Raw genomic sequence first — 72,089 nt, 5'->3', positions numbered from 1 at the left:
AGTTTGGATACATTAATTGTAATGAGATTTTTCCTACCCACGAATCCAACCAAAACATCATTTTACCTCCTTTCCAAGTACCTCTAAGGGATGATGTAGACGGTACCCATCCCCATTTCCGGGGCTCGTTATTTAAAATTGAGATCGTTTTTATCCACAGGAAGATCAGTTACTTATAAAAGAGTGTAATATCCCACATCGGTTGAGGAGGACAACGAAACATTCTTTACAAGGAGGTGGATATATTCCATATTATAATGTGTTTTGGGCGCTTAATGATAGTGGATGAGAGAAGAACTCCACAGTTAACCATAAGCCCGCTAAAGTTGGAGTAGTGTTAGGATGGGTAACATGCTGGTAAGTCTCCATCTGGCCAATAAAAGGCAAATCCGTGAGGCAATAGTGGTTCGTCCCGATCAAATCAGACAATATTATGGTATGATGGTTAGATGAGATGTTACAATGAGGTCCACCATTTAGCTAATAGGGCTGTGTTAGCATCATGGAAGCTACGATAACCTAGCTCAAGACCTCTCCGATCCTTGTCTCAGATCAGTTGTTAAAAAAGATAGTGGTTATTGTTCCGCGGCAAATTTAAGTGGAGTTATATGTGGCTTTTGCGTTACTGCATTCAAATTTTGGGAGGGTAAATTTGAGTCATTTTGATATGCCAATTATTTTTGTTTTTTTTAAACAAAAAATAAATTTACATGACATGTAGGCTCATCACTTTTATCCATAACTCAAAAACCCAACCTGAGAAACAATTAACCTGAATTCATCAAAACAGAAACTAAACCGTTCTAATTTAGATTGGATACTGGTTACTCGCTTAGGGCTTTCAGGCAAACTTGAAAAATCCAATTTTACGTTGTATACCCTGATACTATTAGTGTGTGGCACGTTCTATAATTTAGTATTCAATCACAAAGTCTTCGGTTGATATTCCATCTATTTCAAATTCTATTGTCATTCTACTTCTAAGTTACAATTGCTTATCTATTCTACTAATTCTATGAACCGATTTTTAGTTTGTTTGATTTTACAGGTGTCGTTCAATCAATTCTACAACTTTACAAGTGAAGATGATGGTGCTTTAATTTTAGCATTTTATTTATTTTTTTAGTTTTATAGGTCAATCGTTGTAAACCCGATTAACCCACGAACCCGAATAACCTGAGAAAGACAATGGTTGGGTTTTGGCTATAGATTTAAATGTCTCAAGTACGACGAACCCAACCGAGTAACCCGAAAATACAATCCAGAGAACACCCCTAATGACATGGAACTACGGATGTGATGTTTTTAAGAGGTGGTCGAAAAATACACGTGAAGGTGTGCGTGGGGGGTTATAGTTTTTTAGTATCTTCGATAAGGCTTTGCGTTGTGTGCTAACTAAAAAGTGCTAGGTAAAGCATCACGTCAGTGTCACGTAAACAGTGGCTTTAACTAACCCACCATTTAACAAGCGCGTTGTGATTTAGCTAAAAAAAAGTGAACGTGTGTGTGCATGTGGTTGGTGGAAGGTAGTGGACCAGGGCCGGCCCTACAGGGTTAGCAAGTAAAGCTAGGGCTTTAGGCCCCCGAATTTTTAAGGCCTCGTTTTAGAAAAAAAAAAGAGTAAATTATATATATAACTAGGGCTTAGAACCCGCGCGTTGCGCTGGGTAGGGATGAACTCGGTTACAACTATGATGTATAACGTAACCTACCCGATCATCTAAAGCCCAATATGAAGCTTTGAGCAAAGTGGTCATTAAATTAAAATTAAATAAATAACAAAAAGAAAGTAAAACCAATGGAATTAGATACATAGATAATCATAGTCATTACAAACAAAGAGGCTCAGATACACAGTTCGTCATTGCCATTGTCAACAAACTATGGCACAACGCCGCCATGGCTACAACCGAGGTTGCCACGCCAAATGCACTCAAAGTGGCAGCCACTATTAGATTAAAAAACATAAAACACCAAACAAATTGCAAACCATAAGAAGCCAACCTTAAATTGTTGCATACAACTGATCCTCTTTTGACACTTTTGACTGCCTTGAAGTTTATACCCCGGTTGCCAATAGCTCTGCGTATTCTCCATAGTGCAAAATCAATGTCATAGAGTGAATAAGCACATTTATATGCACACACCAACAACTGTATAGAAGTGCATCTAGTGTAATTAGTATTTAACATGATAGGGATTATAACCAATTGTAAGATGCTAACTGTAACTTGTTTTCATTTTGGCCAAACCTATTTTTACTCACATCAAATTTATGTTTTTTTTAAATGGCCCAAATTAACCTGAAACCATTTTGCTTAAAAGTCATTTTGACCTGAACTATGTGTAAGAGCCCATTTTGATTGCATAAAACCCGTTTTGACCCGAACTAATTCCATGTCGTGTTCGCCTTTGTAACCCAATTTTCGGGTTCCAGTTGCTTTTAGGTTTGTGTCGGACTGGCCAAACTGTGAGCATGGCCCATATAACACCCCTAACTAGGCTGATTAGGTTACGGGTCAAACAGGTTAAATAGGTAGATGGGTCAAGGTATACACATTAAAATATACATATGAAATCATATGTGTAGTTTTCTTCAATTATAACAAAAATAAAACCATAATGTGTTCAGAAGTAACGTAGATATCAGACTTTAATTTTTTTGTAGTATACTATTATTAATTGTTTTATTCATAAGTTGATAACATATTGTTGTTATGATTTTTCTGTTAAAAAAATATTAATATACCTTGAATATCTATTCTCTTCAAAAAAGAGTAAAACAATCAAAGTAAATAATAATCTATAAAAATCATAGAATAATATATGGACGACTCAAATAAACTACGTAACTAACAATCTGTCAGTTTTGAGGGTTAACCCAACAAAAGCGTTTGTTTTAACATAATTGTTTACGACCAGTTTAATATAGTGTAAGCAGCAGTAAAAAAATAATTTGTTTTTGACCCAAGTTTAGTTTAATTAAGTGTAAACGAAACCAGAGAAAACCAATAATCCAGACCCGAGTACAACACAAAACAAACAAAATCAATTGAATAAAAAAATTACCTCAAATTAATTCATTGCTTGCAGGTGCTCTGCATTATTAATTTGGCAAATTGGTAAAATGACACAAAAGTCAGTTAATATACCTTAACTTAAACCTACAAATTCATACCTTACTCACAAAACAAACCTTGGCTGGGACCCACCTATAAACATACAGAATAATCAAAATTGTTAAACCCCCAAAACAAAAGGTACATCGCTCGTCTGAAGAATAAAAAACTGAATCAAAATTGTTAAACCCCCAAAACAAAAGGTACATCGCTCGTCTGAAGAATAAAAAACTGAATACCCGACCGGCCTTGTATGAAAACCCAACAGTAAACAATCACACATGCGTAAATAACCCTCCAAAACCGAGATTGTTGAGCTTGAGATCGTTCAAGTGACAAAACCAATCGTGTATCATGGATATCAATTTAATATTTCAACAGTGAAAACTAATTTTAAAAATTGGGGAAATTGAAGAGAGCGAGAAGTACCTGTGGCTGGAAATCGGAGGTCATAATTCTTCTTCGCCAGCCTCGAGTTGTTAAACACGAAGATGAACGATGCGTCCTCTTCCTGGTCTAGGGTATTGCTATTTGATTTGGTTGATAATGATAATGTGTGGTGGAAAAGGAGAAGATGATGATGATGATTGATGAAGACGAGTGGAGCAAACTGTATCAACATACATGAAGCCTTACGTACAACTTAGTTGCAGTTCCAAATTAATATACAGTATAATGCACAATATACAATACATTATGCATAAATTTATGAGATTTTAGGGGTAATACAGAGTTTTCAATTTCTTCTACGGTTAACACACAATTATTGATTCAAAAATATTTACAAGTATAGTCATTTAACTTTAATCATATTTTGTTAATATATATAATATTTTCACATTTACCCCCTTATTCTAAATTAACTACCCCTACGACTTTTAAACGGTCATAACTTTTTCCACGTTAATATTTTTCCAAAAAAAAAATACTCCATAAAAACGAGCATTTTATGCTCTTTAATTTAAGTATGATATTGCTATATTTTTTTTAATTTTAAAAATTTAACGTGTTATGTGATTACCAGTAAGGACCGGGAAACGGGCCCCGTCGAGTGGGTTCGGGTTGTGGGTCAGAAATGGTTATGAACAAAACACATGATACATAAAAATTAAATTTGGTTCAGGTCTGGTTAAGACTGGTTACGCGTGTACCGACACCGGATTGCGCATGTAAAATTGTTGCGTGAAGCGTGTACCAACACCGGATACACGCTCGACGTCGCGTTACACACATACTATTGTTGGGTTACACACATGTCGATGTGAGGTTAGATGCGTACTAATACCGGTTAAGCGTTTAATGTTATGTTTACACGCTTACCCCGCGACATCGCAGGGACACCTGATATAAAATACAGGAGTGATAGGAAAAAAAATAAGAGTGTTGCTTTTAATAGTTTTACTACTTATAAATCACATAATATAAGCTTAAATATGGGTAAAATGATCGTTGTGACATTAAATATCACGTGTCTTTCCATTTTATTTTAATTAGTTACAAAATTAACATTTAACTTTTATTACATTTTGTAAATTTATAAAATTATTATGCGATTGCCCCCTTCATCTTTAACCCGTAATTTGACAACTTTATTTAAAAGTCTTGTTATATCCATATTTTCTAATATATTATGATATATAAAAAAACCGACTTACCGTTTCGACACACATATTTTTGTCGACGTTTTGATAATTTTGCTCAATATCGACTTATCAATTATAATATACAAGTTTACTATGCATCACTGTACAAGTTGTGATGATTATGTAAAACACTTAATGCATGCGCTATAAATAAACATTTTTCATTCAATCTAGCGGTTAGGCTTCATCAATTGTTTTCCCTCAAACCACCATTCTTTGACCATATGACCATAATTTTCATTGTTTAAGTTGATCTTAAATGATCATTCTAAGGCTTGTTACTAGATTTAACTATGTATTTATGTGATAAGATTAAAACTTTGTCGTCGCTGTGGGCTTATTGCTAGTATCCATAATGCATAAGTTTGTTGTAGTTTGATGGTAAGCGCAGTGGCCCGGAAAGTTGAACATCTAGGTTCGAACCTTAGGAGCTTGTTGGTTTTTCTCTTTTTCAATAGACAGGCCAAAAAAGATGTCTAATTTCATTACCACTCAAATGTGTTTTTTTCCCGATGGACAAGCAATTTAGCCCCAAAAAGATGTCTAATTTCATTACTCTAGAAATAACTATAAGTTATTTTGTGTGTTTTATTGATTATCTTTTACTTTTCTCTCATGCCATACTCATGCATTTCGTTTATATAATTATATCATATGTAATTTTCTTTCTATCATTTGTAAAAGGGATATTTTTTTGTTACCTACATAACCGTGTACTAAGATATTTTTGTATCATATTATCGAACAAAACTTAAGCTAGAATCTTTATTAGCAAATTACACATATTTTGTATCTGGACGTGAAAAGATCGGTTTGGAGTGTTGTATAGCTAACGGATCAAACTTTGTTAACAGCTTGGCTTGACAATTGAATAATTTCAAAATTGTTAATCAAACAAACACAACGTAAAAAGGCTTCTAATTTTTACTCTGCTTTAGGCCACCTAAATGGTTGGGTCGCCACTGTAGTGGACCCCACCTCTTATTTGTGTTTTTGGGCGCTAAGTAGGTACACCTTCCCTCTTGGCGCATGTGATGCCGTTCTTAACTAGTTTTTTTGTTGAGGTGGCATGGGGGTTTATAGTCGTCAGCCCACAACGTATAGTATAAGAGGGGGTATAGTAATTATATATTGATTTAGTAATTTATTTTGATGTCTTGACCAAACGCTCTATGGTTTGACAAACCGTATATACCATATAGTATTCAGATTTGTATGTCCACTAAAAAATTATTTTGCAACCATAAACCACCAATTTCTAACTAAATGAGCTTGATTGAAACATGAGGACTTCTTCCTTTCTCCAATCTCCCCATATGATTTTTGAAATCTACCTCTTCTGAGTGTAGAAAATTCGCTACCAACCATATATAATGTTTAAATGAATGAAATGAAACCCAAGATAACCTACTTTAGTATTAAATTTATCCCATTATATAGAGGATAGTTCAGGAGAGAAGTGATATTAATGCGAAAAATGCGAGAAATGAATCTTAACCATTGATTAAGAGTAATCAATGGTTCAAAATAAGAATGGCAAACTTGTAATTAATTGAAAATTAATTGACCATGTTTTTAATGAAAAGGGTAGTGTGGTCTTGATTTTAAAGTCAAGATTTGGTAAGTAACGACATTAATTGGTATTTATTAAATACTAATTAACTCAAATTTATTAATTACATTTTTTATTTTTATTAATCTATTTTTTAAATTAAAAGTATTGTGAATTAAAAATCATTTTAGTTAAATATCTACCCTCATTCATAATTCGTCAAATACTAGATTCATGTATATCCTACACAGATACATGTATAACCTACACAGATTCATAGTTTGTTTTACTATGTGTAGGTTTATACATGTACCGTGTAGGTAGAATATATATTGCCAACACAGATTGTTAGTTTTGTGTAGGTTTACAAATTAGCTACATGTATTGCTAGTTTCTATCATTTTCACCAATAAATAACTAATATTAACCTACATATAACTCAGATTTATGTACACAAATTGTTAGTTCATCATTATTTGTGTTTTTCATTAACACATACCTTTCATTTTCACCATATGTTTATGCTTTTAGTGTAGGACTACAACAAAGAGATTTTAATCATTATGATGGTATTATCACAGAAAGTTTTATATATTATTAGATTTGTGTAGGAAATTAGAAAATTGTGTAGGCATATAATTGAATTCATAGATATAATATATATTTTGTTCATTGTATGTGTAAGTAAACAAGTTTATTTCTTATATGTAGTAGTTAGTAATTACCGTGTAGATAAACACAAATTTATTTCTTATTAAAAAAAAGTCAAAAAATGAAATCCAATTATGATCGTATACTAAATCTGGATTAATTGTAGAAATAAAATTTGAATTCATTTTGATTAAGAATTATTTTAAATTAAAAGATCCATTAAAAAAACCTGATTTGTAACTTTTAATTAATTATTATGAGTTTCCAAATATAACATTAAATCATTAGACTAATATGCCCTTAATATTAAATAAATAAAAAAACTAAAAGAAAAATTCTGATTGGTTGGATTGACTTCTCACACTTCTCGCAATAATTTGATTTCTTTCTTGAACTTAAACACACACACACACACACACACACATATATATATATATATATATATATAAAATTAGCAACTTAAGGTTGCATAGATAGTTGTACTTTAAGTTTAAGTGATTGCACATAATTTCAGTTTCTTATTTTTTACTTAAACTTTTTTACTTTTTAACCCTCATACTTTTCTATCTTTTACAATTTAAACTCAATACCTTTTCATCTTTAACTTTGGTCCATATACTTTCCATCTTTTACCAATTATTCGTTTTACATTTTGGTTAAATATTTGCGAGTTAAAACGTCGCAACATGGGTGCGTGATTTAATTACGCACCCACTAATTTTTAATGGCTCAGCAGCAGCAACCCGTTTAATGGCCCAGCAGCAACCCGTGGGTCCTAGATTAATTTAATTAGTGTGGTCTATGTTTTATGTGTTTGGCGTGTTTGGTTCACTGTTTTTACGTTTACTTTTCGTTCGATTTTACTTTAACTTGCTTATTGTTTTCTATGTTTAGTTTCTTTTATCTATTTCTTTTTTTTATACGAGCCTTTCCAGTGTCGGTGGTCAATGGAGGTGGTGTGGCATTGGTAATTCTTGGCACGGTTTACGCCCCTGCCACAATGCGACGGTTTTTATACTGGTTCACGAAGAGGGGATGTTAAGTGAAGGCGGTGGTGGTGATGATGGTGATTTCATGTTTCAAGCGAAATGAATGTATAAATAACGGTTTTACACCCGTCGTCGCAACGCGCGGGCGTCACTTCTAGTTTTAAATTACTCTCTTCGATATCTTATTGAAGAGACTACCTTGGAAATAGGCCTCAAACTTAACAAAGACAACTGGCCCAATACGATGGCTCATGGCCCATACAGTAATAAGAGGAGCGCAACTAATGAAGAACTAGAATAGTAGAATATATGGAGAAAGTAACTAAATGGAACTTGAAGGTTTGAAGTGCGAAATATATGTTAAATCTGTTTTGACTAACAAAGAAAGCAACCTACCGGCCAAAATTACTGGGCTCAAAATACCAGCATGCGATATGAAATTTGGTTTAATCGGTTCAACCGGCTGATTTGAGCCGATTTTTAAAACACTGAAAAATCTAATAAACAAATAATAAGATAAGACACGTCTACTAAAATATGTTAGGCTAAGGGGTATACACCCCTCAACAACAATTCTCTCATTCGCTATTAGCGGCTTGTCAACTTCCACCCATCATTCAACATCACCCTTTAACCAAGAAAATATATCACTCTCCATCATCCTCCATTTTTATATTTTTTAATTTATATAATATTCATCTAACTGTATGTATGAGAAATAGAAATGCTTAGGGCCCCACGTTAATCCTTTATTGACGCAAGAGATGATGCTGTCAGGTCACGCGTGACCAGTATATGGGGGGGGGGGGTTGTTCCAGTAAGGCCAGTGAGGGGTGGGTTGCCATGTGGCTGTCATCTAGGACCAGATCCCCCCCCACTGGTGTATACCTCTTAGCCTTAGGAAACATGGATTTTACCGTCGGTGAACCTTTGGGCGAGTAGGTTTTTCCTAGAACTGAAGATAACTCGTAAGCGCTTAAGGAATATGTACGGTTAGATTAAGCCAGTTAACAGTAGCCTTTTACCATCGGTCACCCAATACACAGTACCTAGGCTAGACATTCTATGTTTGTTGGTGTTAAAAAAACATTTAATAAAAAAAACATCCTAAATAATAGAAAACATGTAATATAAAACATATTAAATAATAGAAGAAACAAAAATTAAAAGATTATAATATTAAAAGTTTGCCAACCAACTGATTCATTCACACCATTTACATTTAATTATTTTGTATATAAAAAAATATTTTGTCCTTATGTGTAAATGAATTTCTGAAAAGGTATTTTAAAGCTGCAGTAGTTTGGTGAGACTTGAAAGTATACATTTTGTCTTTCTCTCTTTCCTCTACCCAGATCTTTACTATTCGCCGGAAAACCTTCACACCGCCGGCGGCCGTGAACGGCAGAAGTTAATGGCTTCTGATTTCTTTATATACGGAACTCGTAACGATTTTTGTGATGTGTTTCTAAGTTTCAAATTCCACCAGGTATGTTTAATTTCAACCTAATTTGATATTCAAAGATGTTGGATTTTATTTTATTAAAATATAAAATAAGAAGCGGAGTAGTGAAGAAGCTTTTGGTATAATATAATGAATTTATGTCACAAATTTTATTATAAACATTAGAACAAGTTTGGTGTGATTTGGTTATTGATTTTGGTTTTTTGGAGCGAGGCACGACCAAATGGACAAAGTATGTGTCTCTTTTTGGTCAACTAAAAACGCCATCTCACCTGTGACCTCCCATTGTGATATAAATGTAACATAATTTGTTGATGCAGGCTTCTGAAAAAAGGAAGGAAGCAGATGCATTGAAGGAAGAAAATGACATTTTTCTGTTTAAACACAAGTATGTTATAAAATTTTTATTTTATTTGATTATTCTTTTATTTTGGTTCTTGTTTTATTTTATTTGCTTTTTTAGTTTATAAAATACAGGAACAGAGACATTTGGAATAGTATGAAAATTGACTTGAATTACCAACATCAAGAGCAAGCAATGAACATTGTGAAAGATCCCATTAAGTTTGGTGAACATTCACAAAGTAAGTGTATAATTATTTATTTAGATCACAACATATTATAACTATATTTATTTAGATCACACATATTATTTATTATTATTATTTATTTATTATTTGTTATTTGCTATTATTTATTATTTGTTATTTATTACTATTTGTATTTATTATTATTATTTATTTATTACTTATTTATTATTATTAAAGTTTGGTTAATGATGATGATGATGATGATGATGATGATGATGTTGTTGTTCCTTATTTTTTGATATTTAGGTTTGAAGGATATGATAAGTAATGGATTTTAATAATCCCAATTAAATGGTGTTGGCCGATAATAATCCATGTTCGTTTTATCGTCACTAGCGGTCCCAAATTCAAAAAATTTGGCCCCCAATGGTCCCCCGTTAAAAATGACTTAACGGCGTTATAGTTTTTTCTGAATTTAAAACCAATGTTTTAGGGCTTTTGATCGTTAGGAGGATACGAGTCGATTGGTGTAAAACTTAGCTCGAAACAATGATTCAAACGACTTAATTTTGGTTAATTGTAAGTTCAAACAGCCAAATTGATGCATTGTTTCGTCATTTTGAAGCACTATTTCAAACTAAGTTTTACACCAATCGACTCGTATCCTCCTAACAATCAAAAGCCCTAAAACATTGGTTTGAAATTCAGAAAAAAATATAACGCCGTTAAGTCATTTTTAACGGGGACCATTGGGGGGCAACTTTTTTGAATTTGGACCGCTAGTGGCGATAAAATGAATAGGGATTATTATCTGCCAATATCATTTAATAGGGATTATTAAAAAACCAATATTCCATATGATAATAGTCACTGGTAAAGGTGGTGGCAATCACAGAGAAGCGGTTTTAAAACCCGAGGTAATCAACTATGATTGTTGTAATTGTTATTGCTACTACATTATTATTATTATTATTATTATTATTTATTTTTATTATTTTCTAACTGTAGGTTGAAAATCATTTAAAAGAAAAGCAGATGACCTATGTTCCAGACGTCCCAGGAGCTTTTTTGGTCCGGTTGAGAGATTGGTAGGGTTTGAATTAGGCATCAAACGGGCGGGTGGAGGATTGAAAGGTTTCTTTTTTTATTTTTGTTGAGGAAACCTATTTAGGTGTGATGAGTTGTAGTATAGTTTTTGTAAATCATCTCTAACACAGTAGCTATGTGCTGGTTCACTCTAACCATATGATTCACATAATCTCTTTTGCAAGTTTTGTTGAACATTAATTTAAATGCCAAAGGTTACTCACCATGAGCTAAAGGCACTATGTTTAAATACCATATTTATGCCCTATTTAGTATCTTTCAATTTCATTAATAGAACAAATAAGCAAAATCCTTCATTTGTAGATTGCATGTGATAACATAGATGAAGGTACAATGGTTAAAAGTCTAGTTACATCTTACGACAATATGAGCATGTTTCTGTTGGTAGAGAGCAAGGACCAAATGTGGGGGTGGGGGTCAACATGGATAAATCATGCATCAAAGATTTGTATTGTGTCTATTGAATGTAGTTCCAGAGTTTGGGTATCTTGGTGTGTATACTGGTGTCACTTCTTATGAGGTCCAGGGTTCAAGTCTTGTAGTAGACAACAACGTATTGTGCAGATTATGGTAGGATTATATTGCCGTTAAAAAAACCATTTACACCTCATGGGGTTCACACCACAACCTCATGAAAAGGCAAAGCCTCAGTCGACCATTGATACCGTCAAACCAAAGATGCTTTCAGTTGTTCTTTAGATGCGTAAACATGAGACATGAACGTACCATTTGAACATGATAAAATCAATTAAAATCAACTGTAAGTAAGAAACTATAACAACTCTAAATGCTTATCTCACCCTCTTTCGAACCCTCATTACATATATCAAGCATTATGGACAAATACGTTGTTTTGTTCTCATCCTCTTCCGAACCCTCTTTTGCTCCAACAATGATACATTAGATAATTATGTAAATGCTTATTTCACCCTCTTTCGAACCCTCATTACATGTATCAAGCATTATGGACAAATACGTTGTTTCGTTCTCATGGGACTTGTGATTTTGCAGAATGCAATTTAAAATTCCAAAATCTGAAGACGATATATGAGGTGGTTGTTGTGAGACGCGGTGACACATTGGTGCTATTATATGGCAGAAGTTAAGAAGGGTGCACTGGTGAATGTGTGTGAGACTAAGGGGTGCACGTCACACCGTGGTCCGAGGTGGCACAATCCCACGACGTGGAACCAGCTCTGGCAATGCATGGCTAGTCGTGGAAGCATTTAATAATTTTAAATAATATTTTGTTTTTAATATTATTAAATTCTAATAATAGATCAAGCTCCTTAATTCATTATCGGGTAATAACATGTGCTCGTTAATTCATTAGCGGTGTAAGGTGGTAGATCGCGGTTGTTGGTGGTGGATGATGGTTTCGGCCATGGTGGTTATTTGTAAGGATTTGCGATGGACGGGAATGAAAACAATGAAATAAAACCACACATCATAAAACATAAAATGTCGTTTGAGTAAATGAAAAAATATAGATATTTAGAGTTTTTATTATTTGACCCGGCCTGAACCGAATAGACGACCCGAGACATAGTGATAAGAAAAAAATTATATGGGTCACGTGATCACTTTCCAAATCAGAATTATAAAAAAACACAATTATATTTGTTGCGTTTTTTCATTGTGTTTATTACAAGCTATTAGGTTTTATATCATTGTGTTCATTATAAGCCATTGCGTTTTATATTTAGTGTATTCGTTGTGTTTTATAAGTCATTTGTGTTTCTCACAAGTCATTGGGTTTTATATACAACTAGTATTTCGACCCCCCGCGCTGCAGGGGGTTGTGAAACAGAAGCTCTGAAGAATGAATGTGATGTGACAATAAAAAAGTAAATGTGAGGTAAACTCGAGGTTCATGCTAGTATCTAGGATGCAACATACATTACTATACCAATAACTGACTGTTCGTTCAGGTCCATTTACGGTTGTCATTTGTCTCGTAATATCAATGGTCAATATTTACTCAATATTTACTCAGATGTTTTGACTTGTACATTGTGCTAATATGGTTGTAAACTTGCTTAAATTAGCACATGTTCTTTGTGCACTTAGACGACTTTCTTATCGATTAACAGGGAAGTAAAACAAACCTGTAAACAAAACTCAATACACAAATTCAAAGAAATATATAAACAAATTAAAAAAAAAACAAAACGTGACCTTAATTACTCAAGGCTCAAATCGCATTGGTTGCCTCCAAGTAGTGGAGCGTCATCATAGCCTACACTGAAGATTCAAGTGACAAACCAAAAACAACTTAAAGCATCAGCCAACACTTTTAATATATAAGCCGAACTGAAAACCCTAAATATGAAAACCACGTTCTCAAATCGGTCTTAAAAGATAATCACGGCACAAAACCCTAAACATGTTCTTTGTGCACTTAGACGACTTTCTTATCGATTAACAGGGAAGTAAAACAAACCTGTAAACAAAACTCAATACACAAATTCAAAGAAATATATAAACAAATTAAAAAAAAAACAAAATGTGACCTTAATTACTCAAGGCTCAAATCGCATTGGTTGCCTCGCCAAGTAGTGGAGCGTCATCATAGCCTACACTGAAGATTCAAGTGAAACCAAAAACAACTTAAAGCATCAGCCAACACTTTTAATATATAAGCCGAACTGAAAACCCTAAATATGAAAACCACGTTCTCAAATCGGTCTTAAAAGATAATCACGGCACAAAACCCTAAACATGTTCTTTGTGCACTTAGACGACTTTCTTATCGATTAACAGGGAAGTAAAACAAACCTGTAAACAAAACTCAATACACAAATTCAAAGAAATATATAAACAAATTAAAAAAAAAACAAAATGTGACCTTAATTACTCAAGGCTCAAATCGCATTGGTTGCCTCGCCAAGTAGTGGAGCGTCATCATAGCCTACACTGAAGATTCAAGTGAAACCAAAAACAACTTAAAGCATCAGCCAACACTTTTAATATATAAGCCGAACTGAAAACCCTAAATATGAAAACCACGTTCTCAAATCGGTCTTAAAAGATAATCACGGCACAAAGAAAAACAGATCGAATCATGGTGTTGAAAACCATTAAAGCCATGAACACCACGTGCAAAATATAACCTCAAGCGGCACTAACCCTTATAGAAAGTAATCCAAATTTTTGAGTTTTAGTGTTTTTATCCCCTCAACTCAAGTAGAGCAAATTGGTTGCATAAAACACCATTGTTGATCATAAACATGCTGCAAAATCAGAAAATAAACCCCCTTTTTTTCCCTAACCAAACACACAAAATTTCGTGTTTTTGTCTCGCTTAGAAAACACCCTCAAGGGATTAGACAAACTGACATGGTCAAAGCCAAGAGTCACATGATCATCATAGCACCAAGAAAAACGAATGGATTCACATACAAACCAAACAACAAACTCATAAGCCCAGGCATTTCAACAAACTTTGTATCGATGTAGCGAACACAATGATACGTGCCAAACACACCAACATACGTTCATTTACAACCACATTTAATTTGCATGCTTAAGTAATGTACCTTTAATTTAGTTTGCATGTTTCCTTGTTGCATATTTCCATTCCTAGAATTTAGCTTAGTGGAGTAGTGTTGTTAATTAACTCCTTTGCATTGTAAGCCTATATAAGGCATTTTAACTTTGTTTAATGTTAAGAAGAAAATTGATAAAACAATGTCTCGTTCTCTCTATTATTTCTTTGGAGTCTAACCCGCTCAAAGGGTTAATATCTTGGGAGATTAGCCATCTCGAATCGGCTTCTATCACACAACCCACATACCCTTAACACTAGAGTACACTTTTACTTTCCCTTAGGAAGTCAAACCAAACACCAGACCTCAACTAAATTATAAACACTTGATACAAAAAACATAAGAAACATTTAGTAAACAACAATTTACAAATAACAAAAATTAAACTAGCTACAAATATAAAAAAAATGGTAACCAAATGAACAATGGCATTAGTTATGATATTTTACCTGTGTATCCATAAGCCCACAACAAAGTGCAACCCTTCACCAGGCCCGGCTCCGAGAAGACGAAAGTTTTTTTGGGCTAAAGGCGAAAGTTTTTTTGGGCTTTAAGTAAAATGAACATTTTGTTGAGTTTAAACAATTTTATTTTAAATAGGCTTACTTGGTTATAATTTGAGTAATGTAAAAAACTTTTGCATAAAAAATACACTTAAAAATGTTTCAAACAAGACTAGATACCACAACCTCTTGGTTAAATGTCAAAATTCTTTGCCACTAGACCAAGCTAGTGGATATGCAATTGGGTTGAAACATTGATTATACATATTTGTTTTTCATAAAAATACATAATTTTTTTTTAAATCCGGGCCTAACAGGGTGTCGGGCCTGTGGCCGTCGACCACCCTGCCTCCCCCTTAGGCCGGCCCTGCCCTTCACCATCCAACAGTAACTTAAGCTTCACAATGGACGACATGTTTGAATAAATCAAACCGAAACCACTTTACATCGCCGCCATAAACAACCGCGCGTGTACGTATCGGTCACCGTGTTAACAAAACTACCATGATACACCGCCTCCATAACACCAAACAATAGAGAGAGGTCCAAAATTGTCTGAAAAGTGTAAACCAAAAGGCATACACGTAAAAGGATAGAGAAGCAGTGGTCAAACTACTAAATTAATAAATAAACATATCCCTCATAGTCAGGTTGACATTGACTTTCACATTTGTTCAGGTAGGCTGTGGAAGAGACACATTGCTGGTGTGTGGGATGTGAATGAGTTGGATTATGGGTATGTGGGTTGGTTAAGGCGTTAGATTATGGACATGGGGTCCGTGGATTGTGGAGGAGTCATTTATGCATATATGTCCTCCTTTAATTGGTTGCTATGAATCGCCTATTTGAACAAGTGTAAACTAAAATTAAAAATTTTATAGTTTATTATGGTTGAGTAATCGTATTATATGCTTCACTTTTGGAACCATTACCAACTTAATAAGGATGGCAAAAAAGCCTAAGCCTGAGTCCGTCGGGTATACCCGAAACCCGATGGGTATGGGTCGGGGATGAGATTAAGATTTAAAAATTTTTGTGGGTATGAGATTAGATGATACCCGACCCGATTACCCGAAAACACATACTCATTTACCCGAATCAAATACCCGAAAAATTCTTTGTATTTTGTAGGTTGTGAAGTATATATAAAAAAACTATATTGATATTATTTATTTATTATCACGTTTATATATATAGAGTGTATTATATTTAAATTTGTAATAATTGTTGTATGAATAAAGTGTATAAAATAGTTATAATGATAAAAAAATGTATTTGAAAATCCCAACGGGTATACCCGATACCCGCGGGTATGCTCGATACCTGATGGGTAATTAACCGACAAATACCCGATGGGTAATGGGCCGGATATGAAACAAGGTACAAACAGGTACAAACATGGGATTATTAATACCCGGCCTGAACCCGGCTCTTTGCCGTCCCTACAACTTAACTATATCCATTCCTTAAACTAATTAATTGCTTTCTTTGAAATACTTTTCAACTCAAAACACTTTTTCATTCGTATCTTGTGAGACGTCTTCCAACTTAGGCAATTTTACTTAGAAGTGGTTCATAAAACTAAATGCGATATTGAGCATTTAATTTGAAAAGTCTCATATATGTAACTATGTAACTTCCTACTTTCAAAGATGTTATTGATCATTATTCAAGATTTTTTTGAATTTGTTTCAGTAATTTTCTAATCGTCTCCTTTTGGTATTTTGAACATCAAGTCCCTTAACATACACGACTTTTAATTTAGAGTACTTCTCCACATGACATTCTCTTTCCGAAAGCAAAATGAAAATGAAATTTTATTATCCGTTGTAGGACTAAGATCGATGGAGGTAAGTTCAATCAACTGTTCAATTAGCATTTACACGATTTCTCACTAGATAATGTGAATATGCTTAGTGGAGAACTAATATCTCAAGGCATATAGATATCTATAATCTATCTAAAGGGGGAAGGGGTGGTGGTAATTTCCTCACACATCACACCCAATGCTGACGTGCCTCATACCAACCCTAAATCCATCACATTTGATGGAATTTGGTAGGGGTGGTGGTGTGGTGTGATAGTAATTTTTTTGTTTTTTGTTTTTTTTGCAACTTAAAAAGTAAAACAATATTTTACTAGAACTTAAAAAATAAAAACAATAGTTTACTGGAACATAATTCAACTTAAAAATTAGAATTAAAAAATAAAAGTTACAATAAACGTCTACTTCTCGTCTGAATCCGGAAATTCCAAACCTAAAGAACATATAAGCTCAACTAGATCCCATCTCAATAGATGGTGAATATCTTCGTCCCGCAAGTCTAATTGCACATCATCGGGAACGGGAACTTCAGTAGGAGGATCCGGTACCCAATTTGGAGAAATTGCATTTCCATCTTCTTTTATTAACATATTGTGTAATATGATGCATGCATACACGTAGCTAGAGATCGTGGCTTTTTTCATTGCACGAACCGGTCAACTAAGTATGCACCATCTACCCTTTCAAACACCGAAAGCTTTCTCGACATCTTTTCTTGCCGATTCTTGCAACTTCTTGAACGCTTTTTCATTTTCCTCGACAGGAAACGAAAAGGCTTTCACAAAAACAGACCATTGCTGGTAGATACCATCGACAAGATAGTAGCCACGTCTGTAATATCTCCCATTGACAAAATACGAACAGAAAGGTGCGGTACTATTTGTTACGCTCTGAAACAACGGTGATGTGTACAGAACAGTGATGTCGTTGTTTGAGCCGGGAACACCAAAATAAGAATGCCAAAACCATAAATCATTTGACGCAACCGCTTCTAGTGAGATGGTCGGTCGTTTGATATCACCCCTAACATACGCCCATCGCAAATCCCGTGGACAATTCCTCCATTCGATATGTGTACAATCTATGCTACCGAGCATCCCTAGAAAATGCCATCTAGCCTCGTGCGCGGCGTAAAGACGTGTAATGTCGTGTCTTGTTGGTTTTCGTAGAAACTCTTTGCCATACAATTTTATAATCGCGTTACAAAAGAATTGTAGACATTCACGTGAAGTTCTCTCAGACATTTATAAGTATTCATCGAATTGGCCGGGTGGGTTACCTGTCGCTAATTGAAGAATAGCGGATGTGCATTTTTGAAGCGTCGTAAAACTTCGTTTGCCCCTAACGTCGTAAGATTCTTGAAACCATTCTTCGTTTGCTTCGGCGTTGGCTACAATATTTAAAAATAAAGATTCCGCAAACGAAAGCGTTCCCTAAACGTCTCGTCATTGTATTTCGGTTCCTCCACAAAATAGTCGTTCATTAGCACTTTGTGGGCATGTATACTATCACGCTCCACCATTTTTTTCTTTAGACGGCTCGGGCCTTCAAGTTCGCTATATAACAACGGGAACCATTCGAGAATGTCATCGTCCGAAGAAGAAGAGTTATCGGTGTCTAAGGGAACCAAGTATTTTGGAAATTCAATATTTTTTTGTTGTGAATGAAGGGGAAGATTGAGAGTGTTTTGAGTTGGATTTGGTTTTGAGTTGGATTTGGTTATGTTTTGGTTTTATATTGGTTATTTTTTTTAATTAACCCCCCTCCCCCAACGGCTCCCTCCCCCTAACGGTCATATTATCTCGAAAAACACTCCCTCACTTGCGTGATAGCCATCACGCACACCCCCCATCACGCGTGATGGGGGACGGGCGGCGGTGTGCGTGAGGCCATCACGCATGATGGTTCCCTCACCATGCACCAGCCTGTCCTCCCTAACAATACTAATAAACAAAAATACTAAATGCTGATGTGTCATTACCAAATTAATCCTACCTTCTAATATTCAATCTCCTTAATCCATGTTACCCATGGGTTATGGGTTTAATTTATATGACCCATGAATCACAAATATTATTGACTTTTTGACTTTAATTTAATTTACTTTTACAACACAATCCTCCAGTTAGGATTTTTAGTATCTCAGCCTCTCTTCTTCTCACTATGAGATTTCATCCTGGCCTTTTTTTTGCCATTTCGTCTAACAAGAATGCAATTCACCAAGTAACGATTCGGTTTATCTAATTTAATGATATCATCCACTTTCTTATATGGTTGGATCTGGGTTTTGATTTTTTTTGATTTCATCTAATTGAATCTGGGTTTTGATGTTCATTGTTGCATATTCTTTTCTAATGTTCATTCTCACGATAACGATTGCTATCAGCTTTCGATTTAGGGTTTTATATTATCATAGTGAAGTGAGTGAACAAATTGATTTCATCCTCACTATGGCGATTTCATCATGGACCGGATGCATCAGGCGATTTAATCTAACCAACCGGCGACATATCAGGTAATCTAATTCAACAATAGCATTCAATTTCTGATACCCATCTGATTTTATCATACGTCTTTGAATATAGGTTTTTTATTGATTCCATTATCTAATTGATTTCATTTAACTTGCAATTTGTCTAAGGGTTTCAACAAATTGATTATCCAAGATGCAGATTAATCTACAAGTAATAAGTATTCATATGGTTTTTTATGTTATCATTTGTTTATTGTGTAGAGAAATATAATAATTTTTTTACTTCAAATTAATATGCTTGGTGGGTTGGATAAATTATGACCACTTAATTTGATGTAATCTGTTGTGGGTAATCGGATATTAATGGGTAGAACTTTTGAGGAATAGACTAGATTTTAAAGAGTCATTCCTTTTGAGTCATACTGTATCATTGTTCTTGGTTAAATCTAAAGTTAAAATGGAATGTTTGTATTCAATGGTGGACTCGAGATTTTCATTTTTCTATTTTATGAGGAATGTTTGGGGGGCTTAATCAAATATTGATTTGTGCAGGTTGGAAAAGCTCATTTTGAACCGGTTGATTATATAGAAGCTGAGCGTGCCTTTAGAGATGCTCGGTTGGCTTCTCTTTATAGTTTAGAATGAATGGACATATATTCCACCATTCTATATGTAAGTTTTTATTTACTTACCTAAACTTTACACCGTTTTGATTAATATATGGTCTTTATATGTTGTAGCACCTAAAGGAGGATATGAAGTTGAGTTATCTAGCACGGGAGCTAATATCAACAGACCTCTTAGCCCCACAGTCATGGTAATTACTTAAGTTTTTTTAACCAACCTCTAGAATTATTTTTTTGGCTGTAGTTTAAGGAAAATAGTTTGCAATGGATTCCGTTATTTGAAATAAACATATAAAATTAAAGTTGTTTTATATTTTCTACGATTTAAAAGTTAAATAAACATACATGTTTTTTAACATACACGTTTAATATCTTTTGATTTGTGCAGAATGCATTCTACGATTTGATCAATTTTTATATTTTCTAAAGTTGTTTTTAAATGGAAACAAGATTTGGTCAACTTTTATATTTCCTAAACTTAGCTTTTAAATGAAAAGATGATTTAAGAATTGAAATAGCATATAATAAGGAAAATAGTTTTTAATGGTTCATGCCATATAACTCATGACCCATGGATATTATGGTTTAAAGAGATTAAATATTAGCCCTTAAATTTAGTCCTCAAATTGAAACCGTATATATTTAGATTAAAAATTTACACATAATAATTTTGTCTATAATCATTCTTACCTCTCACATTAATTTTGAATATTATAATTTCTATATTTATTCTTATACTAGCTTTTAAACCCGTATAATACACTTGAATTAAATTTTTTTAACAAACCTCTAGAATTATTTTTTTGGCTGTAGTTTAAGGAAAATAGTTTTTAACGGATTCCGTTATTTGAAATAAACATACAAAATTAAAGTTGTTTTTATATTTTCTACGATGTGAAAGTTAAATAAACATGCATGTTTTTAACATACATGTTTAATATCTTTTGATTTGTGCATAATTGTAAGGCCCTGTTACCGGTGCCTCACATTGTACGTTGGATTTACTCATAAACGCAGTTCTTTATATCAGAGTTAATCAAAACTTTACGCGGAATATAAAACTTTCATAAAATATTACATATCAAATCATAAACATGTCTTAAAACATTTTCCCTGTCTTTCAAATCAAAACATAACTTATATAAAACATAGCAGGTCTTCAGATGCCAGGCTTTTATTCTTCTGCTAGGTGTCCCGCTCACGCCAGCTGTCGCATCCTACTCACCTGCGTGCATACTAAAAGTCAGCTACGCTGAGTGAGTTCTAGTTAATCATACATCATACAATACATACACTTATCTTCAATCATGCATCCGAAGATACATAATAATTATTTTACTAATTTACTTTCATTTCATACTTTCATACATACGTACATACTTTATTAAGTTCATACTTTATATTTACTGTTCATTCTATCTCAGATATTATTAGGGTCTGATCCCTCTTTCCTTTGTCTATCTCAGATATTATTAGGGCCTGATCCCTTTCTTGTCTATCTCAGAAATTATTAGGGTCTGATCCATCTTTACTTCTCTATTTCAGATATTATTAGGGTCTGATCACTTTCTTCTCTATCTCAGATATTATTAGGGTCCGATCCCTTATTCTTCATCTTCGTACATATTGTCTTTACATACCCGTAACATACATATACTTTCTTTAATCATTATTACATACTCATATGTTATACATTTTATTTATATATCGTACACATTCATGTTTCATATGCATACCCTCCCTTGTCAATACGCGCAATATCCGAAGATCGTTCACGTACCGACAAGCTTTCGTTCACAATCATAACATAATATCTATCACATAAGTCATAAATGGAATACACTTACGATTTGAGGTAAGTGTATTAACTATCACATCGAGCATGCACACAGCCCCGATTACATAACAAGGAAATGGGGCTAGAAACTCACCTGAATGCGGTTATGTTCACCGTTTATGGTAATCCCTTTCTTGAGTTGTGCACGACTAACTGTATAACAATTACACGTATCAATTAACTATCACTACCCATATCGTCTTCCTAGTTCAATTATTACCCACAACGAACGGGGGTCAGGGGGCAGCGCCCCTGGCAGCGGGGTTCTAGGGGCGGCAGCACCTAGCAGGGTCTAAGGGGCAGAGGCCCTGCTGGGGTTAAGCTGCTCATTCGCTAGGATTTTAAGTTATTATTTTATTTTTATTAACTGTGTTAACGCATTTTTCATTAGGATTTTAAGTTATTATTTTATTCACCTACTCATTCGTTAGCCCGATTCGTGGTCTAGTACTGGATTACTTTTACTTAGCATTTTAAGCGAACTTAACGTTAAGCGAACTTATCAATGGCGAACTTAACGCCAACGAACTTATAGCAGTGGAGTTAACAACATGCGAACTTGTATGTGGCGAAGTTACCCATAGGCGAACTTGCATGGAACGAAGTTAACCCCAGGCGAACTTGCATACGCGCGAACTTATCATCAGGCGAACATATGGGTAAGCGAAGTTATCTACAGTAGCGACGGGTTTTGATTTTAACCCCATAAACATCTTCGTTCAACCCGTAACCCTTGGATATGATGTTAATCAATCCTGTAATCATTCCTATAGTCATTTTTTGGATAAGACTCGGCCCGAAAACGTATAAAGTTTGGACCTTTAAGCTCAAAATGTTCAATACTAGATCTAAGGTTTTGTTTGAACGAACCTTACATGTTTATGGGCTTATTAGGTTCGCTCTAACATCAAGTTCATTACTTTACGTTTCGTTTAGACCCGATTTACTCCCGTTCTAAGTTTCAAGGCTAAACGTCTATAAAAACGTAAACTTTAAAGGTAAAAAGGCTTACCTTTATGTGTTCTTCGGCCTTGGTTAGCTTGTTTATGGACTCTAAATCTTTTATATGGCTCGTATAGCAAGGATCTACCAACACCAAAGTTCGCTCGATCTCGCTTCTCCTCTTTCTCGCTCGCGGCCGGATGTGGTGTGGTGTATGTGTGTGTTTTTGAGTGTGTAGAGAATAAGATGGAAGAAATGAGGGTTTAGGGTTTTAGGGTGGTTTAAGGGAGTATTTATACTACGAAGGCCCATGGACCCTAAGCCCTTCTTATCCATAATCCCATCTTGATTAATCTAAGCCCATGATCTTTTCTTTATTAATTATTAACGCGAAATCACTAAACGTAACTTTCTTTATTAAATATGAAAATATTAGGATGTTACAATAATGCATTCTACGATTTGATCAATTTTTATATTTTCTAAAGTTGTTTTTAAATGGAAAGAAGATTTGGTCAACTTTTATATTTCATAAACTTGCTTTTAAATGAAAAGATGATTTAAGAATTAAAATAACATATAATAAGAAAATTAATTTTCAATGGTTCATGCCATATAACTCATGACCCATGGATATTCTGGTTTAAAGAGATTAAATATTAGCCCTTAAATTTAGTCCTCAAATTGAAACCGTATATATTTAGATTAAAAATTTACACATAATAATTTTGTCTATAATCATTCTTACCTCTCACATTAATTTTGAATATTATAATTTCTATATTTATTCTTAGCTTTTAAACCCGTGTAATACACTTGAATTTTAAAATGATAAAAATTAACGAATTTCGTTATTTGAAATAAACATGCAAAATTAAAGTTGTTTTTATATTTTCTACTATTTGAAAGTTAAATAAACATACATGTTTTTCAACTTTTGATTTGTGCAGAATGTATTCTACGATTTGATCAACTTTTTTATTTTCTAAAGTTGTTTTTAAATGGAAACAAGATTTGGTCAACTTTTATATTCCTAAACTTGCTTTTAAATGAAAAGATGATTTAAGAACTGAAATAGCATATAATAAGGAAAGTAGTTTTCAATGGTTCATACCATATAAGTCATGACCTATGGTTATTATGGTTTAAAGAGATTAAATATTAGAAAATAGGAAAGCTATGAATTAATATTAAGATGAAACAACTTCTCAAAATATCTAAATCTCACTATTATATTAAAACAACTTTCCAAAATATGTAACTTACTTCACACCATTTGATTTTCAGAACTCAAACATTCCTTATCAAGCATTGTGTCATAAACACATTATAAAAGGCCATTCTACATCAATACTTCTCCCATTATAAATCTTCTTCTACCTCATAGCAAACACACTTATCATAATAATAGCTTTAAGGCCAGTATTTCTTATTTTATGTTCATGTTAGATATGTTCACTCATGCTTTCTTTCTAATCTTGACCAACCCTACTGCCTTAGTAGTATATATTTGTGTTTATTTCAAATTATATTAACAAACCGTATATGTTGGTTAGATTAACCTAGACAACAGAAGCGTTGTTCCATACAACCTGACACTTTTAAAAAGATATCAGGCACACATAAATGTTGAGTGGTGCAATCAATCAGGTTTGATAAAATATTTGTTTAAATATATTAGCAAAGGTCCAGATAGAGCAACTGTTTTATTAGAGCAAAGAGGTGACACAGAAGATGTACCTGAACAACCGGTTGATGAAATCAAAGAATATTATGATTTTCGATATCTGTCTGCTTGTGAAGCTTCATGGCGTATATTTTAATTCGAAGTCCATTATAGAACACCATATGTTGTTAGACTTCCATTTCATCTTCCCGGAAAACAACAAATTGTTTATGGTGAAGATCACGATATTGACGATGTGCTCGACAAAGCATCTGTTTCTTCATCAATGTTCACATCTTGGATGGACCACAAAGGTATGTATTCACAAATGATATTGAGTTTTGAAAATAAATTATTTATATGAAAAAATAATTTAATGGATAATAAGAATTATTAATTATATTGTAATCTTCGTGTATGGAGTTTCTAATTTGGAATTGACGTCATGTAATCATGCACAGGTACGGATCGTGGAGCTCGAAAGCTCTCTTATGTTGAATTTCCTTCCCATTTCGTTTGGAAAGCTCAAGAAAGGAAATGACAAAGAAGAAAAAAAGGTTGTCCAATTGGTAGAATTCACTCTATTTCACCTGTAGCTGGCGAAGGATACTATCTACGAATTCTATTAAATAAAGTCAAAGGTCCTACAAAAGTTGAGGACATTAAGATCCTTCCGACCTTTAGATACGCATGTTATGAGCTTGGTGTTTTAGACGATGGCAATGAGTATATCAAATGCATTGTGGAAGCAAGCAATGCCGGAACCGGGTTTTACTTAAGAAATTTATTTTGCACAATGCTAACGTGTGGAAGTCTATCGAGACCTGAAATTGTTTGGGAGAAAACATGGAATTATTTAGCAGAAGATATTATTCACAAACAACAATGGCTTTTGGATTGTCCGGGTATTATTTTTTAACAATAATATTAATATCTAAATGTCTGGATGTGTTTTTGGCTTATATGTTAATCTTTGGAAAGAATGAATGTGGTTATTTTGTTATTAAAATGCAGGACTATCAATTAGCGATGACCAAATCAAGAATTTGACCTTGCTTGAGATTGAGAAAATTCTGCTTCGTAACAATTACTCATCAAAAAGATTTAATACAATGCTGTTTCCCAATCTTGAATCTGTAGACTCTGCAAATAATCGACTTATTATTGAAGAGACGTCTTATGATCGTGAAAGTTTACAGCATGAGTTTGATACTCTTTTTGTCTCACTTACATATGAACAACGCGGTGTCTATAATGAAATAAATAAAGTCGTTGAGAAAGGAAAAGGTGGAGTGTTTTTCATTTATGGATATGGAGGAACCGATAAAACATTCCTATGGAAGACTTTAGCATCATCCGTCAGATCTAAATGCCTTATTGTCTTAAATGTTGCTTCCAGTGGCATTGCTTCGTTATTATTGACCGGTGGTCGAACAGCTCATTCCCGGTTTAAAATTCCAATCAATCTAACTGAGGATTCTATTTGCTCTTTTGATCCTCAAAGCAAAGTTGCAGATTTAATTAAACAAACCAGTTTGATTATTTGGGACGAAACGCCAATGATTCACAAGTATGCATTTGAAGCTATGGATCGAATTTTTAAAGACATTTTAAAAAGTGATAGCTTATTTGGTGGTAAGGTTGTCGTATTTGGAGGAGACTTTAGACAAATCCTTCCAGTTATTACTAATGGAAGCAGGCACCAAATAGTGAATGCGTCTCTAAGTTCTTCCAACATCTGGAAAAATTGCAAAGTGCTTAAACTTACAAAAAACATGAGGTTAACCGTTGGAAGTAAAGATCCCAACATTGAGGAAACTAGATTGTTTGCTGAATGACTTTTAAAAATCGGGGAAGGAAAACTTGGTGGTCCAAATCACGGTGAAGTGCAAATAGATATTCCTCATGACTTATTAAAGATTCTGTTGATCCGACTTCTGATTTAATTGAATTTGTTTATCCGTCAATACTTCAAAATTATAAGAAGAAGGATTTTTTCAAGAAAGAGCCATACTAGCACCAAAAAACGAAGTTGTTCTAGAGATTAATGATATATTATTAGCAAGGTTTCCTGGAGAGCATAAGGAATACCTATGTTCTGATAGTATTGACAAGTTGGAAACCGTAAATGAAGACTTTGATCCTACCTTATACTTGATGACCGTCGTTTGAGTCAATCAAAAACCTAATTATTCTAAATAGTTAGAGCAAGTAGGGTATCGTATCACAAGGAGTATGTGGTCAATGTATTCGTGTAACAGATTTCTAATTATGAAGTTACTGATTTTTAGCGCTGATCACACAAGCAATTTTTAGTAAATTCAGAGAACTAAGCAATGAACAAGTAAACGAATTTCAAACAGTTAACAAAGCAAATCACACACGGGAATTCAAGTAAGCAACCAACAATATCTCATGCAACCTAACAGATTAATTATTAACGATTAACTGAAAACTGATCAATCAGACAAAACCTTAGACATCAACAATTACTTTACACACGACACTGGTTATCAAACAGTCCTTGCCAGTGTGACTCAGTCAAGGGTAATTGTATGTTTTATCGTATTCAATCTAACCAAACAGTTATATGACTAATTATCTAGCAACTGGTAACAGATCGTTCAGACTAACATAAACCTAAACCGACCGAACACTCAGAAATACCAAACATCAATAATCATATATTAATCATCAATAACAAAACATAAGTATTCTTAATCACATGAGAAAAACTGTAAAAGGTTACAAACTATACATCCCGGATGCGATTCTAGGAGATTAGCCGAGCCGCGACATCATCGAGTCTTTAATACGGATGATATGGATCATAGATATGGACTTGATACGAGCTAGGAGGGTGAAATCGCCTATAGGAACTGCTGGAAATCGCCTCTTTTCTTCAAAAACGGAGTTAGGGTTCTTGAGAATGAGAAATATGATTATAACCTAAAAATCCCGTCTGCACCTCCCGTCGTGTACCGCGACGGGGTCTTTTGTTACATATCGCGTACCGCTATTGACCAAGTGGTCAACATTATTTAATCTCCCATCGCGTACCGCGATGGGACCTTCAGCAAGCCCATCGCGTACCGCGATGGGACCCTGCTACAGCAAACTTCATTCTTTTCCTCGTTTTGCGTGCTGGACATCCCGGGTCTTCATTCCGTGTCACAACAGGTCCATACTGACCTGAAATCCAATAAAACACGTATGAAGTATCGATAGTTCTAGAATAAACAGTTAAAACTAAATAATAAACAAACTAAAACATATACAAATTAACCGACCATTAATACTCACTTGATGTTCTCAATGGTTTAAAGTTTCCTGGTTGTCCTAATCACCAATTGATACTAAAAGTTGGTGTCCCAGTTATGTTGCTAAGAAATATTGATCAGAAGAATGGTTTGTGTAACGGAACAAGGTTAATAGTCAAATCTCTTGGTAATCAGGTTATCGAGGTAGAGGCCGTATCAAGTAGTGAAATTGGCAAACGTCATGCTATACACAGAGTTACTTTGACTCCGACTAATAAAAAGTTTCCATTCAAATTTAACAGAAGACAGTTTTCGCTTTCAGTATGCTTTGCTATGACGATTAACAAGAGCCAAGGGCAATCTCTTTCCCAGGGTTGGTTTGTTTTTCCGATCTCCTGTTTTTTCCCACGGGCAATTATATGCTGCTTTATCCAAAGTAATCAGCAGACATGGTCTTAAACTATTGATATTGGATGATGAAGGGAATACATATGATAAAACTACAAATGTTGTATATAAAGAGATTTTCTCAAATTTGTAAATTTAATACTCTAAACTGGTTATTGTTTGTAATATGTTTTAATTTCTTTTTTCCTTTAATTTTGTATCTTTGTTTCAAATAACAAATTTTAGAAGTTCTTATCAGTTGAAAATTCATGTGTATTACATGGGTTCAAAAGCTAGTATATATAAATGCAAACATAAAAATCCTACGTGTCACGATGTGGTCGCTCCCCCCTTTTTTGGAGTTTTCAGATTTGTTTGATTTTTAAATGGAGGCTTCTCATGCATTTGACCCGAATTCAAGGGTATGGGTCTTACCAAACCCAAATATTCCTTAAACGTGTTATAACATCTCATTAAATTAAAAATTATTCTCATCAAATTATTGATGTGAAAATCCTATAAAATAGGATATACTAAAAATTATTATATGATTTTTTTAAATATTATTTATAATTAAGAAACAATTTTATAGTACAAAAAATAAGCGGGTTTTGGGTCTTACCAAACCCAGATAACTTTTAAACCGGATTATAACATCTTAGTTATTTGTGAAACCTTTTTATCATCAAACTTTAAGTATATTATAAATTTCATTACAATAAATAAAATTAAACCCAAAAAAATATATAAATATTAAAAACGAGTAATGTAAAACAGTCCCCGTAATATGGGGGATAAAAACTAGTATCTTAATATATCACTATTCTAAGCAATTTTATTAACTCTAGGTTATTGATAAGAATCATTTTTGAGCTAGGATTACTAACCAGGATTTACCGCCATGCAAGTTCGGATCCTTCTTTTATATGATCATAAGTCTTCAGAAAACAAGGTTATACATTTGTACTATATATGTACTCATTAGTTCTCTTGAAACATCATGCCTTGTATTTTCTTTTGATATGATCATATTCCAAGGGCGATGCCCCCTTGAACGACTAGGTTCATTGGTGTCAAAAATCATAATATACTTGAACGAACGTACACTCCATGCATTTTAACTTGTGTATTGATGTTTATTAATTATGATTCCACTTTGGTATAAAGTAAATCTCAATAAACTAAAATGGCTTGATATATAACACTAAGTTCACCAGCATATTGAAGAATAATAGTCGACAACATTCAGCAACATATTTGCTTTCAACTCAAATGGTGTTTATCACCTACACTCACCTTTGTGGTGTTTGTTGGAGGTAGTTACACTAGTTGGTGAGTTAGTTGGTTGATAATAATTTAACTACTATAAACAAGCTAGCTAGGGTTGTTGCATTGTATTGAGTTTTAGAGAACTACATTTCATTTTCATATCACGTTCTCTCTTTACGTTAGATTATTTTCTCAAATCAATTTAGTGTTATTCATGATCAAATGAATATTTAATTTTGGTTCAAATTTACCCCCACCATATATCATTTCAATATATTTGAGTTGAGCGAGTGCAAGTTTTTTTTTGTATCAAGTATGGGCACTGGCGAAGCCTGGACGAAAACGTCGGGGTGACTGGACTCAAAATGCATAAAAGCTTTCATAAACCAAGGCTGCCAAGCTCAGAGTTTTTGAGAAAACACATAATTTTACACTACTGACAAATAAAAACGAGGGTTGCTGGGCCTGTCTGGCTAGCGCGCTATAGCTTGGACCACTTTGGTGGATTTTGAAACAATGCATATGCTTGGAAATAAGGCTGCAGTTTGAAGTAGTATGCAGGCAGGCATACAGCAGTTAAGGTGCCATAATAATATTTCAATTGACCGATTCAAAGAAATAAATGAAAAACGTGAGAAGTTTTATTAGCTTACCCTACCCAGTATTTATTATAAAAAAAATAAACATAAAATATCTTTCCAGAACAAATTTAATATTGTAATTAAAGAAAGGTCAATGAATTTGGTGATAATATACCTATCAACTTTGTAAACTAATAATATTTCCCGTTGGTTCTGTGAACGTACTTGTTATATTATATGCGCGTAAAGCCGCCTCTATCCTGTTGTTGGAGTAGGTGACTATGTACTTATTATTATGGCTTGATGACACTTAATCTATATACTTTGGTTTTTCATTTTGTATGTTTTTTATTCAAACAGATCGACGAACAGTCAAAATCAATTTGTTAATTTTCAATATTTCCTCCGAACAAGTTGTATACCTAGTTGTTCAGTTGGTTCATAATTATATAATAATAAAACCACTTAAGTAACATTATAATAATAAAAAAAATACTTTTCTAAGAAAGAACAGTTACTAACTTTCTAACACAATGGTGACCATCTTCTAGTATAAACGTATTATACACCAGCTGGATTGCATTTTTGACTAATGCGACCTTGGATTGCTGTTGCGCTTTCAGCTCTTGAATTTAAGGTGTATATCTTGATAACCCTGCTAGCTTTCCCCAATACCACTTTGCTAGTGGTATCATGATCATGTTTAAACACCGTCATGTTTGGCTTCTTTTCATCCTTGGATTTATTATTACCAAATTACCACAATACCCCCATGCAATTTTTATACTTCTCAGTTCTCATTACAACCTCTACCCTACCTGGCTACCCATCCTATCTACATTTGCCTTCCATATTCAACATGTTTATTAATGCATTGCACCCAACCAATGTTAAGATTTCACAAATGATTTATTATTTTTAGTATTATTGTTATTGTGCTTTTATGATATTGTATCTTGACTAAACTTTGTCTTGCTTTCCAAACATGACTAAACATATTCTAAACTTGTCTTGTATGCATATTGTAAATTTGCTCTCTCATTAAGGGCAAAAGAGTCAATACCCTCCAAGTAACCTCAAGCACTCGTTTTGGTACCTCTATTTCAAACTATGTCCCACAATCCTCATATATATATAACTCAAATGTCACACTTTCCCATTTATTCATCAAATGAACACAAACAAGCATCATTAAAGATCAGATCTTTGCCATAAACAAACCATTTACCATTCTTGAATAATGGAAGGGTTGATCCCATTTCTAATGCATGCCATAAAGAAACCAAGGCCACACAACAACTACCGGTCGGTCTCGGTCTCTGCTGGTTCCACCCCTAGCTACCATGTTCTCGTAGGAGCTGATCATGCTAAGATGGAAGAGTCTTCTCATCGACGAACCATATCGGAGTTTCATTCTTCTGTAGGCGAGTTTCAGGAACAAAGATCAGGAATTGGTTGTTTGCCGCAATCAAAAAGTTACAAGAGAAATTATTCAGTTTTAACCCCAAACACATATCGGTTTTCTAAATCAAAGAACTAGTGAAACAAGGGTGGCCGAATTTAAAGGTTTTTTTTATTTTTGTTATGAAATGTTTGACTGTATGATTATGCATGTATGTATGTTGTAACCTTCTACAAGATCATAAATAGATGATTACTAAATCTATGAACATAATCAATTGTGTTTTGATTGTATGATTGGATACACATGTTTCAATAACAAGGACTATGCCTTGTTCTTTGATTTAGTTGAAACTGTCCCAACAACTCTTTATGGGTCCATCATCTAAAACACATTGGGTTAGTTGTTGAACCGCTTACTTAATCAAAGGAACCGGAATCTTTTCTTTACACGTTTCCTTTTTGTTTTTTATTTTTTCGTAGACTTTACACCATCTAGAAGCAATCCAGAAGCAGACACTTAAAGAAAGACCAACAAAGAGGGGTCTTTTTCTTTAGGATAGATTGATAATTTTGTTTTCAGACAATTAAATTTTCTTTTTAAACAAAGTGATTAATATTCTTAAAAGAGTTCCCATGTTATTGCAATGAGAGGAATCAGGATGGCCGGCGTTTTGATTAATAATCTTGAAACGAGTTAAAAGAAAGTTTAAGAGAGAAAGTTAAAGAGGTTAAATGTAAGTATTATTTAGCTAATCGGTATTTTAATGTTTAGAGTTATCTAGTTTAAATTACATGTTTTTTGAAAGACCAATAATATTAAAGCAAAGAAAAGGGACAACTACCAAGAAGCAAGAAGCCCGAATACACAAGACAAAAAACAAGTAACCGAGTTTTTCTAGTATAGATATATTATAATTGAGAGAAGTATTTGAGTATGATTAGTATAGTTTTTCTAGTAAAAATAGATGGTCTATGCTAATTGTAAACTACAAGTGTGGTTTTGATCGTAGTAAGAGTCGTGTCCAGGAGTTGGGTGACTTGGGTCACAAACTTGGTATTCTTTGTGTTGCTCGATCAAATTAAAACGAACACGATGGATCAATGACAGCCCAGTGGTATCAATGCGTTTGTTAAGGACCTGCAGATAAGATAAACCAAATAATCCTAAAAACATACCGATCCCATCAAGAAAAACGTAACCAAGTAGATAGCTAACATGAGCATATACAAAATCAAACCAACCAACAATGCAATATCGCACCAAATAGAAATTTTATTTTGGATCCAACCAAGAACCATGAACAACTCAAGTAAACAAAATCGAAAGCTTTTTACAAGACTTACCTGGGAAAAGCGGAAAGGCCAAAAACTGCGATAATTTCTTTCCAGAACCAGAGATCTTCCCCAGAAATTAATAAAAATTAGTAATCAGTCATAAAAATATACATAATTATATCATCAAACACCTTATCAAATTTGTTAACATCACCCGACAAGACCTGTTAACCACACAAAACACACTTAGCACAAATACATGGAAGATCCAAAATTTGACTGCATAGGAAGTATATATTACCAAATATAAACCTAATTAATTTTTATTTTTTTGGATCAACTCAAAAGATTTTAATTCTCATTTCAACATATATAAGTGATACTTTAAGCTGGCAGCGAAGACTCACAGGGGTTGGTACACTGAATTTTTGAGCTTCAGTTGCTCCGATTTTGTTAAAAGCATTTACAAGTTGCACCATGCATGAAGCAACATCATTCCGGAACTCTATAGAGCAGCAATCACCCACATCACCGACCTGACAACCATTTATATAAGCTCCACACGCCTCTAGTATCAAGCACACGGTTGCGAAAATGCCCAACTACAAAAGCCTCACAGTTCTGCAACATCTCAATAGTTAACGAACCAAACATACATAATACTAGTATCAAAAACACACAAAATAAACCTTACCCTGGGTGGATTATTCATGATATACATCATTAATTTGAGCGGTTTTATCAGGATGTTCTCAGTGTACAGTAAATAAAAGTATTATGTGACGACCGAGGGTCCAGAGTCTATGAATCCAGGTTGAATGAACAAAGGTTCGGCGTTCAAAACAAAAGCCTGTATTTTTCCCATAAAGAGGAGCATTGTATCGGCAGGCTCCCAGATTAAGGTATGCAACTCGTCCCATGATCTGTAACGTTCCAAACGAAATTCACCTCATGCCAACATATGCGGATTGATACCAAACCACCAAAGCGAATGCGCACAACCTGAAAGAAAATAAATTAATAATAAACAAAATAATAATAACACATCCACCATGTATAGAATGACCAAGAACAAAAAGGGGAACATACAGGCGGGTCGTAAGAAAACTCGAGAGGAATTAACACATCAAAGAAGAAGAGACCATCATGATAAGGAGTCCCCTTTGGTCCAATGATTACAGCACTTAAAAGTTCCGCCCTCGATTCATAAGCCCTCACAAATATTATTGTGTCTATTAAAATAAAAGAAATCGTTTAAAGACGTCATAAATTACTATTCCTAATGAGTTGACAGAAGCACGCACGCACGCACCCATGAATACATACCAGGCAAGCCTTCTTGAAGTATCTTCCACTCTTGTTTCGTCGTTTCAATAATATATTCTGTACTCTGATGAATATGCGTATCAGAGTGATCAACAAAAAACATATTATTAAAATCACTATTATTGTTATTATTAGTAAACATAACAATCAAATGAAAACACTTGCCTCATGCGTATCCAGAGACATAGGTGGAGGTGAAGCAGAAAAAAGATGATCAGAAAAGTCCACGATCTTATCAAACCTCTTGAAGTTTTATAGCTTTCAAGAACATATGGGCTAGTTTTAGCACCACAGTCGTCCGGGGGTAACACATCTTCTATAGGGTAAATACCAGATCTTGAATTCCACTTCATAAACTCGTCAAACTTTGATCTATACTGTTTGCAAAATGCGAGAAACCGAGAACAGCTCAACCAATTGCCTTGAATATTACAGAGATGGAAAATCTTCACAAAGTAAGGCCTCATAGGTGCATAATCATAACGGCTCGTGCACGATTCAGAAGGGTAGATGTATTCCTTGGTAGACTATGAGAAACACAAGACCATTGTTAAAAGGACTTGATACGTAAAGTAAGGTGAGAAAGAAACTTATACCTTACACGTTTTGTCAACTGCATCATTGAGGTCTTGATCATCATTCCAATCATCAGCTACTTCAAATATGCGTCTCTGTGATTGAATTAAGCAACCACTCAAAACACGTAATTCTAATTAGCATATACATGGAACTGAATCACCGCTTTCTATAAAACATTTTGAAGACCATTGTTTGTTTTGAAGAGAAAAACAGAAATAAACTAATACCTCACACATGTGTTTCAATGTACAGTTGAGTTCTTCATAATGAAAGATCTGTGATTAAATTAACTTATTAAGTAAGACATGTACAAGCACAAATACACGTAAACATGTGAAGTACGCAATTTTATTATTAGGTCTAATGCAAGTGGTGCTGATTCTTGTACCATCATGTCTGGTTCATCAATGGGTAATGAATCATGAACTTATGTGAAGTAATTTCATTATTGTTTTCTTTCTATCATTATCTTTTGTTTTTATTTTCTGGATTAAACAGAGAAAGCTAACCTCTTTGATAGGCTAGTGGACTTTTGGTCAAGTATGTAAAGCTCATATGACGACGGTTGAAGCAGTTGCTGTTAAAGTTACTGCAACTAATTCCAAACAAGGCGAGAAATAGTTCCAAACAGTGCTAGCTAGTAATGGATCATATATACTCACATTCACCAGTCCATATATATGATTATACGTTTTGAGATTGTTTTTCTTTTTGGTCTATATTTCTAATATCAGGGGTATATTAGGCATTTTTCAAAATAGATAACAGTTTTAATTGAGACAAATATGAAACTAATTGACTAAAAAGCTAAAGTTAAACTTTTGGGCTAAAATGGTTATTTGAGTCCACATGGATTCATAGTTCTTTCTGGTTCAGATGATTCGGCCACTTGGATAGCTGGATGTGGAATACAGACCGAAGCGCGTATCTGAATTCGTTTTTGGAAAGGAAAACCTCTTTGTTCCTTGGCAGCATGCCACATATATATAAAGTTTATCAGTATCATCCTTTACATGCCAACTATCAAAACATAAACCTGTAAAGCATCTTTCTGTTAGGATCAGACGGGTCACACACACGAACACAATCAACACAACCACAAGAACACTGAGATTTATAGTGGTTCGGTCCGGCTCTGACCTACGTCCACTCTAGGTAACTAGGAAGTTTTATTAATTTCAGGATGGTGCAAGATTTACAAATACAAAGATGTCTTATATAAAGATTGAGAAAAAAACAAGAACCATGGAACATGCCGTAAACCATGGAACGAGGCTTGAATTTAGAAGAGTCATAAACGTGTTTGTTCTATGCTGCTGACTTTCTGCCACAATTTTTGACAAACCTCAAAGTGGCTTCACACATAACAATCTCCCACTTGAAGCCACGGAACAATCTTCACATGCGCTTCAACTGTGCATCTGTATTTCTGTAAGAAACTTTTGATCTTAGTACATTCCTAGTTACCTGACCTTCTCTTCAATTATCCTGAAGGCCAGTTGAAGCTATGCAAGCTTCAACTTCTCTAAGGTGACAACCTTAGTCAACATATCAGCTGGATTTTCAGTTCCTTTGATCTTCTTCAACTTCAGAGTACCATCACTAACTTTGTCTCTGATGAAGTGATTCTCAGCTGTATGTGTTTCGTCTTCGAATGAAAGACAAGATTCTTTGCAAGATGAATTGCACTTTGATTATCACAGAATAGTGCACAATCATTATGTTCTTTACCAAGTTCGTTGAGAAAATTCTTCAACCATATAAGCTCTTTGCTTGCTTAAGTAACTACCATATACTCTGCTTCTGTGGTTGAAAGGGCAACACTTTTATGTAGTTTGGACATCCAACTTACCGCGGTGCCTCCCACTGTAAAGACATACACGGTAGTGCTTTTGAATGATTCTTTGCAACCACCAAGGTCTACATCTGCAAAGCCTTTCAGAATAACATCTTTCCCCTTAAAATGCAATGCCACTTTTGAAGTCCCCTTCAAATATCTTAGCAACCACTTAACTGCTTCCCAATGTTCTCTACCTGGATTAGACATAAACCGACTAACAACTCCCACTTCATGAGCAATATCTGGTCTCGTGCATACCATTGCATACATGAGGCTACCAACTGCAGATGGATACAGAACTTTAGCCATTTCTGCTTTGTCTTTTTCTGATTTGGGTGACTGATCTTTGGAAAGCTTAAAGTGACTTCCCAAGGGTGTGCTTCTGATCTTGGCATCTTTAAGGCTGAATTTCTCTAACACTTTCTCAATGTATTTCTCTTGAGAGTGTGTCAAAGAACCATCTTCTTTGTTGATGAAAATACTCATCCCTAGTATTTGGTTTGCAGCTCCTAAGTCTTTCATTTCGAACTCTTCAGACATTTGCTTCTTTAACTTCTTGAGTTCTGTCATGTCTGAACCTGCAATCCATATATCATCTACATAGAGTAGTAGAATGATATAAGAACCCTTTAACTTCTTTATGTAACAACAATGGTCATTGTCACATCTCTTGTAACCAACTCTTCCCATGAAGTTATCAAACTTTAAGTACCATTGTCTGGGTGCTTGCTTCAGACCATACAAACTCTTCTTCAATTTACACACCAAGTTTTCTTTACCTTTAACCTGAAAACCTTCTGGTTGTGTCATGTAGATTTCTTCTTAAAGGTCACCGTGTAGAAAAGCTGTCTTGACATCTAGTTGCTCTAGATGTAACCCTTCTGCTGCTACAATATTGAGAACAAGTCTGATAGTGGTCATCTTTACTACTGGAAAGAATATCTCATTTAAATCGATTCCCTCTCTCTGCTGAAAACCCTTGACTACTAATCTTGCTTTGTACCGTTTGGTACCATCATGTTCATCTTTGACCCCGAAAACCCATTTGTTTTGAAGAACCTTCTTCCAAGCTGGAAGCTTTGTTAAGTTCCAGGTCTTGTTCTTCTCAAGCGACTTCATTTCATCTTTCATTGCTATCTCCCACTGCAATGAATCTTTCAACCCCATAGCTTCAGAGTAACACTGAGGTTCACCATTTTCAGTCAAAAGAATGTAGTTGACTGATGGTGAGTACCGGTTTGGCGGTCTAGTGGCTCTAGACGATCTTCTTGGTTGATTTTGAGGTGTTTCTGGGGATTCTGGAGTTTGAGGAGCAACTTCTTCTATTTCTTCTTCCTCAAAATCATTACTAGAATAATCCCCTAAGCTCCCACTATCGTTTGACTCATTCCCATTTTCTGGAATGTCGACTGAAGCTTCTTTTCTTTTTTCACTTTCAAACTCAACACTTTCTTTCTGAACTTCTTGTTTCTTGGTGTTTCTGTCTTTGTATAATTCGTTTTCATTGAAGACGATATTCTTGCTTCTGATTACTTTTCTGCCTTCATTATCCCAAAGCCTGTAACCCATTTCTTCTGACCCATAACCAATGAATGTGCACTTCTTGGACTTTGAGTCTAGCTTGTCTCTTTCACCACTTTCTAACAAATCATAAGCACACCAAAGACTCGTAAGTGTTCGAGACTTACCTCCTTTCCTTGCCACATTTCTCCAGGCAACTTGAAATCTAAGGGAACAGTTGGTAAACGGTTGATCAAGTAGACTGCAGTGTTTACTGCATCGGCCCACCTCATGCTTCTAGCCCTTTCATTCAATGTTCTGTTCATTCTCTCAGCTACACCATTATGCTGAGGAGTTTCATGAACTGTCCTGATCATCTTTATCCCTTCATTGGCACAATAGTCAGTGAACTGTTTGCTTATGTATTCACCACCATTGTCAGACTTTAAGCACTTTACCTTCAAATTAGTTTCATTTTCAACAGTATATTTCCATATCTTAAAAGCATCAAATACACCAGATTTATGTTTAAGAAAATATACCCATACCTTGCGTGTTGAATCATCGATGAAGGTAACATAATATCTCGAGCCTCCTAGAGATGAAACTGAAGTTGGTCCATATACATCCGAGTGAACAAGCTCCAACTTCTGAGCTATGGGTGTCCTCCCTGTCTTCACAAAAGTAACCCTCTTTTGTTTTCCAAGAACACAAGGTTCACAAAATTCAGTTTCCACTTTCTTCAAGTATGGAAACTTTCCTTTCTGAGCCAACATCTTCAATCCCTTCTCGCTCATGTGTCCGAATCGGTTATGCCATAAATTTGATGGACTCGGACCGGTGGTCATTGCGTGAACACCTTCAGCAGAAACTTCTGCCATGTATAGAGTGCCTTTATTCTTTCCTTTGGCAATCACTAAATTACCTTTGATCACTTTCCATTTTTCACCCCCAAAGTGAACATTAAACCCTTCTTCATCCAGTTTACCAACTGAAATCAACTTTCTTCTCAAACTAGGAATAACCCTGACATCTTTTAATGTCCATGTAGTTCCTAATGAGATCTTCAAGTCTACATCTCCAATGCCTATAATATCAAGTATTTGATCACCTGCTAAACGAACTTTTCCAAAGTTACCTGTTCGCAAATTCTTGATCATATCTGGGCATGAGATAGCATGGAAAGAAGCACCTGAATCCATAATCCAGGATTCAACTGAATCTTCAGCAGAACAGATGAGTGCATCTCCTGAATCTTCAGAGGATACATTGTTTACTTCTTTCTTTGCAGCTGGGTTTGTACATTGGCTTCTAAAGTGACCTTTTTCTTTGCAATTCCAACATTCAATGTCTTTTCTATCTTTTCTGTACTTTGACTGACTCCTTCTTTTGGACTTTGATCTACCTCGACTATGTCCTCTTTCGTTTCTTCTTCCTCTACTTTCTGTATGCAATAGAGAACTAGAATTAGAAGTCTCACCGTTGCTTCTCCATCCGATATCTTCATTTACAATCAAGTCACAAATACTATCGAAAGTGAGTTTGATAGTGCCGGATGCACTACTAACAGCCGTGACTGTGCCTGACCAACTGTCGGGCAAAGATGATAAAAGGAGGAGTGCTTGTACTTCATCTTCAAACTTTATTGAAACTGAGGCTAAACGAGAGATAATCGAGTTAAACTCGTTTATGTGAGCGGTAACTGACATGCCTTCTTTCATCTTGGTGTTAACCAATTATTTGATGAGGAACACTTTGTTGGAAGCGGACGACTTCTCGTACATGTTGGATAAAGCCTTAAATACTACATAAGTAGTTGTTTCATTGACAATGTTATACACAACACTCTTTGCCAATGAAAGCCTAACTACACCCAAGGCTTGTCGATCCAACAACTTCCATTCTTCATCGTACATGTCAATCGGTTGTTCGCCCAACATAGGCAAATGCAAACTTTTCTGATGTAATAAATCTTCAATTTTCATTTTCCAAAATCCATCATCAGTTCCATCAAATTTATCAATCTTGATTTTACCATCTTCTGCCATTTTAACAAAATTACCAAATTACTACTAACCAACCAGGTTCGTACTGTAAGTGGTAATTTATACGAGCGGAAGCAATAGTTAAAAACAAAACACTTATATGTTTCTAGCTTTAAATGGCAAATGGAAAACTTGAGGGGCCTTCTTTGCCAAAAAAAACTAAAATTGTGGACTTGTTGGAAAAATAGAAAGAGAATCTTGACATTGCTTTTTGAAAAAACAAGATAACGTGTTGTTGTTCTTCTTCTTGGGGGGACCAAATACAAAAAAACAAAGAACAAAAAAAAATAAACTTAATTTTCCTTCTTCGACGATCCCCCAAGAAAACGAGCAATGGTGACGTGCGCGATTTCCGGAGACGGGAGCAGGTGACGGGTTCGTCGGAACCCTAGGCAGTCGCGACGGTCGCTAGCGACGGTGGCGGTTCTGGTCGGCGGTGGCTGATCGGAACTTTATTTCCGGCTTCACATGTCAGAATCTTCCTCACCTCGAACCTGGTTCATGTGATTCAATCGATCCCGAGCTCTGATACCAGTTGTTAGGATCAGACGGGTCACACACACGAACACAATCAACACAACCACAAGAACACTGAGATTTATAGTGGTTCGGTCCGGCTCTGACCTACGTCCACTCTCGTTAACTAGGAAGTTTTATTAATTTCAGGATGGTGCAAGATTTACAAATACAAAGATGTCTTATATAAAGATTGAGAAAAAACAAGAACCATGGAACGAGGCTTGAATTTAGAAGAGTCACAAACGTGTTTGTTCTCTGCCGCTGACTTTCTGCCACAATCTTTGACAAACCTCAAAGTGGCTTCACACATAACACTTTCCGTCAACTTTTTCTCACCCAAACCCAACATAACATCCGCTTCCAATGTTGCAACCATACTATCAGCATAACGTCTTAATAAAGACATGAAGTGTGTGTAAAGCGGGACTGCCAACGCGTAATGACTCCAATCATTACCATCAAATTTTGTGTTATGGCTCATGAGACATATAACTTTAGAAGGCTGCACTAGATGAGCAAGTTCATTTGTTGTGAGGTCAAAGTCTGTCCGAATAGTCTTCGTATAACAATTAGCAAGCATATGTCTGATTTGAAATCGTATTGCAGCCCCAAGATCTGACAAAACATCAGAAAAATCATGATCAAGGGTGAATATGGATGTGTAGGACGGGTCACCACCCTCGCATCACCCGGACATATATGGCAACCGCCAAAAATGCAGTAGCACTGAATCCACCTTAATTTGCACACTTTGTCATGACATGTCTCATCGTATTATACTGTGGTAACGGGTTGGCATTCCCGTGCCAAGAATTCATCAAAGCGGCCCATGAAGACTTTCATTGAATTCAGCTTGTTGAACTTCATGAATGTCATTTGGTATTATGTTGTTTTCAAGCATTAGATCAGAGTATTTAATAGTTGACCTGCATGAGCATGAGCCAGGATATTATGATCACACATTTTTTCTATGCATGTTTTTAAAGGGATCTATAAGATTAACAGTTGACCAGCATTTAGCATAAAACACTAATAAAGCGGTTGCTAATGCACTAAGAGTGATTCTTTGCATCTACTTGCTTGGTTAAACAAACGTCGAGCGGTATCCACATTCCACATTTTGCATACATATCAACAAGAGCGGTGAGCAAAATTAGATTCTCTTTTAGCTCATTTGCTTCTGATTCTCCCACATGCTGTTAAAACAGTAACTAAAGTAACCTCGTCAAACTTAGCATCTACTTCCAACGTGTAATAGAACTAATCAACAACCTCTTTACAGTGTGTGTGTTTTGTATAACCGGAAAATACCACTTTCCATGTAAAAACATCTTTTTCAAACATTTCATTGAACACCTTGCGCGCAACCCACCGTTTGCATAAATGTTAAGTTTATTTATGAGTGTTTATTACATCTCTTGTTTGAATATTTAAGATAGTTATTAACGTCCTATCATCATTCGTTGGTTAATTTACCATTATCATTTTCATTCTAATCTCTCTCTATATAAATAGATATGATTTTCAATTATTTAATAAACTGAAAATAGTATTCACTGATATACTTTTTCAATTAATTTATAAATTCTTTCAATATATTTACCCAAAAAATATTTGAAAACTTTTTGTTACTCTTCTTCTAGTTCTTAAACATGTAATTTTTCAGGTTTAGTAACAAATATTGACTATATCAAGTACACAACAGGTATACGGGTAACAAGTAACGTGGTACATGCCCGGTATAAGAAAAATTTTATATCAGGGTACGGGATTGAGATTTCCAATACTTGTCATGTTCTCATCACTATTCCCAAGATATCATCAAACAATAGGTAGTGTACATACTAAAACTTTACGAGCGGTGATAAACAGAATGATGTACGCTCACTTGATCTTGAAACATGGGAAAATGTAAACACGTACAATAAAGGTTCCATCACAGGTGATGTTATATTTGAGCTTGATACCATCACTAATCAAATCAATACATTTGGTAATTCTTTTATGAAACTATATATTGACCATCTGCATGTTTACGTACTCAATCAATTTCTTTAGCTTCTTGCGTTGTGCAATGGCACCACCAATCTATTAATTAATCACCCATAATAACAATGACAAACAAAGTATTTAGTAGTAAAATGCATAGTCACATGGATCGCGGTTCGCTACGGTACGGGATCGCAATTCGCTAGGTCACTAAAATCCGGTACGATGGGCTAGGCTCATTTCTTGTACGATGTACCATATTATTTGGTACGATGTACCAATTAAACTATGTGTTATTCTTGTACATGAAATTTCATAATAACTTCAAGACTTAATTCAAAACAATAACTTCACCCTTCGTTTTTCCCTTTCCCTTTATCGTTCTCTTCATCCTTCTCTAGATTCTCCCATGCCATCTCTTCTAGCCTTGAGCTTTCCAAGTTTGATGATTCGGGATTTATATCCCACTTCTTGTGTGGTCCTTTATTTGTTTCAGAAAACCTTGAAATCATACTAATATTAGAATGAGCATAAACAAGTTTGTCCGTCGTTTTACAATTAAGCCGATTCCTCTTCACACTATGAATGTAGGAATATGTACTCCAATTTCTTTCCACGGAAGAATTACTTATAGGCTGCGACAAGACCTTTTTTGCCACTTCATCTAATTCTGGTGTTTCCGCACCATAAGTAGACCACCAATCAATTGCTTCCATTGTAACCGCATCCAATTGAGCCGCGGGTAAAGAATAAAGACCCTTCTTCATGTGAAACGTAGCAAACTGTTCTCGTAACAACTTCTGCTCAGCTTCATTTTCAGCAATGCGAGTAAAAGCTGCCAAGACACCTTCTACAACTTCTTTATCATTGTTGGGTGCGGTTATTTTTTCGCCACCCGGTGCTACCGTTTCAAGAAAACGTGTGTCATAAAATCGAGGACTTAAAGCAAATCCCAAACAATGTAAAGATATTGACATTTTCTCTCACCTTTTCAAGAGAATTTGTTTCACTTAAGGGAAATACAACTCATATATACTTTCCTTCATGGCGTCTTTGATTTCTCCCAACATACTATCCATCTTCTCATATATTTCACCCATTTTTAGGCCTTCACCATCACAAAATTTAACTACTAGGTAAATAGGCTTTGTGATTATTAGAATGTCTTCAACATCATTCCAGAAATGATCATCTCTAATAATGTTAACAACAGCCTGGGCAGCATCTCAAGATTGATCATCGCCTTGTTTTGCTCAATCTCTCTTGGAATTTAGAGAATTGTTGTATTAAGAGCTTCTCTACAGAGGATTAACCTCTTCAACAAAATGTAGTGAGAGGCAAATCGGGTTTTGGCAACCTGTAATAGCTCCAACTTTGAATTTTCTCTAAACATGGACAAAGCTTGTCCATGGTTCATAAAATACTTGACAATCGTTTTTCCTCTATTATAGGTGTCTTCTAGCTAAAAAACTCTTTTGCAAAATCTTTTAAAATTAAATTCAATGTATGCACACAACATGGAGACCTAAAAAATATGCTTGTATATCTTTTCGATCTCCTTTCCAGCGGCTTTACAATTGGCTGCATTATCTGTCACAACGCTTAGAACATTGCTTGAGCCGACATATTCAATTGCTTGGATAAGAAATTTGGCTAATCCGTTTTCTCCACCCCGGAAAATTCTTCGGCATACATAAACATAGAACTGCGATTGTTTACAGCAAGAACATTTATCAACGGGTTGTGTTTAACATTTGTCCATCCATTAGACACAATAGAAAGACGATGTGAGTACCATGTGTATTTAAATGGAATGAACTCATTCTCTACATCTCTAACACATTCATCTAGTAAGATCGTTCTCGCTTTCTCACTAGATGGCGCTTTATAATCACTAGGCCTCCTCATTATGGCGGTTACCATTTCTTGAAACTGCAGGTTGCGCAAAACATTAAATGGGATTCCGTTTTCACATAAGGCCCTCTCAATTTTTAAATCGACTGCACTTCTCTCCATTATAGAAAAAGCTTTGTCGATTGGCTTCTTAGAGCTTAAATTCTGTTTTTTTGTTCATTACAGAGGTCTTTAACGATTTAGAAGCACCAATCTTTTTGGCCTCTTTCACCGGATTTTGCAAACATTGGTAAGCTTCTCGGTCTTTGAGCATAGCAGGACACCTTTGAATTTAAGCTTTTTTTCCCACGGGAGGTCCAAAGAAATGAGTGTGCATTCGAGTGTAAGAACTTGTATACTTTTTAAGACAGTGTTTACAACGCCACACTTTAGCACCTCCTGGGTTTTTACTACCGCTAGCGCTTAATAATTCCACTTCATTATACAAAGGCTTATCATCAAACGTGGTATCTTTTAACTTTTGTTTGCCTAGAAAAATAAAACAAAAAAATATGAAAAAATAATATAAAGACACTAAACAAAATCAACAAAGTTGCATGAGACATGGTCTGCCTGGACCAGAATTTATAGAATATAGAATTGTAGATTATTCATTATAGGCACTAAAAAAATAATCTATTTTCTACTCTTTTGGATCACAGGACTAGTCACCAGAATGGCGGATTATAGATCAAATCTCAATTCTCAAAGCATAGTCAATTTTTTTTTATTTTCTATCAAATCCTGGTGGTCAACAGAAAAATATAAAGGCATAAAGTGATAAAGGCACTAAAAAAATATTCACAGTACCTTCATTATTGTTGTCTTTCTCATCACCAAGATCAACAAAGTTTTCTTGGTTTGGCTCTTCTGATTGCTTTCCAATTTCACCTTCTTCTTCATAATCAACAGTGGGGTTTTTCTTTCCAAACACCATGATTGATTTGTGTATAAAATTGATTTAATAAAAAATAGAAAATAGGATTTTTGATTTGTGGAGAATGGTGAATCGTTCAAAACATAATATACGCAGGCTGCAGGCTTACGCATGACTGTTGGAATTTTTGGAAACCCTTTTGACTTCCCAAAATCAATTTCTGTAACTTTTCAAATTCAATTCGCAGTTTTTGGGTAACTGGGTTCTCGATTTAGGGTTACCGGGTTCGCGATCCAAAACAAAACCGGTACCGTTCAGACGTAGCTCCGGAACGCGCGATCCGGAACGGAAATCGTGGCAAGTTCCACGATCCATGTGACTATGGTAAAATGTAAGAGAATCCACAACAAGCTTCAGTTTTCTAGGTTTAGATTTATAGCAAAGGAATAGACTTAGGGCGACAAACTTCCTTCATTGTGGTTTGTGAATACAAACCTACAACACACGTGCAATGTGGCAAGTTTGTGGGGCCAAAAACTTGGAATATGATGTAGCGCCTATATGACAGTTTGAGTTGTGCTCTAACCCCCAGATCATGATAATTAAATATGCTCACCGATAAACTATGTAAATGAGCATAAAAAGATGTAGCTAAAAGTCATCATACCTTCAGAAGGGGGAAATTAAGAAACCTAACTAATCATAATAACGCAATTCATACCATAAATTGAATTTAATCACGATAACGCAATTCATACCATAAACTAAACTAACACACCATGTGGCCACTTGAGGATGAATATGAACTTTCTATAGGATTTTGCGGAAGAATTATGGAGTCAAATTATTCGATCAAAATTAAGGAAAGAAACGATTAGACTCTCTTTCAATAGGTTAAAAACATGTTTCTATGTCATTTACTAGAAATGAAAACATTAAAAGTTAATTGTAATCGTGTTTACAGATATGTTAAAGAGTCGCACTGATCAACAATTGAGGAACCAGAACAAATAGAATGACATAAATACATGTAAGCCTGAATATATTTGTTGAACCAATTTTAATCATGACCCAACTACTGAGCCTATGCAAGTGGGCCTGCAATCTAGCTCCACTAATGAAATTACATGTTTGCAGTTTTTTTAATTTTATAAAATCAAACAATTCTATTCAAGTTAATTACTTATAAATCATAAAATATTTTGGAAGTTTAAGAAATGTTCACAAATTGTCTTTTTTGTTTTATGCTAATTAATAAATTTGCAAATGTCGAAATAATTAAACTGCAAAATCAAAAGTAATTGTGAATACTACTGGGTGGGTTGAAGGTATGTTTATTTTAATAAGCTGACAAACGGGTCGGATCAAGCGGGCTCGGATTCTGAAAAGGGTTATTTCAGTTTGGGTAAGGACGGATTTGGGCCAAAATGGGCCAATTCAGAAAGGGTTATTTCGGTTTGGGTGGGTTGGGTAAAATCTTTTTTTGGTCAATTATTCCACATATTAGCTTTGCGTCCAAGTTTTAACTCTCTGGCTTTCGGCACCGTTTCGCTCCCGACATCGACCTATGCGTCTGGTGCAGAGTGGCGCACCCGACGCAAATTACTCATCTGGCTCCGGGTTACGAAAGGAATAAACCATTTTCACATGTTTGAAAAAACCATTATGTTAAGTTTTGGAAAATAACACAACCCATTCTGATCCACTTGAAAAATAACACTAACCCATTCTGATTATAACAACTCGGACTTGTCAAATTAAATATTTTTATTAAATACCCGACCTATTTCGATGCTCGGGAAATTTTATCGCTTTTATCGAGTTAATTAATTATTATATTATATTATTGTTTAATTATTTATAAATATACTTTCAAATTATGGCAATTTTAACCCCAAACTAAAACATTTACCTTATTATGTTGTCACCCTCAAACTGTAGGGACTAAAGTGCAAAATCCACATTTATAACCCATATAATCTGTTTAACCCAAGATCAGACCCAAATCCATACCCGTTTTACGAACCCGATTACCCATTTGATAGTTTGGGCCTCAATTTTTGTCACTAACTTGGAATTTGAATCTCAATCTTCGTGAAACATACTACTTACGACCTACCGACACCTACAATTAGAAATACCAGATCAAATTTGTTAGTGTACGGTTTTGTCATCTCAAGTCTTTGTAACTTATTATTATTTTAATGTTAAAGGGCAATTATGTAATTATGACCCATTCGCTATGTAAGGCTCATTCGTTAAGGATGTTTAACGAATGAGCCCATTCATTGTTAATTATAGTTCATTCGTTAAGGATGTTTAACGAATGAACCTTAATCGTTATAGATAGATGTTCACTCGTTAAGGATGTTAAACGAATATACCTTAGTCGCTAAGTATTAGACCCATTCGTCATGGAATGTTGACGAATGGGGTATAGCGAATGAGTCATTCACTATACCATAGAATAACATATGTAAAGGAAGATGAATGAAGGCCATTTGTTACATGATGTGTAACGAATGACATCTCGTCTTCTATATAAGGTTGTTCATATTAATGTAAGTATTCTTAAAGTAATTTTTGGTATACTGTTACTTTGCCAATTTGTCCTCTCAACACTTCAGTTAACATTATCGATCTATACTAATTACAAAACATATATCAAATAACTAGATCCCCGGTTCAATCAATATGACGTATTCTATTGATTGATGCTCTAATCTGTGTTCAACAAGTGGTATCCGAGCAAACCGGAGTTAGATTACGTTTTAGTTAAGGCAATTGATCGAATTAAAAGGTTTATTGATAGTATAATTGCTTAATTAAGTTCCGAATATTTATTTTTCGATTTTCATTCAATTAATATAATGGAATGATAATTGGAGGTTGATTTGATTGTGATTGAGGTCGGATTTGATAGTGTAAGGTGTATGAGTTTTGATTTGGATTATTAATTAAGTTTGAGATGGATTTGTATTGATTTTGAGTATCGTACGGAACAGAGGGTTCTGTTCTTTGATTTATTAGATTTTGGATATAGATTGGAACGATTAGAGATTTGCGCAATGGTTTGGGTGTGTTCGCGGGATTGATACGGTTTAGTTGAGCATTTGATTGTGTAATTTGGTGCAAAATTGATCGAGTTATCCATAAGTTTAATTTGTGTGGATTGAACAATTAGATCTGGAAAATTTCCATATTCTGTAAATATCTTTGAAGATTTGAAGATTCAAAGACATTCATTATGTCTTAAATCTTTTATTCGTTATCATATTGATAGCCATTTGCTATCGAATCTTAACTAATTCGTGACACGTGTTAAGTTTGTTACAACATATTAACAAACTCATTCGTCACTGTAGTTAATTCGGTATTAGAAATTTGTCATTCGTTCTCAACCATTCGTTAACCACTCGTTACTCATTCGTCACTGATTCGTAATCCATTCGTTCACTCGTTCGTTATCCATACGCTACTTCATGCATTCACTCATTCGTCAACCATCCGCTACTTCATTCGTCACCTCATTCATTAACTAATTGTTCAGTCATTCGTTAACTAATTCGTGTTTAGTCATTCGTTACTGTTCATCATTCATTATCAGTGTCATTCGCATTCTAATTCGTTACTGAATTTTTATTTTAAACCCTTAAATTTGATTTTGTTAAGATTTAAACTTTTATTTACTTAAAATGGCTGGTTATTATGCACTGGCTTCTCAGAACGTATTAATGAAGCAAATGTTACATCTTGATGCTGGAATTGGATCTCATTCAAATTGACCTCGTTTGATGAAATTTAGTGATTTTGCTAAATGGGAACCACGTTTCAGAGAACATCTCGGGTCGGTATATCCTGATTGTTCACGTTGTCTTGATGATGTACAATGTGCCTATGCTTGGAAGTGAAACTACGGGTTTTACTCCAAAAGCATTTTCTCAATACTCGCAAGAAGAAAAGAAAGCTATCGAGTTTGAAACTAAATCATATCCTACTTTGACTATGGCATTACCCGACAATATTTTTCATCAAGTGGGAAGTATTAAGATATGTGCATCATTGTTTCAACATATCAAGATGAGAAGTATGGGAAATACTGAAGAAAGCAAGAAAGTGATGTTGAAGTTTCAATTTTGAAACTTTAATTTATTGAAAGGAGAGAGTGTGGAAGAGATGCTTACAAGATTCAATCATCTTATTGCTGAGATGAATAAGTTAAAAATGGAACCTAGTGAGTCTGATAAGATTGATACTGTGAAGAATGCTCTACCTGGTTCATATTCAACATTTCTCATGGTGCTTAAAGAAAACAATTACTTCAAGAATGAAGATCTAACAACAAGGGATTTCATGCAAAAGATTGAAGATAGAGAGTATGACTTGAAATGTCAAAAGTCATCAAAAGAAACTCAAGATCCGACATTGTATGGAGGTTGTTTGCCTTTGAGTAGTTCTGCAGCTCCAATCACGCATTTCTCACTCAAACTTCACAAGAGAAATCATCTTCTTATAGTGATCCTAATATATGCTTCATGACTTCTGGGGGTAATGATAATTATGGGGGATTAACTACTTCTAATAGCTTCATTGCACCATCGAATGTCAACATGAAGGAAGCTGAACAGAATTTTGCTTTTCTTTGTGCTTTCATGACATCTTATGAAAATTTGGTGGGTTGCAAGATTGCTACAAGTGAGCTGACTGATGAAGACTATGACCAAATCGATCTAGATGATTTGGAGCTAATAGATCTCAAATGGAATATGGCCATGATTGTTAGAAAGGTGAAGAAGTTTATGCAACGAACTGGTAAAGACTTACAATCTCTGAACAAACGGGTTGGTTTTGACAAACTGAATCTCAAATGTTACAATTGTCAAGAGTTTGGTCATTGTGCCAAAGAATGTGATAAGCCGAATAAGGAGTATATTGGACCTCGAAATCAAGACAGAGATTCTGGAAAGAAGGTTAATGATTCTCCTGAAAAGTCTTCTGGAGGTAGCACTTCTAAAGCTTCAGGATCACAAGCTCTTCTCTCTGCTAAAATCAATACGAGTAATTTAAAACCTAAATTTGTTCATACGGAACCAATTTGCAAGAATGTAAACACAAATGTTGTTCAAGATGCATATTTGAGATGAAAGTCGAAAAGGCCTGTGACTTATTTACAACAGCTAAACCGCATTTGGATTCTATCAACGTTAACTATTCAAGTGAAATTAAAGAGGTGCTCAAGACTGAGGCCTGGGCTGCCTTTTTGAACTAATCATTTTACTTCTGTGTGCAGAGCAAATCCAAGACTATATTTGGTGAAAACAAGATTATGGATAGTGGATTCTCTTGTCATATTACCGGCAATATTAACCCCTTATCAAATGTCAAGAATATTAAAGGAGGGTATGTAGCTTTTGCGGGTAATTCGGGTGGAATGGTTACAATAGAAGGAGATGTTTCAAATGGTTGTATCACATTTGAGAAAGTTAATTATTGTGATAAAGTAGATTACAATTTGTTGAACGTGTCTCAAATTTGTGATAAGAAGTATACTACTGTATTTAATGACAAGGAGTGCATAATACTTAAACCAGGATATGTCATTCCAGAAGACATGGTTGTTATGCGATCTCCTCAATCAAATGATATTTATGTTTTAAACATGACTTCTAAGGTAACCACTTTTGTTCAAACGTGTTTTGTCTCAAAAGCAACTGAGAAAGACTTGATTATGTGGCACAGCGTATGGGTCACATTCATGTCAGAAAGATGAACTATCTTATGGCTAATGATTTGGTTGATGAGGTTTCCTTGAAACACTACAAACTGACCGATCAATGTGTTGCATGCAAAAAGGGCAAATAGAAAAGAAGTCTCACCCTTCTAAGTTAATTAATTCCATTGATACTACTTTGGAACGACTTCATATGGACTTGTTTGGGCCTGTGAATCGTGCGAGTATTGCTGGAGATTGGTATTATCTATGTAACATATCGAAATTTCTATAAATAATATTTAATATATTATTTACTTCGGAAGAATAAATTGTTATAGTAGACGGATATTAATATAATTCCTGTTTCCAGTATCGGCTAATAAAATAAATTATTAAGAGTTGGGCTTGTGTTGGGTTAAATAGATATGGGTTATGGACTTGGATTAAAAAAGGAAGGAAGAAAAGACAATGGGCTTAAGCCCATGACCCATGATATAAATACCTTAATTATCCATTAAATCCATTCATTTCACCCATTCAATTAACCACCCAAAACACACACTTAATCTCTCTCTATTATTCTCTCATTCTCTAGCCGAAACCAAGAAGAAGAATCGATTCCTGACCCGAGGTAATGATAGTATGATATTGTATGGATCCAAACCCGCTAGATATAGTCGCGAAACGACGAGCCGACACCCTTAAACCGATAAAGTCACGAGATCCGGGTGGAATCAGGTATAAACGATCAAAAGATGAGCTTAGGGGTCACCCTAACTCAGATCTGGATCGAACGAGATGAAAACAGTGAAAAACGGTGGAAAATAACTGAGATCTCGCTTTTTCGGCGTTGACGGCGCCGGAGACATGGGTACATGGTTAACGAATGTCAGAGAATGTTTTTGACATTCTCTGACCTAACCCTAGTTCGTTAGCGGATACATAACGAATTAATAAGCAATTCGTTATGCCCATTTGTTAAGAAGAGATAACGAATTAGTAGCAGTTCGTTAAGCCATTCGTTTAGGTGATTCGTTAACAGGACGTAATCCTGGACGTGAAGAATAAATTGTTTTTCTTGCTTTATTTTACAATTTTCTTCATATTTTTATTTTCTTTTAGCTATTCCACACACTTAACTAGAAAAAAAATAGAAAGTCATCAACGGAAAGAGAGGGATTCGAACCCTCGGTACGAATAACTCGTACAACGGATTAGCAATCCGCCGCTTTCGTCCACTCAGCCATCTCTCCCAATTGAAAAAGATAATTACTATGTTACATTACACATCAAGTAAGGATTAAATTAAGTATTTCTTTCACATTCTTTATCGTTATTATAGAATTAGCAATTCCATTTAGATGCTCGAAAGATCAAAATAGAAAGATAAAAAAAGAAGACCTTCTTGCTTTTATTTTATTCGAAGTGCCTTTTTGGCCTGGCCCGGTCAATACCCAGCCGGGCCTTTTTTTGTTACAAAAAATTCCCTTCATTTTTTTATTTATAGGCAACATACTCTAAATAGCCAATTTAGTACCCGTGTAACAATTTCCGTTCTGGGGTTTACATATACTTATCATTTTTGTTATAATGGAAATTGAGAAGGATTTTTGATTCAAAAGAATAAATCAAGAAAAGGATATATCAAGTATGTATCAATTTGTATTTTCTTATGTCGTTTGGCAAACCAAATTTTAGATTCAAATCCAAGAATCATTGACGAATTCTCAGTCAACGAATATCCCGTTTGTCATAAATTTTGGTTTTTTTGAGTGAAAATATACATTTGATTTTTCAATAGAAAAGTGAGGGGAAGCTTTTTGGCATTGTGTGTTTTGAGATACTATACAATCAATCGAAGGGACAATCAAAAGGGGAAAAGGGTTTTTTTCTAATTTTGATAAGTTTAGTTAGAAAAAGGATTCAAAAGGGGATGCAAGTACAATAAACTAAAATTGAGTAATCCAACAAAAAAGGTAAAAATTTCTCCTATTGTGTATCGTTTTGGCGGCATGGCCGAGTGGTAAGGCGGGGGACTGCAAATCCTTTTTCCCCAGTTCAAATCCGGGTGCCGCCTCATCAGGAAACGAATCGGAATCTCTTATTACAGAGAACTGGCGAATGAACCCCCAGTTCGTTATAAAAGCTAGTTTGTTATAAAGGCCAGTTCGTTATAAAGACCAGGTCTCTGTAAAGGTCCATTCGTTAAAGGACTGGATGACGAACTAAAGTTTAAAAGAATGACAGAAAGGTCCCTGGACTCAGAAAAGAATGGGTTAATTACAAAGAAAGCTCGACCACAGCCAGGGGCTCTGCCCCTTGGACCCTGCTAGGGGCTTCCGCCCCTAGAACCCCGCTGCCAGGTGCGTTGCCCCCGGACCCCCGTTCGTTGAGGGTTATAATTAAACTTGAAACACGATAAGGGTAGTGATAGCTAATTGATACGTATAATTGATATACAGTTAGTCGCCCACAACTGAAGAAAGGAATAACCATTAACGGTGAACGTAACCGCATTCAGGTGAGTTTCTAGCCCCACTTCCTTGTTATGTTTTCGGGGCTGTGTGCATACTCGATGTGAAGTGTGAATACACTTACCTTAAGTGGTAAGTGTATGCTATAATGTTTGATATATATATATATATATATATAGATGTTATGAATGGATGTCTGTCGATGCATGAACGATCTTCGGATATTGCACGTGTAGACAGGGAAAGTAATGTTTGTCGGTGCGTGAACGATCTTCGGATATTGCATGTATCGCCAAAGAAAATGATTACCAGGTAATAAGCAGTGTGTATGAATGTTATGTCGTGACTTGTTTATTATAAGAAGTGTGTTGTAGGCACGTCGAGTTAGAGTGTGGTAGAAGTGGTAACAAGTTGGTAAGGGTGTAAGTGGCATGACAATAGTACGTGGTAGGGTAAGGCTATACGTGTCTTCGTTATTAAGTGGCACGACGATAGTACGTGGGGGGGGGGAGCCTCTACGTGCATTCGTTAAATAAGTGGCAATACATAAGTACGTGGGAGGGCAAGCCTCAATGTGCTTCCGTAATTAAGTGGCTAAGATGTAGGGGCAGTAAAGAGGTTAGCGATGAGGTGAGCAGGTTAGATGAACGACTATGTGTCCTCGGACACATATGTATATATAAATGCATGAAATGGTTGTATGGTAAGTTGCCTGATTAACAAGAACTCACTCAGCGTAGCTGACTTTTAGTATGCACGCAGGTAAATATGTATAAGAAGCTTGCATGAGGATGGCACATGGCAAGGTTTGAACGACTGGCATCTGAAGATGGAAGAAATGATATTTTAAATGTGATGTATTATGATATGTTTTAAAGACAAGTTTGTATGTTCTGTAACGAATGATTGAAGTTAACATTTCCGCGAAAAGTTTTAATTAACTATGATTGTAAAACTGTGTTCATGAGTAAATCCGACATGAAATGTAGGGCACCTATAACGGGGCCTTACAATCTAGTTGTCACTGATGGCTATTCAAGGTATTCATGGGTGTTATTTATGAGTTTGAAAGATCAGACACCTATTCTTGTTCAAAATATAATCACAAAGATTGAATCACTCTATAAACATAAAGTGAGACGTATTCAGAGTGATAATGGTACAGAGTTTAAAAACAATGTATTGGATTTCTTTTGCATTCAGAAAGGAATTATCAAGAATACAGTGCTCCATATGTACCTCAACAAAATGATGTTGCTGAAAGAAAAAACCAAACACTGATTGAAGCTGCATGAACAATGCTGGCATATTCTAAGCTTCATGTTCAATTCGGAATGAGGCTGTGAATACTGCTTGTTCTAACTGTGAAGAAGCTGCAAAAGACAAGTTATGATCTTTTGAACAAACGAAAGCCTAATTTAAAGTATTTGGAGCCATTCGGGTGTCCTTATACTATGTTGAAGAAAGATGCGGGTAAATTCGAAGAAAAAGCAGTTGAAGGTTATTTCTTGGGTTATGCATCACCTAAGAAACGAGTATTCAATTTACTTCAGGTTGTGTTGAAGAGTGGTACCATGTCGATTGTCAACGACCACACCTCCCACTGGCAAAGTGCCTGTTGGATGTTTGACTATGAAAGTTTATTTAATTCATTTACTCCAATAGTTGAACAACCTGATGAAGATTTGGTACGTGCTTATCTAGAAGATCGATTCTTACCTCCATGACATGTTGTTTCTAATTATAATTATGTTCCACAAGATGATCTTCCTAATACATCTGATTTTATCTCTATCTCATCAGATGATGGTCATTTTGTTGATTCTTCTTCAGCTCTATTTCCTGAAAGTCATGAGATTGGTGAATCGTCTCATGATGCTGAAGAGAATCAGACTAACTTAGCTGATAATGTTGTTGTGCCTAAGATTTTGACCCTTCGGATTCATACTTATCATCCTCAGGACAACATCATTGGTGATCTTGATGCTAGTGTACAAACACGTCATCAGATTGCTACTTCGAGTGATGATAATGTATTGTGTGCGTACGCAGATATGCACTCATCGGGAATCATGAATCTTTTAAAATACACTTGCTTTTTTTTATCACAAATGGAACCAACGAGTGTTCGTATGGAGCTTGAAGATTCCTCATGGGTAAAAGAAATGCAAGAAGAGTAGCAACAGTTTAATCGAGTGGGTGTTTGGGATCTCATTGACAAGCCTATTAGAGTTAAAAAGCCAATTCCAACAAAATGGGTAGTTAAGTGCAAGAAAGATGATCATGGGGTCATAGTCGGAAATAAAGCACATTTGGTTGTGCAATGTTTTCATCTGCAAGAAGGCATAGATTACACGAAAGTATATGCTCCAGTGGCTCGATTGGAAGCTATACAAATATTTTTGGCCTATGTAGCTTTCAAAAGTATTAAAGTTTGTCAAATGGATGTCAAGAGTGCGCTTCTCAATGGGGAACTTCATGAAGAAGTATTTGTGTTATAGCCTCCTGGTTTTGATGATCCAGATTATCCAGACCGTGTTTACCGATTGAACAAGGCTCTTTATGGTCTACACCAAGCCCCGAGAGCTTGGTACAGCACACTTTCTGACCATCTTACCGATAATGGCTTCAAATGAGGAACTGTGGATCGTACTCTCTTTTACAAGAATGTTGGTGATGATTTGCTCCTTGTCCAAATATATGTCGATGACATCATATTTGGTTCTAAAAACGACAAACTGGGTAAGGAGTCTGAGAAGCCGATGCAGACGAAATTTGAAATGAGCCAGACCGGGGAAATAAATTTCTTCTTAGGGTTGCAGGTTCATCAATCTAAAGCTGGAATTTTCATTCATCAGACAAAATATGTGAACGATGTCTTGAGCCGATTCAAGATAACTGTCAAAAAAATCCCTTCGACGCCTCTTCTCGTGGGTCACAATTTGTCACCGGACGAATTGGAGGATACCGTTGATCCAACCCTTTGTCGAGTAATGATTGGTTCTTTAATGTATTTAACTGCTTCTCGTCCTGATATCATGTTTGTTGTTTGTTTTTGTGCTAGGTATCAATGGAGTCCCCGAGTGACTCATCTGGCGGCGGTTAAACGTATACTTCACTATATAAGGGGTAATCCTGACATCGGGTTATGGTATCCGAAGGATGATAGCTTTAAACTCACTGCGTTTTCCGATTCTGATTATGAGGATGCAAGATCAATTCCAAATCTACTACAATTGGTTGTCAATTTCTAGGAAGCCGGCTTGTTTCCTGGCAGTGTAAGAAGCAGACAACGGTCTCCACTTCAACCGCAAAAGGCTGTGTGCTTAATTGCATTGGTGCATTGATAGGTGTTAAACAAGCTGTTAAGGTAAAGTATGTGATATAAACATAAAGAACTGCCAAATTGAAAGAGGTGTTAGTCTCTTCCAAAAATTTCGATAATGATGGCAGAAATGTAATAGCCTGTCATACTCAAGCCTTATGTTTGTCTGATCACCAAAAACAAAAATTCAAAATAAAATGCATTTGGTTTATGGTTAACGCTTCAATGGTGTATGGCTGTATGGTTATAAATCCTGTATTGACGGGATGCATCCGGTTTCCGGACAGTGTGAGTCTTTATACAGCTTAATTTTCTGGGTATTCTTAAACATGAATATTTCAAAAGCTTTTAGAGCAAACCCAAAGTCATTAAACTTGATCACTACTGTACATCATACAAATTCATTACTGACTTAATCAAAATCCGCTGTTAGTCATACATTGTTCCTCCCTTGCGCGCATCTCAATACCACTAAGAAACAGACCCCAGGGGATAGAATGTATGTAAGCCTACAGATGAACTTGTGCATACTCATTCACAGTAAATGAAGCTTGGTGTATCGCTTGATAATGGGGGTATACCTTGTAGTGGGGATTATGAGCTGAGATGGTTTAGTTTGTAAATCTATAAAAAGTTATTTTTGACCAGCAACATAATGGTTTAAGTCAAGTTAGGGTGATACGGTAAAAGTCAAACTAAGCTTGAACCGAGATTAGAGGCTGATTGTATCAGATGTTTAGAGCCCTAAATGAAAATTAAATCATATCACCAAAATACTCGAAGGTTTGTTATTAGATTTATGTGGACAACAATATCAATGACCGACTTAACACCAGTCATAATAGCGCTGAAATATAAAACAACGATGTAAGGGCAATTTGGTCACTATGATTCTCTACTTAACTCACAAAAATATGTACAGCTTTCGTAGAATAGTTTTAATATTTGTTTTTGTTTTTTTTTTCTTTTAATTTGAAAATATTCAAAAATCCAAAAATATTGTGTTTTCTATTTTTGTTTTCAGCTTTATTTTCGATTTTCGAGCTAAAGGGTATATATTTGAAAAATAAAATACCAAAAAGATTTTCCAAATTTTATTTAATTATTTTATTTAATTCATTTTAATTATTTGTTTTTAAGTTAATGTGTTTTGAACGCAAAGCACGTTAAGGTATTGCATCTTATTCCGACTGGTAAGATTTTTAAGGTAAAGTTCATCAGACACGGGTTTTGATGCATTATTTAATACTTGAAATTTAAAATGAAAAAGGTTTTATTTTAAACTGATTAAATTAATGTCTATTCGTTATGAGAATTCATAACGAATAGAGGCCATTCGTTATCTATATGCATAATGAATGAGGGTCAATTATTTTTAAATTTGAATAACGAATCAGTCCATTCGTTATCATCATTCGCTTCTGCTACACTGATAACGTATGACCCCATTCGTCATCATTATTGATAACGAATGAAGAACAAATCTGAGTTGATTCATTATGTGCTTTTTTTTTATTCGCTAACGGGGATAACAAATGAATATACGAATATGGTTCATTCGTTAATTTTGAATTAACGAATGGGCTTATTCGTTTGTCTTGGGAAGTGTGCAAGCCTGTCATATTTAATATACAAGAGATGAACGAATCACTCATCTTTCATCTTGATATTCACAAAACCCTGGCAAACCCTTGCATAATTTTTCTCAGAATCTCGACCTTAACCAAAACACATTTTGATCAGTTTTTCAGACTCATAAGGTACAGACGATCTAAACGCAATCAATTTCGTCAAAATCCATGGTCGATTCATGGTTTAGTTAATCAGTTTTTTAATAGGACTTTAACTTATAATCAAAACTCATACTAATAATGTATATTAAACATCAAGATTGGTTAGTTTTGGGTTTCGATGTTAATCCGAGTCTTTTGGTAGTATGATTACAATGATTCATCGTGATACATGGTTTAATTGGATTTCCAATTGCATGTTGACTGTCATTGTTCATCTTGAATTTTGACTTAGACAACTTGGGGTCAAAGTTGATAATTTTTAATGCCATTCGTTACAAATAACGAATGGACAATCAATTTGTTTACCCATTCATGACTTTAAGTTAGCGAATAAATCAGTTCGTGTGAATTGTTGACGAATCAGTCCATTCGTACGATTTCGTAACATGACCATAATGAATCATGCCATTCGTTATAACGAATAACATCATTCTTCATAACGAATGAACTGGCATATGATGAATAACGAATGACACTTATAAATTATTTTCAAAATGAATCTTTTAATTCTTAAATAATTTAATAAGTAATGTTCATTGTTTCTAATCCTCGAGTTTATGTATTTTCAGATATGGCTGATGAAATAGTACAAGACGTTCTGGTTGTGGATCTGCAACAAGTACTGCAACAATAGGATCTTGATATTCCTCTCTTGCCATTTGAAAAAAAACACAACATTTGTGCTTTTGTTTAAGATAATTTTGCTGACCATGATTTATTTGGAGATATTATCGCATTTCTACGACGATCCAGAATTCACTATGCCATTACTGACGTACTGGTCCGTTTTAGTGTCATTCATCCATTCTGGAACTCGGCACGATATGTGGAGTCCGAGAATTATATTGTTGCTGAGGTCAACAACAAGCCGATCGTTATCTCTCTTGGGGTTATCAGACGCGTTCTTCGATTTGTGGATAACATGGATATTCCATGTGAGTTTGACAAGATGCTGAAACATGGAATGTTTCAGCGTGTATTTTATTCAGAAAACCTTGATCGTTCCCTGTACAACGAGGCGTACTTGTGCGTTCCGTACAATTACTTATTACATGTTCTTATACATTGCATTGGGGGACGCAAGGGTGGATTTGACGAGTGCTGGATTATGCTGCAATCCGCATTCATAGCTCTTATTTTGAACAAGCCGTTCAATTTCTCAGAGCTTATATTCTATCATCTCAAGGAGACCTGCTTGATTAAGAATCATCGCATCAAATTCTTGATGTATCCACGCTTTGTCCAGCTAATTATTCTGGATTTGATTCCTGACTTGGTGATTGACCGGACTTTGAAGGATGATGTGTTGAAGTTGGAACACATGAATATTGATACGATGAAGAGGATGAAGATCTACCGAAGTAAAGAACCAGAGGATCTTCCAAGAACCAAATGTCTGATTGGTCACTTGGCGAATCCAGCTTATGTATGTCCTTCTGATGATCGTTGGATTCACGAAGACTTAGATTCTGAACGTGAAGAAGGACCAGGTGGGAACGGTGGTGGTGATGAAGGTGGAAATGGTGGTGATGGTGGCCATGGGGGTGATAGACGATGTGCTGACGTTGAGGCAGCAAGCTCACATACTGCTCAACGAATGGGAATGGTCAAGGAGATATTGCTTGATCAACCGCCCAAACGTCGTGATAGGCACAGATCTGGTGTGGAAATTGGTCCACAAGTGCCAAGGTCGTCCGTTTCACAAAGTCTGGTGGTGTCACTTACTACTAGCACCCCGACACTTACATTGACGACTACTATCATGTCTGATCTAAGGCTTAGCTTAATTCCGCAATCTGTTTTATCTTCAATGCCAAGGCTTGCTACTGCTTCAACGGTGGTTCCTCCTACACCGACTATGATGACTACACAACCCTTGAACGTCTCATTTATGAGAATCAGTCGTCCACAGGGTCTAGTACAGCCTGTACTGGCTACATTCCATTCTTTGCCCATACCCATCAGATGGACATGCTTTTGAGTCTGATTCATCTATACGAGAATCAAATGGCGGCTGATTGTTAAGCTCAGGAATAGATGATGACAAATCAATGTCGTCTGTTGTGATACGTCTCGTATTGTCAAAAGGAGACTAAAGAGCTGCGTGAGATTGTAACGACTCAGGGGTGAAGATCAAGGAGCAGGAAGATCTCATTCTTCACTTAACATATAAGGATGATGCTTTAAAGAAGCTGAAGAATAATGACGATGATAAAGATCCCGATGCTCCGGGTTCTTGTGGAAGTGAGCCGAAACAAGCTCACTGCTGATACAAGTGGTGGTGGTGAAGGCAATGATAAAAAATTAGTCGTTTATGAGGACTCTACAAATGTTCAACCTATCGAGTCAATCAAAGCCAACACCATATTATTTATGGACTATAAAAAGGGGGTGGTGATGAGCGCTGCCAACGCGGATGAGATTGAAGAAGGAGAATTCGTCGATTATGGCATGACTCGCGAACAGATTTCCTATTATTAGGGCTGAACGATGAAGAGTTAGACACGTTGGAAGCTGAGGAATACGTAGAAGTTATTAATGATGATGAGGTGCTGCTTGATACCAGTATTCCATATTGGAATACGTTGTTCATTTATGAAGACGAGGAGATTGAGAAGGAAGATGTCACAACAGAGGAATACCCCGATCTTTATCATCGATCAAACGTTGATCAGGGTGTTCCAACTTTCACTGAAGAATATGTCAAAGCTGCTAAAGACCATCTTGAGAAAACCACAAAGAAGAAAGAAAAGATGTCGGAAAGGGAGTCTGGTCCATCTGAATCTGACATCTTTGGCTGGTTCGGAAACCGCAACATACGAGCTTAAAAGATTATTGAAGCCTACAGGTACGTGGATCGAGAACAACAACAGGATGTTGCTGCACGGGCCAAAGCCCATCAGAAAACGACATTTAAGGCCGTGAAAATAGTTAAAGGTGATATTGTTTCTTGGTTGTATGAGTCTGAGTTGAAGGTGTGTATAATTAAGTGAGAGAATAGCGTACATTATTTTCAATATATCACTGACGTTCTCTCACTGCCAGGGTGGGATGTGCGGATACTCGCCAATCGGCTGTTTATTAATCGTGGTGGAGATCGACTAGAAGAATGGTTCCATCACCATCTACTCTTCGAGGTCAACCATGGATTTAAATTCTTTAAATCACAAGTGCCAACCCTTAAGTATGTTGATGAAATTGATCCTCGCACGGGTTGGAGGAAACTTGTCCTTAAAGTTAAACTGTCTAAAACTATGAAACGTGTACCGGTGAATACTTTTCCGCAGAGTCTTCACCTATCGTTCAATCGATGGTACTTTGATAATATGAACGGGCGAGGTCGTCATTTTACTGGGAAAGGGTTTGAAGACCAACTTCATACGAGTCATCGATCCGACGTGGCCCGTTAACTTATCAGAGACCGACAACGATGCATTATTTGAGAACAAGATTTTATTTGAAAGACAAGAAGACTATGACCGAGTTATGCAATTCCAACGCATTGTACGTGCATGTCATGCGTTCAGGATTCTTAGTTGTGATATTGGAAGACTAAGAGATTCAAATAAAGACAAAGAGCTTAAGACGAAGGGGGTGTTTATTAGTGCTTGGTTTTGTCGTCTCGAGTCTTTGTAATAGTCTTTGTAATTTATTATTATTTTAATGTTAAAGGGCAATTATGTAATTATGACCCATTCGCTATGTAAGGCTCATTCGTTAAGGATGCTTAACGAATTTGCCCACTCGTTGTTAATTATAGTTAATTCGTTAAGGATGTTTAATGAATGAACCTTAATCGTTATAGGTAAATGCCCATTCGTTAAGGATGTTTAACGAATGGACCTTAGTCGTTAAGTATTAGGTCCTTTCGTCATGGAATGCTGACGAATGGGGTATAGCGAATAAGTCATTCGTTATACCATAGAAATAACGTATGCAAAGGAAGATGAATGAAGGCCATTCGTTACAGGATGTGTAAGGAATGGCATCTCGTCTTCTATATAAGGTTGTTCATACCTTACTTAATTTTAGTGTTCTTAAAGTAATTTTTGGTATACTGTTACTCTGCCAATTTTTCAGTTCAATCAATATGACGTATTCTATTGATTGATGATCTAATATGTGTTTAACAAAATTTGATACGAATTCTTTATTACACTAACAGTCATACCCGTATCATATAATATGATGTAAACATCGTAATAATTCAATTAAACTGGCATGCAATATCAGCTTACCAACGCCAACATTACCCCCATAGCTAATTTAACTATAATAATCTGTTGGTGTCTGCTCGTAATCATCTTAAGCCAGCCCTATAATATCATCAAGGTTTAAGGTAATTAATTATATCGTCTTGTTTGTCTTTGCACCCTGAACATTTCCCACAAGGTTAATCGGCCAATCGATTAACGAATTGGCCGATTGATCTTATTAGGGTTCTTGATTGGAACTGGTTCTTCTAACTGTTGGTTATTTCTTTTTTGTTTGGTGTTTATTACAACTGATCTAATAGATCCGTTGGTTTTTGCGTGTGTGTATTGATTGAGCATGCTGAGGGTGCGAGTTCGAATCCTCTCCAGCCCATTTTTTCCTTGTTTATTTTTTTGAAATAATAAGATTAATATATTAGTTATTTTAATTATTAGAAATACAATATAATACATATAAATATCATAATCTATTAATGTTGCATCTAAAAACCGAAATCTTAACTAATCGTTTTCTCGAACCTTGGTTAAAACTATATATACATGAATGTCTTTATATATATATGTATGTATATATATTGGATTATTAAAAATTGTTAAAGGTTTTGATTTATAAAAAGGGTTTTGTTTAATATATATATATATACTTAGAATATCACGTTAGTTAACATATAGTGTTTTATAAAAAGATTTATATTTTATATAATATTATTATTTATTATTTACAATATTAATTTAATAAGAATTCTTATTTAATAATAAAAATATATTATATATATGTAAATTAACTAACTAAGTTATTTTATGTATTGTATAACTTTTTCATATTTTAACAAGTATTATTATTAATAAAATATGACATTGGGTAAATTAAAAGATTTATAAAGTAAATAAGTTTAAATAATATATAATAAAATACTAATTAAGCATCGATCTCTTGAACCTTAATCTATCCGTCCAATCCTTATGTTCATTTCGTATATAATCTTGTATTAGGCTTTATCGTCAACGTGTGAATCGACGATCTTCATTCTTATTATCTTGTTATTCCCGTTTTCTCATCTGATAATGTGAGTATCTCACTCCCCTCTTTTTACTCAATTTTGTTACTGTTTTGGGGACATGCGTTCGTAGATATTTTATAACTATATATTACTCAACTTGCAATTGTTAGTCATGTGTTCTTAACAATTTATGCCTAACGTGTTTATTCTTATATGTTTTACTTGTAAACATTTCGGAGAGGTCCAACATATTCTTAGACTAGTATGATCATATGACCGTCGTGATAGCCATCATCCAGTTTATTTGGCATCGTGCTTACCGACAAATTATTTACTTCCTTATTGGTTAAATTGCTTATCTCATTTGACATAGTTTGCTCTTTTATTTATTATTATATATTCACAAAATCTGGTGTTTTACTCACTCAACCTAGTGTTGACAAAATTATTATATTTTTTAACGCATATGCAGGTCATCGTGTGACATGATTATCGTGTTCATTTGAAGAAAACTTAGGGTTGTATGTTAGAGAGAAGATAACAAGAGCTTGGATTATATTTTGTCTTTATTTATGTTATTTATGGATTATGTACTTTGAAATTTGGTAATTATAGGATTATTTAAATTGTAATAACAGATATAATAATATTAAATTTTGCATGATAATACCTTGAGAGCTGTGAGCAATCAACTCACGCTCCAGCATTTCCGTCGCGGTTTGGGGTGTGACAGTGTTGCAGTCACCAATTAATCCCCGATTAATCGCTAGTCCCCACTTCACTGATTAATTTCGGGCTAGTCGGCTAACTAATCGGTCAACGGTAAAATCCGGCCAAAATCGGCGGTTTCCAATCAAATCAGGCCAAAATTGGTGGCTTCCGACAAGATTCCGAACAAAAACAACGGTTTCTGGTGAGATTCCGACCAAAATTGGCCGTTTTCCGCTAGGAGATTTTTGCAAAAACCCTCGGTTTCAAGCAAGATTCCAACCAAAATATGTTTGTGTATGTATAAGATTGAAAACTACATATAAAAATGTGTGCATGTACATATAAAACTGAAAATTATACATTAAAGTCCGATCCGACTAATCCTGATTAATCTCGACTAATCCCGATTAATCGCTAGTCCCCACCCCACCGCCCGACTAGCGACTAGCGATTTTTACAATAGTGGGTGTGACACAGATCCACTTGAAAAATAACACCAACTCTTTCTTACATGTCTTATTTTGACTTTATGATATTAATGTATTTTAAGTCCGTTAATTACATCCGTAATTATGTTCTGCTAAGTACGTTTGTATTTATGATTTGACTTTGAGGTAAAAGGAGCTTCAGTATTTGATTAATGTGTTCCTTGAATTTGATCTCGCATTTCATGATAGGCGGATTACAATTCCGGTAAGTATTCTTAAATCAATTTTATATCTTGTGTATTAACTGTTTATTGTAATAAATAACAAAGTATTCTAATCCTTTCCTATTGTAATGTTCTTCGCCTTTTGATTTGCATTGTCCTTATATGTGTGGAGTTGGGCAAAAAAAGGTTTCTCAGCATCAAATCTTGTGAAAGAACTTGGTCTGAAGGTGATTAAAAATGGTTTTTGACAATTGTTTTATATCAAAAATTCAAAATCTGTAACCTATTTACCAATTATAAGTTATTAACAAAACACGGTTCATTTTGGTGTCGTTTTTCCTATTCATGGGGATTCAAGAAAATAAAATCTATCATTCTCTGAATTAAGGACAAGGTTTAATATAAATTAAAAGTAACTGATGTACATAAATTTATACATCTTTTTAGCATTAAATAATCTCTAAAAACAACAACTTCTATCAAATAACATAGCGCAGAAGGCTACTTATCATAATACAATACAATTTCAGGTAAACCCAAGCCCCAAGTGAAGAAACAAGTGAAAAGGAGAAGATAAATGGTAGAAAACACAATAAAAGCAAGAAACACGCCCCCATGCTTTTAAACACCAGAAAAGACAAAAATCTACAAGAAAAGACAAATACTGAGAACAAAAGCATGGGGCCGTGCCTCTAGACCACGAGGCCGTGGTCACCCTCAACAAAAAGATAAAACAATTTTAGCACATGTCAATAAAAGCACGGGGGTGTGCCTACCTAAGCACGGGGTCGTGCTTCATCCTCCAGACTGTCTATAAATAGTGGTTCATATTGCATTGATTAAGTGTGTCTTGAAGAGAGTTCTATACGGTTTACACTTATAAAAACACCCACTAACACTCATATTGAAGATCTTGTGCGGAGTTTGAAGGCTTGGGGTTACCATCATCATCCATCATCATCATAATCCATCATCATCATTAAGAAGGGAGATTCATCCACATTTGGTTAGATTGTTCTAGTTTAATCATGTGTTTCTTATCATCAATTATTTTAATGTTCATAAGAATGCCCATTATGAGCTAAACTCCATTTACCATCTAAAACTATGAAGAAGCTTTGTTTTACTTGATGATTATATCAAACATGTGATTTAGTTTAGTAAAGTACATGGTTATCTTGTAATTATCTTTTGATGAGAAATGTTTCACCATCTTAATTCAACAATTCAAAGTTGGTGATTGACAATTATATTGACAATCATTCATGATCGATTCATGTTCTTGAAAGATAGAAATACTTTGATAATTTATCAAAACATGGATCCTTATATTGTACTTAGAAATGATGAGATATAAGTTATGATCTATTTCTCTAGTTTTGGTATTTCTGTAATAACATCTTTAACACGATTGGTTAGGTTATCATGCTAGTTAAAGAAATCATATGTTAACGGAATGTGCAATTATAACCTACTTAAATCAACCAAGGGGAGATTGTGTGTCTAAAATATAACCACCCAAAGTTGTTAGAATTGATATTTGAGAAATCAAAGTCAATCCTAATCTTTCTACTTTACTAAACTAGTTGCCAACTCAAATTGACATTCTCGTGGTAGCATGACATTAGGAAAGGGTTGACTTTAAAATGCGCATGCTACTTTCTTTTATGTCATAGGATATGCTCACTTAGAAATGAGGGGCTATTCTATCATATATTATTACGGCAAGTTTATCACGTGTTTATTTAATAATCATCAAGGAACAAGAGTGGATTCTTGATATTAGATGGTAACCTTCATATAATTGAACTACTTGTTTAGAATTTCTCGTCTTGGTCACCTATATATCATATATAAGTATTTACATTTTATAAAAAGTTCAAAAATCAACCTCAATATGGTTAAAACCTCCTATTAAAGTAAAACGACGATTCATTGTTAGAAACATTTGCGATCCGGATCGATACTCGGTTCTTACGAAAACTATTCTACATATACGATATGTACACTTGCCTATTTTGTGTGTGTTTAGTTTTAGTAGAAATCACTTTTATAAATTTAAAACACGATCTTGTGTAAAGCTTAAAGTCCATTCTCTTATAAATCATACTAGCACGTGCAGCACACCATCAAGTTTTTGGCGCCGTTGCCGGGGACACGATACGTTTCTAAGAACGATCCAAGTTTTAATTTAATCATAGTTTATAATTGTACAAATTTTTATTTTATTTACTTTTTACTAACTATTAAACTATTTAATTTTACGGCTAGCGTCATTTTAACCTTTATTTACCTAACTTTTGCCTTAGCTTAATTAACTTAGACCTTAGTTTAGTTTAGAATACTTTAGCCTAATCTTTAGTTTAAATAGTTTAAATTTTGATTTAACCCCATGTATGTTCTCTACATTCTGACCTGAGCTTGTTTCTCCAATTTCTGAACCAGAACGACTTTTTCTTCAACGAACGCGTAAACGGACTGAAGAAACCTCCAAAACAATTAAATACGATTCAGTAGACGCCACCACATCAGGAGATAATCAAACCGAAGAAATGATGAAGGCCCAAAACAATGAGCCAAACATGAGCCAATATGCCAAGCCAACTTTCGAAGGCTATGGAAATGGAGTGGCTCCACCCGATATCACCGAACATTTCGAAATCAAATCAAGCACCATTTATATGGTGGAAAATTTAGTTCAATTTCTTGGTCTCCTCGAAGAAGACCCTCTTTCTCATACATCTCGATTCCTACGAATCTGCGGAACCTTTAAAATCCAGAAGTGTTCAGAAGATCAAATCAAACTCAAACTCTTTCCTTTTTCTCTAAGGGGTCAAGCCTTAGAATGGATAGAATCTCTTACCTCTGGCTCCATAACCACTTGGGACCAGATGGTTGAACAGTTTCTCCTCAAATATTTTCCACCTGATAAAACTGCCAAATACCGAGGCAGCATTTCTGGATTCCGGACCGATGATGATGAGTCGTTACACGCAGCATGGGAGAGATACAAAAGTCTTCTGAGAAGATTCCCTCATCATGTACCGAGTGTATGGTTACAAGTACAAACTTTCTTTGACGCACAATCCAGTTAAAACAAACAGGCCGTCAACCAAATCGTTGGTGGACACCTGGGATCCAAATCACCTAACGAAGCATTTGAAGTCCTGGAGAAGGCATCAAAGAAAAGTTTCGCCTATAACCCACCAAGATCTAGACCAACCCATAAGGGAATACACCACGTTGATTCTAACACTCTTGTCACCGCACAACTTGAAGCCCTTTCTAAGAAATCGAACAACTTCAAGCCGAACTATCAAAAACCAAGATCACCTGTGACACCTGTGGAGGAACTCACAAGATAAGTGACTGAAAACAAGTCATTATGGCCATAGAGGAAGTCGATTTCATCGCCCGTCAGAACTACTCTTTCAGCAACAATTTCAATCCAGGATGGAGAAACCACCCGAATTTCAGTTGGAAGGACAGAGGTAACACTCAACCCCTACCCGGACTCGAAAAAAGACCGATGAATCAACCCTTCCAGCCTAAACCACAATTTCAAGATCAAAGTTCCAGTAGCCATCAAAATCTGAGCTACTCAAAAATTGAAGAGATACTAATTCAAATCATGACCAAGACAAATGAAGCAGATTAGAAGGCCAACCTAAGAGCTGTTGATATCAGCGGAGTACTGTTAAAACATGAAGCTGACCTAAAAAGTCAACAAACATCACTACAGAATCTAGAAACTCAGATCGGACAAACTGCTCGACAATTATCCGAAAGACCACCTGTCACTCTTCCAAGAAACACAATCACCAACCCGAATGCAACAGCTAATGCTGTTACACTCAGAAGCAGTACAACCACTGTTACCTCACCAACTTCAGAACAAGTTACGGAAAAGGAATCCCCTGATAAAAGGCAGGAAAGACTGATCCCAACGGGCACCGTACAACCCAAGGAGCCAGTCCGAACTTATATTCCACCTATTCCATACCCTGGACGGCTGAAACAGGAAATATTGGAAGCTCAGTATGGGAAGTTATTAGAACTCTTCAAACAACTCCACATCAACATCCCTTTTATCGAAGCCATCGCTCAAATGCCAAAATATGCCAAGTTTCTCAAAGAAGTGCTGACAAACAAGAGGAAGCTGGAGGAGCTATCACATGTCACCCTGAGTGAAGAGTGTTCAGCAGTCCTCCAAAATAAGCTGCCAACAAAAATGACCGATCCAGGGAGCTTTACTGTCCATTGTCTCATAGGAAATTTATCTGTTAGCAATGCCCTGGCCGACCTAGGAGCTAGTATTAACCTAATGCCATATGAAGTCTTTGCAAAACTAGGGATAGGAGAACCAAAGCCCACCCGCATGAGCATTTAGTTAGCTGACCGATCTGTTAAATATCCTCGGGGCATTGTTGAAAACATGCTTGTCAAAATTGACAAGTTTGTTTTCCTAGTAGATTTTGTAATTCTAGACATGGAGGAAGACAAAAGTGTACCTCTGATTTTAGGAAGACCCTTATTAGCCACTGCAAAGGCTATTATTGACGTTTGCACCGGCAAACTCACTCTCAGGGTCAATGTTCTACTATTTTCTTGATGGATTTTCCGGATACTTTCAAATTCCCATAGCTCCTGAAGATCAGGAGAAGACCACTTTTACATGCCCGTATGGAACCTTCGCCTACCGAAGAATGCCATTTGGACTATGTAATGCTCCGGTCACCTTCCAACGTTGCATGGTGGCCATCTTTCACGAAATGATCGAACACTCTATAGAAGTTTTCATGGACGACTTCTTAGTCTTTGGGAACTCCTTCGATCATTGTTTAAAAAACCTAGACAAGATGTTGACTAGGTGTGAAGAAGTGAATTTAGTACTTAACTGGGAAAAATGCCACTTTATGGTCAAAGAGGGCATTTTTCTCGGACATAAGATATCCCAAGAAGGACTAGAAGTTGATAGGGCGAAAATAGAAACCATCTCTAAACTTCCACCACCAACTGCAGTCAAAGCCATTAGAAGTTTTCTAGGTCACGTAGGATTCTACCGTCGTTTCATAAAAGACTTCTCCAAAATTGCTAGACCTATGAACAAACTTCTGGAAAAAGACGCACCATTCGTCTTCTTCGAAGAATGTGTTGAATCATTCAAAACATTAAAAGACAAGCTTGTCAACGCAGCAATCATGACTACACCCGATTGGACCCTTCCATTTGAGATCATATGCGATGCAAGCGACTTTGCAGTTGGAGCCATACTCAGACAACGCAAAGCAAAGCATTTCCACCCAACATACTACGCTAGTAAAACTCTTAATGATGCACAGTAATATTACACCACAACAGAAAAAGAGTTACTAGCAATAGTCCTACCTAGTTCTTTCCAAAACCACAGTTTACACCGACCATGCAGCCATACGTTACCTCTTCAACAAGCAAGATGCCAAACCCAGACTTAATGGATGGATTCTACTACTCCAAGAATTTGACATTGAAGTTAAGGACAAGAAAGGAGCAGAGAATGTAGCCGTAGTCCATCTCTCACGCTTAGAATGCCCAGCTTCAAAAGAACATCACAAGGAAACTAGTAATGATATTTTTCCACATGAAGTTCTCATGCATATCCAAGCAGTCATGCAGGAGAAGGATGAAAGTCTTGGTTTTATGACTTTGCAAACTATCTAGCTTGTAGGATCCTAAGAAAAGGGCTAACTTATCAACAACGAAAGAAATTCTTTTCCGACCTTAAGTTCTACTTCTGGGAAGATCCTTACTTGTTTAGGATAGGTGCCGATCAGATTGTTCGAATGTGTGTAGCAGGAAAGGAAGCCTTAGATATTCTCAAACACTGCCATGAAGGCATAACTGGTGGACACCACAGTACCGCCACCACGGTCAGAAAAGTGTTTGATGCAGGATTTTTTATGGCCCACCATATACAAAGACACACATGCTTTGATCCAAGCATGCGATGCTTGTCAAAGAGCCGGAAACATCTCAGCCAAGAATGAGATGCTTCAAAAGGGCATTCAAATTTGTGAAGTCTTTGATGTATAGGGAATAGATTTCATGAGCCCATATCCTAATTCCTTTGGAAACAAGTACATCCTAGTAGCAGTCGACTACGTATCTAAATGGGTAGAGGCACAAGCTCTCCCCACTAACGACGCTCGAGTAGTTGTACGATTTTTGAAAAGGTTATTCTCACGATTCGGTACTCCAAAAGCCCTAATCAGCGACAGAGGTACTCACTTCTGCAATGCTTTAATAGACAAAGTCTTAGCATGATATGGAGTTCACCACCGACTGGCAACACCATATCACCCTCAAACTAGTGAGCAAGTAGAGGTCTCGAATCGAGGAATTAAAAGGATTTTAGAAAGAACCATAAGGATGAATCGCAAGAATTGGGCAGAAAAATTAGATGATGCTTTGTGGGCCCTTAGGACAGCCTACAAAACCCTCATAGGAACAACACCCTTCAAACTTGTTTATGGGAAAGCATGTCATCTACCAGTAGAACTAAAACACAAAGCTTACTGGGCTCTTAGAGCAGTGAAATTTGATCTAATGTCCGTCGGTAAAAACCGGGAAGATCAAATTCACGAGCTAGAAGAACTAAGAGCACTGGCATATGAAAATTCCTGGTCTTACAAAGAAAAGACTAAACGTTTACACGACGCCCATCTAAAAGGAAACAAAAAATTTCAAGTTGGCGATCGTGTACTGTTATATAACACACGTTTACGTTTTTTCCCAGGAAAATTGAAATCACGTTAGACAGGTCCACACATAGTTGAATCAGTTTTTGACTATGGGACAGTTGAGATTTCAAATTCTTACGGCCACAAGTTCAAAGTTAATGGACACCGATTAAAGCCATACATCGATGGACCATTCGAGACTGTCTCGGTGGTACTAATCCTCCACCAGAACTGATGAACAAATTGGAAGTAAGGTATGGCCAAGAC

At 35.4% G+C, this 72,089-nt stretch overlaps 1 protein-coding gene and 2 non-coding genes across 3 annotated transcripts; 2 read left to right on the top strand and 1 right to left on the bottom strand.

The window, feature by feature from the left end:
* Positions 1 to 25,272: 25,272 nt before the first annotated feature.
* LOC143581804 (ATP-dependent DNA helicase RRM3-like) lies at positions 25,273 to 26,314 on the top strand. The gene is made up of 2 exons (XM_077064500.1): positions 25,273 to 25,381; positions 25,491 to 26,314. Exons 1-2 carry the CDS (start codon positions 25,273 to 25,275, stop codon positions 26,312 to 26,314), a joined length of 933 nt encoding a protein of 310 aa, XP_076920615.1.
* A 25,784-nt stretch (positions 26,315 to 52,098) lies between these two features.
* Positions 52,099 to 52,186, bottom strand: TRNAS-GCU (transfer RNA serine (anticodon GCU)). The gene has a single exon. It is a non-coding gene; the product is annotated as a tRNA-Ser (tRNA).
* Positions 52,187 to 52,939: 753 nt separating this feature from the next.
* Positions 52,940 to 53,010, top strand: TRNAC-GCA (transfer RNA cysteine (anticodon GCA)). The gene has a single exon. It is a non-coding gene; the product is annotated as a tRNA-Cys (tRNA).
* The last annotated feature ends 19,079 nt before the right edge of the window (positions 53,011 to 72,089 follow it).

This window comes from Bidens hawaiensis, unplaced genomic scaffold (assembly GCF_021521415.1).
Source record: "Bidens hawaiensis isolate Kalapana, Puna unplaced genomic scaffold, B.hawaiensis_p1.1 tig00031190_1, whole genome shotgun sequence".
Classification (NCBI taxonomy): domain Eukaryota; kingdom Viridiplantae; phylum Streptophyta; class Magnoliopsida; order Asterales; family Asteraceae; genus Bidens; species Bidens hawaiensis.
This window is presented reverse-complemented; position numbering and strand designations above follow the sequence as displayed.

Coding starts and splice junctions, on each gene's coding strand:
- LOC143581804 (XM_077064500.1), top strand. CDS start 25,273: ATGCTAACGTGTGGAAGTCTATCGAGACCTGAAATTGTTTGGGAGAAA. Junction 25,382..25,490: donor ATGGCTTTTGGATTGTCCGG/GTATTATTTTTT, acceptor ATTAAAATGCAG/GACTATCAATTAGCGATGAC.